Source organism: Takifugu flavidus, chromosome 12 (genome assembly GCF_003711565.1).
Source record: "Takifugu flavidus isolate HTHZ2018 chromosome 12, ASM371156v2, whole genome shotgun sequence".
NCBI lineage: Eukaryota > Metazoa > Chordata > Actinopteri > Tetraodontiformes > Tetraodontidae > Takifugu > Takifugu flavidus.
Window position 1 is genome coordinate 10,109,759 of NC_079531.1, and position 63,159 is coordinate 10,172,917.

Consider the following 63,159-nt stretch of genomic DNA (forward strand, 5'->3'; position numbering starts at 1 on the left):
CAAAACCTCAACTTTTTTGTCAATAAAATGTACGCCATCCAAGACTTGATTTCTTCAATGCACGCAAAAATTTGGTCCACATTAAATAAGTTCTGCCATTTTAGTGGCACATGAATTTGAATGTCATATGCATAAAAGGAGATGCTGTATTTCCTGAGGATAGATGCAAGGGACAAAAGGCCCAGCGAGAAGTTAAAAGGCTCAACAATTGAACCTTGAGGTACTTCGGGAAAGCTGCAGCTACAGAGGAGTCATTTGCTCCCACACGAACACAAAACTTTCTCCCTGAGAAGTAGGACTCAAACCACTTTAGCATTGGATGTCCACCCAGTTCTGCCAAAAAGAATTTTCCCAGAAGGATGGTCCACTGTGTTAAAGGTAAGCAGAAAATATCACTACATCATAAAGACCTTCACCAGAGCTACTTTTGTACTGTGGTGGCAGTAGACTATTTTCTCCATAACCTTGGAAAGTAAGGAAAGCCTGGAGATTGGCCTAAAATTGGAAGTTAGAGAAGCTTCATAAAATGCATGCTGGTGCAGCTCCAACTTTCATTAATAATCCTAAGCATATACAGTGCCAATGTGGAGACAAACTCTTTAAAAAGTCCAGATACTGCTGGATCTATGGGAGAGCCAACATGCTTCACACGATCTGCTGATTCCTTTTATTTTCTACAGTTTTAGAAAACTTGTTTGAGTTGACTATAAAAGAATAAATCAAACCCACTGACGTTATGTCATTAATTTGATTGTTTTGTATTGTTTCCATCAGTGTGGACAATGACACACTGATGGAGCTGAATGAATAGTCATTTAGTTATGAAGGTAAGATGGGAAACATCTGTGACAGAAGTGGTGGAACGTGCAGCATGTGGAGCTGGGGAGGTAAATTATATTTAGTTTTATTTATATGGCATCAATGATAATACATTTAAGCTGAACATGTCAAAATAGTCTGGAAACTCATGTGCACCTGTATCCAGGGAGCTACAGATGCTGTCTGTGCACCAGCCATTTTTTCAGGTCATTCATTTTCATGGCCCTGTAACTACACTGTCCTGACTTGAATAAAGGGATGCTGCTGTCAAATTCATCCTTCACTGTCTGTTAATGTATTGTGCATAATACATCCCATCTGTTAACTTATTGTGCATAATATATCCACATATGATGTAAGATAAATCAACATTAACTTTATTACATGTCTGTGCACAGTGCACTAATGTTTGCTTTGAGCTTGTGCTCGATGCTTTCTTCCATCACTCACACTTCCAGGCAGCATTCCTCCCTGCACAGCATGGCTCATCTCCTAGGGGCCCTCCTCACCAGCACAAGCATTACTCAAGCATCACTGCACATGATGGTCAGGTAACAAGAGCACCCGCTAGTCTGGGGGAGAGTAAAAAAAATAAAAGATTCAACCCAAACCGTGCCAAGCATCCCTCTGTGGAATTCTTCACCCCTTCATAAATGCAGCTCTGAGCCAACAGTTTGAAACCTCCAGAAATTAATTATTAAATTTGAATTCTGGCCGTTTTTGAACAATTTAGTGATTACTGCTTTCCAAACACCCTGTAGGAGTTGCTAAAGCGAAAGTGCATAATGCGGTTTCCCCCACATTTACACTTTACTTTGTACAGCAGAATTTTATAGTTTTATACAGACTTCTGATAGATGTTCATAGTTTAAATTCTCTTAACTATGCAATAATATATTATACTTTTTATATATGTATTATTACTTTTTTTTTCTTGTCATGAGATTTCCCTTTACATGCTAATTGCCTTCCAACTAATTTCTGTGGTCTTGATTTTAAAATCGTAGATTGTATGCTGTGTAAGGCAATAAATAATATAAAAACAAAAGTACTATCTGATTTCATTTTTATCCACAAGACGATCAACTGGCATTCTAAAATTTTCCTGCTGAATTAAATAATATAAACATAGCTTTTAAACCTTAAGATTGTATTTATGTGTGCAGATCAGATCAATACTTATGCCTCACAAATATGTGAATATTCCACTTAAAAGGCCATAGAAATTACAGGTTAAAAAATAAATGCAGAATCATCTTTTCTTGTCTTAAATAATCTCATCATCTTTTGCTCCAGGGCTGTGATATTATATGTGAATGTGAGCTGCATAATATAAAGACTGTGTAGTATCTGAAGCCTGTGTATCTATTCTCTGCAGGCCTTGACCTCTGTAAGGCCTTAACTTGTTTTTCAGCCATCCTGGAGCCATCTCACACATGTTCCATATGTGTCCTGTCACCTGTGTTTACATGTGCTCGTGACTGAATGTCTTGTTTTTTCCTGTATGGGAAGCTGCTGAGAGGGAGTCCTGGGGCCCACAGGCTCATGGGTCTTCTTCTAATGGACTGGACTCTATACCATTTGGTTGGCTATATTGTGTTATGAGGTCATCAGAAAAGAATGTGTTTACTTGACCATATAAAAGGGGCTACCAAAGTGGGCCTTTGTTTTGGGCTACGCTTCCTACGAACCGTCACCCAGCCGCCCTGGCTAGCCGGCTGCTCGGCTGCTGCCGGGGGACCGCTAGCTGTAGCTACGCTAGGCGGCTCCGCAGCAGCTAGCTTACCCTGGCTACATGACGCAACTCCAGCTAACTCCAAACTGCGGAACCGCGTCTCAAGCTCGCTAAGTCTCGCCTCCATAGCCATAAATAAACTACACTTTCTGCACCTGTTCCCTTCACTAAGGGAGGCAGAGGAGTAACTAAACATTTCGCACTCTGAACAGACAAAGACACCGGGTGAAACAGACGGTGAGGCCATGCTAACGCTAGTGATCGGCGAAGCCCTGTATTTGTTTAATATGGGTTGTTTCTTACTGTTGATATCAGGTGACTAGAATGTCTCAAGTGTTCAAAATTTTAAGTAAAGTGAATACAACACACCAAGTGTTCAATATTAAGTGAATACAACACACCAAGTGTTCAATATTAAGTGAATACGGTACCCCGTGCACAATGCAACCAACGAACAATAGAAGAGACAGGAAGTGACGCAATACTCACGCAATCACGCAATCGTTAACCTGCATAAAAGAGGGCACATACAAGAAACGTGCAGCACAGATTTTGACACTTTCTAGTTTTGACCCCTTGGTTTCCTCTTCCTTACGCTCTAGCGCAAAAACATATTTTTGTTATTTCACTGAGGTGCTATATGCTGTTTTGTCCATAGGATATTCCTGATATTATGCTTGAGCCCAATGTAAGGGCCCAAAAAGCAGAGGAGATGCAATTTTGTTTGGTTTGGTTTGGTTTTGGTTGGGGGAAAAAAACAACCCAAAAAGTTTACCTTGACCTCAAATATTGATTTAAAAGAACCAAATATTAGGATGAAAACTGGCAGCATCAAAAATCAAAACCTCAACTTTTTTGTCAATAAAATGTACGCCATCCAAGACTTGATTTCTTCAATGCACGCAAAAATTTGGTCCACATTAAATAAGTTCTGCCATTTTAGTGGCACATGAATTTGAATGTCATATGCATAAAAGGAGATGCTGTATTTCCTGAGGATAGATGCAAGGGACAAAAGGCCCAGCGAGAAGTTAAAAGGCTCAACAATTGAACCTTGAGGTACTTCGGGAAAGCTGCAGCTACAGAGGAGTCATTTGCTCCCACACGAACACAAAACTTTCTCCCTGAGAAGTAGGACTCAAACCACTTTAGCATTGGATGTCCACCCAGTTCTGCCAAAAAGAATTTTCCCAGAAGGATGGTCCACTGTGTTAAAGGTAAGCAGAAAATATCACTACATCATAAAGACCTTCACCAGAGCTACTTTTGTACTGTGGTGGCAGTAGACTATTTTCTCCATAACCTTGGAAAGTAAGGAAAGCCTGGAGATTGGCCTAAAATTGGAAGTTAGAGAAGCTTCATAAAATGCATGCTGGTGCAGCTCCAACTTTCATTAATAATCCTAAGCATATACAGTGCCAATGTGGAGACAAACTCTTTAAAAAGTCCAGATACTGCTGGATCTATGGGAGAGCCAACATGCTTCACACGATCTGCTGATTCCTTTTATTTTCTACAGTTATTAGAAAACTTGTTTGAGTTGACTATAAAAGAATAAATCAAACCCACTGACGTTATGTCATTAATTTGATTGTTTTGTATTGTTTCCATCAGTGTGGACAATGACACACTGATGGAGCTGAATGAATAGTCATTTAGTTATGAAGGTAAGATGGGAAACATCTGTGACAGAAGTGGTGGAACGTGCAGCATGTGGAGCTGGGGAGGTAAATTATATTTAGTTTTATTTTATATGGCATCAATGATAATACATTTAAGCTGAACATGTCAAAATAGTCTGGAAACTCATGTGCACCTGTATCCAGGGAGCTACAGATGCTGTCTGTGCACCAGCCATTTTTTCAGGTCATTCATTTTCATGGCCCTGTAACTACACTGTCCTGACTTGAATAAAGGGATGCTGCTGTCAAATTCATCCTTCACTGTCTGTTAATGTATTGTGCATAATACATCCCATCTGTTAACTTATTGTGCATAATATATCCACATATGATGTAAGATAAATCAACATTTAACTTTATTACATGTCTGTGCACAGTGCACTAATGTTTGCTTTGAGCTTGTGCTCGATGCTTTCTTCCATCACTCACACTTGCAGGCAGCATTCCTCCCTGCACAGCATGGCTCATCTCCTAGGGGCCCTCCTCACCAGCACAAGCATTACTCAAGCATCACTGCACATGATGGTCAGGTAACAAGAGCACCCGCTAGTCTGGGGGAGAGTAAAAAAAAATAAAAGATTCAACCCAAACCGTGCCAAGCATCCCTCTGTGGAATTCTTCACCCCTTCATAAATGCAGCTCTGAGCCAACAGTTTGAAACCTCCAGAAATTAATTATTAAATTTGAATTCTGGCCGTTTTTGAACAATTTAGTGATTACTGCTTTCCAAACACCCTGTAGGAGTTGCTAAAGCGAAAGTGCATAATGCGGTTTCCCCCACATTTACACTTTACTTTGTACAGCAGAATTTTATAGTTTTATACAGACTTCTGATAGATGTTCATAGTTTAAATTCTCTTAACTATGCAATAATATATTATACTTTTTATATATGTATTATTACTTTTTTTTTCTTGTCATGAGATTTCCCTTTACATGCTAATTGCCTTCCAACTAATTTCTGTGGTCTTGATTTTAAAATCGTAGATTGTATGCTGTGTAAGGCAATAAATAAATATAAAACAAAAGTACTAATCTGATTTCATTTTTATCCACAAGACGATCAACTGGCATTCTAAAATTTTCCTGCTGAATTAAATAATATAAACATAGCTTTTAAACCTTAAGATTGTATTTATGTGTGCAGATCAGATCAATACTTATGCCTCACAAATATGTGAATATTCCACTTAAAAGGCCATAGAAATTACAGGTAAAAAATAAATGCAGAATCATCTTTTCTTGTCTTAAATAATCTCATCATCTTTTGCTCCAGGGCTGTGATATTATATGTGAATGTGAGCTGCATAATATAAAGACTGTGTAGTATCTGAAGCCTGTGTATCTATTCTCTGCAGGCCTTGACCTCTGTAAGGCCTTAACTTGTTTTTCAGCCATCCTGGAGCCATCTCACACATGTTCCATATGTGTCCTGTCACCTGTGTTTACATGTGCTCGTGACTGAATGTCTTGTTTTTTCCTGTATGGGAAGCTGCTGAGAGGGAGTCCTGGGGCCCACAGGCTCATGGGTCTTCTTCTAATGGACTGGACTCTATACCATTTGGTTGGCTATATTGTGTTATGAGGTCATCAGAAAAGAATGTGTTTACTTGACCATATAAAAGGGGCTACCAAAGTAAGCACTTTGGAGATCTTCACCGTCTGGACCACGAAACCTCCCTCGGGCAGACTGCAGTGTCCGATATATACCTGACTGTTCTCTCCAATAAACAGCTCTTATAACCAAGTCGGTGTCCGTGAAGGTGTCCTTTCTCATCAGCACATCTTAACTACCAGAAGAAATTTACCACAACTGTAATCTTATTCACAAGTAAATTCCTGTTTAAATCAAATGTGAGTAAATCTGAGCAAACTTGGATTGTAATTGTAAATATAAAAATTTAAGAACTATAGGTGGACAGTTATTAACATAAATCTGTGCAAATTAAAAGCAGGATAAAGTCAAATGTTCTCTTTAAAGAACAAAAAACATTTAAGGAAGAAAGAAACAATTTCCAGGTACTTTTTTAAAACAATGATTTCATTTATTATCACAAAGTACTCTATTACATTTACAGAATGAGTTACTGGTGACAAAAAGAAAATATGTCATTGTTCTCTCACATCAAATTTCTGCTGTGCTTCACAGTGACTGGAGGGTCCCCAGAAGAGTAGGTAACCCTAACATTATGAAGAGTTGTCAATTGTGTGATGGAAGTTTGTGGCAGAGGTTCTTTTAGGAACTCTTCATATTACACAGTGATTCTGTTTTCTATTATATTAAAAGCTGTTTTTTCTGTTACATTGTCAAAAAAGGAAGGTTCAGGGAGCAATGTCTCACCTGCACATCCTCATACTCCCAAAAGCCAAATATAAGCTCTGAGGTGCCCTCGACAAAAGCTTCAATTCGAAAGTCCTCGATAAAGAAAAAATAGGAAGCCATTGACTGTATTTCCAAGTCTGTTGGAACCCTCCAGAAACCTGTGACCGAGACCTCAGTGACAAAAAAAAAATAACATGGATGGATTAATTTTGGTGAAAAACCTTTTATCATCTGTTTTATGGAAAAGGGAGAGTTTAGCAGTAAGCAAACCCTTTGGCCAAAAAGAAAATTTTAAACAATAGCACAAAACAGATACCCTGACTGGTACGTGTACGTCACACATTTCACAAAGCTGCATAAAATACAGTATTAAATTGAGAAGCAAGTATTTCAGTGTAAATCTAGCTAATTATCTGTCACACCTTATTAATTGGCATCAGGTTACCTTCTGTCAATTACATTATCAGCAAGCAAAAACACTTCAGATATAAAGACTATAAGGCCTACAAAATGACACATGAACAGTTTCTTTTCCCCAGCGTTTTCCAAAAAAAAGCCAAAGGAGGACTCTTCCTGATGGCCAGTATTCTGTTTTACAATTTGATCCTGTCTTTGGAGTTATACATTTCTAAATAAACAAAAACCTTGTGTTTGGATATCATTAAACATCAGTTTATGGAAATAGAAATAGAAATTCTAAATAGAAACATCAATTGCATTTTGTGCTATTAATGTAGATAATTTGTCTGGTGTTCCTAAAGCTTAGAGCCACTCCACACAAATGTGACATAAAGTAGTGATGTAAACATGTTTACTGGCTTCCAACAATAACGGAGATCTGATCATTCACCTCCTAAAAACACATCACTTCCTTATACACTTGAAATCCGTCCTTAAGAAAGGAGAACTGTGATCATTTGCCAGATCCATTCTGTTCACTGTTCATCTGCTTATTAATATTTCACTGCACTCTCAATCTACAGCAAAGCCACTGGAAACACACTCTCAACAGAACTGAATGGGAGTTTTATCTGTTTCTTTCTCTGAATATACAAGAACATAAATGGCACTCAAGCATGTACATGTACAACCACCCAAATTTGGATTAATGCAATATAGACACAGAAAATGGGCTGAGATTGTTAAATATATATATTTATTAGCAACCACAGAACAATACTAGAAATCCAACGACTTCTACCCTGTAAACCATAATGCTGTTAAAGAACCTTGTGATTAACCCTTTAATCTAACCAATTAACACATAAACCAAATCACTCTAGTTTAGAATTTCAACATTTCTTAGCAGCACCATCTTCTTTGCATCATAATTATCTACAAAACCTTTTAATGGTGGAAGAAACAGCTATACATACAGCTATACATCAAGTTGATGATTGAAGCTGTCTCAGCTGATCTACTGTCCCAACTACAGACCTTGGATATGGCTAGTGGCAGCCAACGATTAATAAGCAAAGCTCTAATGACGTGTTGGACCTCTGTAGGAGCACCAACACCTTCGAGGGGTTAAACGGCAGCATTTTACCCTTTTCCATGTGGACAGTGAAATAATGGACTGTTGAAGGCAATGAATGAAGACAAAATGTTCTGGGAGTAGTGAAAGTCAGTTGCTCTAATTTAAGTAACTTTGGATTCTATCTGAAGTCATGGCCATTAACCAAAAAAGCCGGTACTACAATATGATCTTCTATTTCTGAGTTCTTTACTAATTAGACCATCAAAGATACAAACGTACAGTACCTCAGCACTTCCTGGCAGGAAGGCATTACCAGATTAAATGCAATTCTGTTTCTTCTCTTCAGAAGTAAAGAAATTATGCTCTAATTTGTCTCATCAGGACAAGATTGGTAATCTATGTGCCAATCACCAGCCGTCAGTCTTCTAGCATGCTCAGCAGCTCTTCTCCTGTCTATAGGTCAGAGGGACGGGACATTGCTCCCAACTTCTGACACCACAACACATTTGCACAGTTGTCATTTGAGACAACAAAGCAAGTGTTTCTTTAGGAGTTTGAACTTAAATATCAATATCTGTAAAATCTTGAATATCAATATTGTCTTTGTTGCTAAGATATGAAATTAAGCTTTAGAAAATATATTCAATATTTACTCAACATATGTTAAATTCCCAGAAAAGTTTGATGGATGAAAAAAGGTCTGATCAAAAATAGGTTCAAGGAAAATATTTCACATCATGTGTAAGTATGGACAATATTGCTTTTACAGTGAAAATATGGAACATTTATAAGGTAGATTAAAAAAAAGTAAATATTAAAAAACTACAAATAGTTTTACACTTACAGTTTTATTTTTCTATCAAAACACCCATCAGCTAAGAAATCTAGACCCACCCACTTTGGCACAAGTATCATTAATAATATCAATATATATTTGATTACAACACAATTTTATTTCTGAGTAGTAACACACTTTCTAGTCATAACACATATGTATTTATGATGTTATACATCAAAAAGTTCTCCTTTTCCACCTCTGTTGACAAATGAATAATAATTCCTCTTCTTTGCATGCCCTTAATATTTACAGAGTGTTTCTGTCTGAGTTTATTTTTGCTGGCTTCTGCAGAGCAGGAGAAAAGACTCACTGGAGTTTCAATCACCTGTCACAGCACTCCATTGTATATGCTGCAGGAACAATATGGAAATTGTGATGAGCAAGACAATACAATACATAAAAACGGCTGTGAAACAGCTACAGTCAAACACAATCAGTCACACCTCTGCTGCGTGAGACGTCCCCATAAAACCTTTACCTGTCTCTTTCCTTGACTTGGCTGGCTCCATTTCTGCAGACCAGCTTAGGTCTGTATATCCCACCACAATTCAGTCTAAATAGCAAATACATCAGCAACTTAAACCTTTCCAGGTTCTGCAATCTACATGCAGGAATTCTAAATTGAAATAATCCCTCTTTCTTAAATCAGGTAGAGGTATGAATGTTTGGTCCCAACACCTTATCTAAAACACCTCATGTAAAAAAAAATACATTCACTTTAATTGGGAAAAGGCAAATATAAATACTGAAATACTGACATAAAAAGTAAAGAAGAATAGTAAAAGGAGTGTAAGATGGATGAGAAGAAATTTCTCCCACTCGTGTGTGTGTGTGTGTGTGTGTGTGTGTGTGTGTGTGTGTGTGTGTGTGTGTGTGTGTGTGTGTGTGTGTGTGTGAATTATTGACATCCACACAGGCTTTGTTTGCTGTCACCTACATCCATCCAAGCAAACCCAACAAGTACATTCAGCACCTCTGACTAGTTGATAGCCAGGCTACCTAGAGGCTGATACCTTACTGACAGAAAAGCTGCAGACCTCCAGGAGTATTTTGTGGAGCATTGTAGAAACTCCCAGAAACCCTATGGAGAATATAGCAGGGTGGAGCTTCATGTGTCTTATTGGAACAGTTAAATACAACTTGCTGTTATCCTCCCACCACCTCCAACTCCTCACTTCATGTTTTTAATTCACTGAGAAGCAATAGCTCTTCATCTCTGCCTCACAGAGAGGATGAACTCTGGCTGTAGTTTCTCAATGCCATTTGGCTGTATCTCAGAGATGGTGGTGAAGGGGGAGGGTGGGATGGGACTGGAGGGAGACAAAATGCCGCCTCTGACACAGGGGAGCTACTACAGGATCCCAAAAAATCTCGAAACGGAGACGGTGGAGTCAAAGCGATGAGCTCCTCTTCCAACTGCGACTTTCTCAGAGGGGAGTTGGTGAAGCATGGGATAAGCTCCCCATGAGCAGGAGAGAGGGAAGGAGAAATGTGAGGGTGAGGAGGGGGAAGGGGGTAAGGTGAAGGAGGGATTGAATGGATAGGACAGCCTCCTCTAGCCCCTGAGCTGGACTCAGTGAGCGGTACGGGCTGAATGTCTGCATAAGTGGTGACGGATGAGGGTACCTGGATGTCATGGGGCTGCAGGTATTGGTCAGCGGGGCAAGGTGATGGAGGTCTATTTTTGAACACGGGGTATGAGTGCGTAGGAGATGGTAACAACATCATACTGTTGAGCTCAGTGATGTTAGCGGTAAAGCGGTTCACAACACAACTGATCCGGTCCATTATTGAACGCTGCGGGCCTCCCATCTGCTCGCCGGCAGCAACTAAACAACTTTCATACCCGATAACAGCAGAGCCGCTGCTGCCGGGGCCACAACTGCTGCCGCTGCCACCACTGCAAATGCTGTTGGTGTACTGTGACGCACCACCCATCTGAGGCGCTTCAACAAAGTCTGCCCCAAGCCTTTGGGTGACTGTGCTGATGGGTGAGGCCATCTGAGGTTGGTACATCATCGAGTAAGTCTCCACTGGTTCAGACAGCTCTTGGGTCTTCTCAGTGACTGAGTCAGGATGACTCCGCAGAGAGGAAATGGAGGGGTGGGAGGGCAAAGGAATGTGTGGAGGAAGATCCCCAACTCCAGAGTAGCGCTCCCCACACACCTTAGAGAAGGGCTTGATGACAGCTGTCTGGTTGTTCTCCTTCTTCTTAATGTGGAAGGACAGTCGCTGCCACAGGTGGCTGCCACGAGAAGTGCTCCGCTCCGCCTGGGCCCAAGAAACCGATTTACCATTAGAGCTAAAGGACAGAAAGTTGGTCGAAAGAAAAGGAAATGTATCATTTATAGGCCAAAACAGCTGTTTTTAATGATTTGACACAAACAGTATGTACGGTTGTATTAAGATTCCACAATGAGTGGGATGTGATGTATTTGCTGGTTAGCTAGTTTGTTTCACAACTGGTTTCTGTACTAATAGGAGTGGGTCGCTAACCTATAAGAGGCTATATTATACTGCACTATACTGTACTGTACTATACTGTACTGTGCTATACTATTCTGTACTGCACTATACTGTACTGCAATATACTGTACTATAGTATAGCATATGGTTTGTGGTATTTCATCATACATTAAACATCTTGTAACAGGCGATGAATTAAATGTAGTAATATTGCACAATCAATAACACAATCACATATCTTCTGGTTATTTTGTTTGTCATGATAAACATCCATCCATCCAACCATCCTCCACCGCTTATCCGAGGTCAGGTCACGGGGGCAGCAGCCTAAGCAGAGAGGCCCAGACTTCCCTCCCCCCAGCTACTTCTTCCAGCTCGTCCGGGTGGATCCCCAAGCGTTCCCAGACCAGTCGAGAGACATAGTCTCTCCAACGTGTCCTGAGTCTTCCCGGGGGCCTCCTACTGGTGGGACATGCCCTGAACACTTCACCAGGGAGGCGTCCAGGGGGCATGCTGACTAGATGCCCAAGCCGCCTCATCTGGTTCCTCTCAACGCGGAGGAGCAGCGGCTCTACTCCAAGCTCCTCGCGGATGGCAGAGCTTCTCACCCTATCTCTAAGGGAGAGCCCAGCCACACTACACGGGAAGATCGGCCGCTTTTATCCGTGATCTTATTCTTTCAGTCATTACCCAAAGCTCATGACCATAGGTGAGGGTGGGAAAAGAAGATCAACTGGTAAATCGAGAACTTTGCCTTTTGGCTCAGCTCTCTCTTCACCACAACGGACCGGTGCAGATTCTGCATTACTGATGGCCCATGGTGCACCACCAACCGCTTCCCGTGGCTAACCGCTTTTTCCCACTCGGCGACACACCCGCTGAGAAACCGACTCTGGTAATTGGCGACTCTGTTTTGCGCTACGTGAAGCCGACTCCAGCGACCATAGTCAAGTGCATTCCAGGGGCCAGAGCGGACGACATAGAAGCAAATTTAAAGCTGCTGGCGAGACGTAAATGTAAATTTGGTAAAGTTATTATTCACGACGGAGCAAACAACTCCCGGCTTTGCCAGTTGGAGGTCACCAAAATGAACATAGAGTCGGTGTGCAGCTACGCAAAAACGATGTCAGACTCCGTAGTATTCTCTGGTCCCCTTCCCAATCTGGCCAGCGATGAAATGTTTAGCCGCATGTCGTCGCTTCATCGCTGGTTGTCACAGTGGTGCCCCGAAAACCAGGTGGCCTTTATAGACAATTGGAGCACTTTTTGGGGAAAACCTGGTCTGATTAGGAGAGAAGTTGTCCATCCCACACGGGATGGTGCCTCTCTTATTTCTAGTAATTTGGCTAATTTTATTAGATCCAAAGTGACCTGACAATCCAGGGTCCAGACCAGGATGCAGAGTTGTAGTCTTACACGCCTCTCTGCTGTTTCCATAGAACCCTCATCCACCAACAATAACATATTTAACACTATAGAGGTAGTCTCTGTTCCACGTTTAAAAGTTCACCAAGCACAGAGCAAGGGAGCGGTCAATCTCCATAATCTTTAAAATTTATACCAAAGCACAAATAGAATACACTAACAGCACAATTAAATGCAGACTGTTAAATATTAGATCTCTTTCATGTAAATCCCTGTTAGTGCATGACCTGACAGTTGATTATCACATTGATTTATTTTGTCTTAATGAGACCTGGCTTCAGGAGGAGAAGTATGTTAGCTTAAATGAATCTACTCCTCCTACCCATCTTAATTATCATATTCCTCGTGTTACTGGTCGAGGAGGGGGAGTGGCAGCAATCTATCACTCCAAGTTATTAATTAATCCTAGACCAAAATATGGTTCCAGTTCATTTGAAAGCCTGACTCTTGGCATCACCCATCTGAACTGGAAGGCAGAAAAGCCACTTTTGTTTGTAGTTGTATATCGGCCCCCTGCTGGGCCACATTCAGAGTTCCTGTCTGAGTTCTCTGATTTCTTATCTGACTTAGAACGGACAAAGTCATGATCATTGGAGACTTTAATATCCATGTAGACGTTGTAAATGACAGCTTTAGAAATGGCTTCATTTCATTACTTGAGTCAGTTGGTTTCCTCCAGCAGATAAACCAACCAACTCATAGCTTCAACCACACCCTAGATCTAGTTCTGACTTATGGTGTTGAGGTAGAACATGTGTCAGTGTTCCCTCAGAACCCACTCCTGTCAGATCATTCTTTGATCACTTTTACATTTATGATTAAGGATTCTTCTATCCTCAGAGCACAGTCTTACTATAGCAGATGTCTTTGAGATAATGCTGTAGCTAAGTTTAAGGAAGTGATCCCTGTGTTAATCCCAGGACCACCGTGTGTTTAAAAATAGTAAATCAGAGGAGGTGTGCCCCCTGGTATAATTCACATATCAGGACCCTCAAGCAGAAAGTGCGAAGAGTGGAAAGGAAGTGGCATTCTTGTAAAATAGACAGCTATCATGTAGCCTGGAAAGACTGTCTATTAGTTTACAAAAAGGCCCTCCGCAAGGCTAGAACAGCTTATTTTTCTTCTTTAATTGAGGAAAATAAGAGCAAACCCAGGTTTCTTTTCAGCACTGTGGCCAAATTAAATAAGAGTCACAGTGTTTTAGATCCACGTATCCCTTCTTCCATTAGTGGTGAAGACTTCATGAGCTTCTTCACTGATAAAGTTCTAGCTATCAGAGAGAAAGCTAACCAGGCCATCCCAACAACTGGACCATCACCAGATGTGCTGACTGTGGGAACATACAGGTTCTCCAATGAGCCCTTAAACTCCTTCAGCCCTATATATTTTTCTGAGGCGTCTTCGCTAATTCAGAAATCCAAGACCACCACGTGTCTTTTAGATCCCATCCCAACACACCTGTTGAAGGATGTTTTACCATTGATAGGCAGTTCTATCCTGGACCAGATCAGTGGTTCTTTAGTGACAGGTTATGTACCCCGGTCCTACAAGGTGGCAGTGATTAAGCCGTTGCTTAAAAAACCATCACTGGATCCTGACGTATTAGCAAATTATAGGCCATATCCAACCTTCCTTTTATCTCTAAAGTTCTTGAGAAGGTGGTGGTGACTCAGTTACTGGAGCACCTGCAGAGGAACAGCCTGTTTGAGATGTTTCAGTCAGGCTTTAGAGCTCATCACAGCACAGAAACGGCACTTCTTAAAGTTACTAATGAGCTTCTCATAGCTTCAGATCATGGACTGGTCTCTATGCTGGTTCTGCTGGATCTCAGTGCTGCTTTTGATACAGTTGATCACAGCATCCCGTTACATAGACTGTAACATGTGATTGGGATTAAAGGGACAGCACTAGACTGGTTTAGATCATATTTATCTGATAGATACCAGTTTGCTTCTCTTAGGAAACATTATTCAGCAGCATGGAATAAATTTTCATTGTTATGCTGATGACACTCAGTTATATTTATCCATGAAACCAGAGGAGACAGAGAAGTTAGCGAAGCTCCAGACCTGTCTTAACGACATAAAGTCCTGGATGTCTTCGAATTTCCTCCTCCTTAACCCAGGAAAAACTGAGGTCATGGTGTTTGGTCCTGAACCTCTCAGGGATAGATTAGATCATATGATCACTCTAGATGGTATCTCATTAACATCTAGTCTCTCTGTGAGGAATCTAGGAGTAACTTTTGATCAAAATCTCTCCTTCAACTCACACATTAAATTAGTCTCTAGAAGTGCCTTTTTTCACCTGAGGAACATCACAAAGATTAGGAAGCTACTGACGCGGCATGATGCTGAAAAGTTAATTCATGCTTTTGTTACTTCTAGGCTGGACTATTGTAATTCTTTATTATCAGGGTGTTCAAACAACTCTTTAAGCCTCCAGTTGATCCAAAATGCTGCAGCCAGAGTTCTGACAGGTATTGACAAAAGAGATCACATAACTCCTGTAATGGCGTCGCTTCATTGGCTGCCTGTTAAATTTAGAATAATTTTTAAAACCCTTCTTTTGACCTACAAGGTCCTCAGAGGCCTAGCTCCATCCTACCTGGAGGGGCTAGTGATACCTTACCAGCCCAATAGACCACTCCGCTCTCAGAATGCTGGTCTACTTGTGGTTCCCAGAGTTTCTAGGAGTAGAATGGGGGGCCGAGCATTTAGCTACCAGGCCCCCCTGCTATGGAACCAGCTCCCTGTCCAGGTACGGGAGGCTGACTCCATCGCTACTTTTAAGATCAGACTTAAAACCTACCTTTTTGAAAAAGCTTATTGTTACTAATTCTGTAGTTCCAGTTACTATCATAGACAGACAAATTATCATACTTAGGGGGTCGTCTAATCGTTAGGTTAACATCTTAGCTATGCTGTTATAGGCCAAGGCTGCCGGGGTCCAGAAACATAATCACCTGACAGGCCTCTGTCACCCCACTGGGTCATGGTTTCCTCTCCTCTCCTCTCCTTTCCTCCTCCTCATCAAGCAGACTAGTTATGCTGATTCCTGTGTAGTTTTTCTGCTCCCCCCCCCCATTCATTTACAGGTATCGCCGCCTCCTCTCCTCTCCTCTCTCTCCTCTCCTCTCTCTCCTCTCCTCTCCTCTCCTCTCTCTCCTCTCCTCTCCTCTCCTCTCCTCTCTCTTTATCCAGCCGGCCATCAGCAGGAGGGTCCCCCTACATGAGCCTGGTCCTGCTCAAGGTTTCTTCCTGTTAATGGGGAGTTTTTCCTTGCCACTGTTGCTTGTCTGGGGTTAGGCCCTGCGATTCTGGAAAGCGCCTTGAAACAATTTTGATTGTATAAGATGCTATATAAATAAAGATTGATTTGATTTGATTTGATTCCTTACTGGAAGGCGTGTTGGTGGGTTTAAGGAGGTCTTCGAAGTATTCCTTCCACCGATCCACAACATCCTGAATTGAGGTCAGCAGCACACCATCGCCACTATACACAGTCTTGACAGTGCACTGCTTCCCCTTCCTCAGACGCCGGATGGTGGTCCAGAACCTTTTCGAAGCCGTCCGGAAGTCGTTCTCCAAGGCCTCACCGGACTCTTCCCATGCCCGGGTCTTTGCCTCGGCAACTGCCGTAGCTGCACTCCGCTTGGCCTGCTGGTACATATCTGCTGCCTCAGGAGTCCCACAGGCCAGTAAGGCCTGATACAACTCCGTCTTCATCCTGACGGCATCCCTCAACGCTGGTGTCCACCAGCGGGTTTGGGCATTGCCGTCACGACAGGCACCAACCACCTTGTGGCCACAGCACCGGTCAGCCACCTCAACAATGGAGGCACGGAACATGGTCCACTTGGGCTCGATGTCCTCCGCCTCCCCAAGGACATGGTCAAAGCTCTCCCGGAGGTGTGAGTTGAAGTTCCTTCTGACAGGAGCCATCGGAGCCAACTCACCACCAGGTGGTAATCACTTGACAGCTCTGCCCCTTTCTTCACCCGGGTGTCCAGAACATGCGGCCGCAAATCTGATGACACAACCGCAAAGTCAATCATCGAGCTGCGGCCTAAGGCGCCCTGGTGCCAAGGTCACATGTGGACGCCTTTATGCCTGAACAAGGTGTTCGTTATGGACAATCTGAGATGAGCTCAGAAGTCCAACAACAGAGCACCACTCGGGTTCAGATCAGGGGAGCCGTTCTTCCCAATCACACCTCTCCAGGTCACGCTGTCACTGCCAACATGAGCACTGAAGTCACCCAGGAGGACGAGGGAACCCGCAAAAGGAGCACTCTACAGCACTCCCTCTAAGGACTCCAAAAAGGGTGGATATGCTGAACTGCTGTTTGGGCCATAGGCACAAACAACAGTCAGGATCTGTCCCCCCACCCAAAGGCGAAGGGAGGCTACCCTCTCATTCACCAGGGTAAACTCCAATATACAGGCACTGACCCGGGGAGCAACAAGGATTGCCACCCCTGCCCGTCGCCTCTCACCATTGGCAATTCCAGAATGGTAGATAGTACAACCCCTCTTGAGACGACTGGTTCCAGAGCCCCTGCTATGCGTCGAGGTGAGGCCGATAATATCAAGTAGGAACTTCTCAACCTCGCGTACCAGCTCAGGCTCCTTTCCCATCAGAGAGGTGACATTCCACGTCCCTAGAGCTAGTTTCTGCAGCCAGGGATCAGACGGCCAAGGTCCCTGCCTTCCGCCGCCCCCAACACACAATGCCCCCAGGCCTGGCTCCAGGAGGGGGCCCCGGTGACCCACATCCGGGCAAGGGAAACTTGGGACCAATAATCATTTTCATCATTGGGGGTCCTGGGCTACGCTTTGTCTGATCCCTCACCTAGGGCCTGTTGGCCATGGGTGGCCCTACCAGGGGCATAAAGCCCCAGACAATGGACCTCCTAGGATCATTGAGACATGCAAACCCCTCCACTAAGAAAGCACTTGACATTTTAAAATCCACACACGATAAGGTGGTAGCCCAGGAGTTACCACCTTATTAAGTCAAATAAAACTTTTTTCAGAAGCCCAGCATGGTGAGCCTTATAACTGCCTTGAATCAGATTATTGATTAACACCACTATCACAGAGTTGATACACCATGAAGTAATATCTGCTAGGCAGTTTACATAAACATAATTTCTTATTTTGGCTTCTCAGTAAAATACTCAATCAACCAAATATCACATTCCATATGGTTGAAGGAATGGCAATGAAAAGAAAGACGGAATCATCTCCTGACGGGTTGCATGTGAAATCATGCTTACCAAGGTTTGTTGTTCGAAACCTTCCGACAAACACTAACGTTCCCCATATGTTTCATTTTGGCCATACTGTATAAGACACACGCACAGACACACACAGACAAATACACCATGATTTACCTCAGGGTTTCTCCTGTAGATCCTCTGTGTTTCCACAAGTTAACAAGACTGGAGGAGCGACTGGCAGCTGAGGACGATTTGCCGTCACCCACGTGCATACGCACGACTGTGCTAGTGGTGAAGGCACTGCGCACATTACGTTCTGGTTTAGCCAAAATGATGTACACCTGATAGGAAACAAAACATGCCATAGAACAGAACAACAGTCAAAACTCTTGCACTTAATTAGAAATGTGGCAGTAGATTATTGCGTCTGTGGTGTGGTATGATGTATGTACCTTTGCCATGGTTATCTGCAGTTACATTACTGCTCTGTCCTCTAACTTCAACTGATTAATGGAATAACCTAATTTAGCCCATTATTCGACCTCCTAATGGACAAATATAAACCAATCAACTGTTCTTAATGTCCCAATAAAAACAGATTTTAATAACTTTGAGGGAAAATACATTTTCATTCTATTAACATCAGAGGAGAAGACAAAATGATTGAATGTTTGGTTGATAATGGTTTTAAAAGTGGTGATTATGTAGCAAACAGAAAGTATGAATTTTATCGCCACCCTTACCTTGGGTACGAACATGCAGCACAAGGCCACGGTCGCACTGAGGCTGACACTGAAGCACATCGTGATGATCTTGTAGTTGGAGCCGAAGTAGATGGGTACGAAGGCCAGCCAGATGATGCAGGTGGTGTACATGGTAAAGGCTATGTACTTGGCCTCATTGAAATTGGCAGGGACATTGCGGGTCTTCAAGAGAAATTCACAAAAGAGCACATAATTGCAAGGCACCCATATACAAAAGTTTAAATTCTGACTTCACAAGCTCAGCAAAAGTTATTAGATTCTATCAAAAGTTTGCAATTTAAATCACAATTTTACCTTAAAGGCATAGAAGGTACAGCTGAGGATGAGCAGGCAGTTATATCCCAGGGGGGCAACCACAGCCAGATTAGTGGTGTTGCAAATTAGATTGACCTGCCGGATGCTGGGGTAGTCATGGATCACCTACACTCACAAGAAGGTTCACAAGCATATGCTGGAAGTTCTAATTCTTTTCAGACTTGTCTCTGTTAGCTGACGAGCTAACATCCATCCATTGTCGAGGATGGATGGATGGATGGATGGATGGATGGATGGATGGATGGATGGATGGATGGATTGATTGACAGACACTCTAGACATATGTACAATTTATATTCATGTGCTTTGCAGTAAAACATCAACATTGCAGACTCAAATATGTCAGAAGGTTGCAGTTGTGGAGCTTTTAGGAGATCTGAAGTGTTGCCATCCAACCATCTGGACATGGAAGAAACAGCTGAAGCACAGAAATGTCAAAGCACACAGCAGCATGCAAAGGGACAAGTGGCATGAAGGCTAAAGAGTCAGCAGGCTCAGGCTAGCATCAGAGTTAAGTGACCTGTTTACCTCAGGAGGCTCCATCACAAAGAGAGCGATGATGATGCCCAGCTGCAGCACTATGAGCATGAATGCGATCATGAGCTGAGCGCAGGCAGACATGAAACGTGGTTTCTTTGTACAGATTTTCTTCTTGCTGCCTGCCAGGATCCGAGCAATGCGGTTTGTCTATAATCACATAGCCAACACCGTCAATAACTTTCAGTAATGCTCCATACATTTCTTCATTTTAACAATCTGCATTCTGTCTGTCCTAGGCTGACATGTAAACTTTAATGAACCATATGCTCTTGTATACCGGTACTTCCACAGCACAGAACATATTCAGCACCATTGTGTTTGTTCTGTGTCGCTCCAGAACATAACTATACATTTATTCCGTATGGCTCTTCTGCAGCATTAGAATGCATGTCTGCCCATTACTAAATTAAGTTAGCATAGCTTTAGTACCATCTCCCAGCTGCTATCAATTTTCATTATTTCGTACTTCTTACCTTGGTGACCAGTGCAGAATAGCTCATGGCAGGTGACAAACCTATTCCCAGTCTCTGGAGGTAGCAATGTACAACATGGGGTTTGGCAATGAGGCTGAACGTACACAGGTACCCCAGGCAGATCCCTACTAGTATGATGTAGCACAACTCCCTACTGGAGGATTTTACTACTGGCGTATCGCGGAACCTTGAACACAAACAGATTCATAGACAAAAAACATGAAGTACAATGGCCCTGAACTGTTCAGTACACTGCTCCACAGCTACATACTACACAGCTGAGAGACTGTTACCTGATAAAGATTCCAGTTACAAAGAATGTTGCCATTTGACCCAAGCAGGCAAAGACCACAGCAGCTATGGGTTCAGGGTCTCCCCATCGCAGATACTCAACTGGGATTAAATCACAGCCTGTGTACATAAAAGATTTTTTTCCTGAAACTCCCGTTTTCACTCTCAGTGATGTGGATCAGAGATGGGTTTAATGAAAACAGTTGGTTTAAATGTGCACACAGTGTGACCTTTCCTGTCTGAACAACAAACAACAATAATTTTAATCAGCCCTTTCTTCTTTATGTTCCCAGATGTCACTTCACTGCCCCAGTGTCTCCTGATGAACGTCCACTCTCACATGCACCTATATACGCACCACAGGTGCCCTATGTAATGTTATTTTGTTCTTTTAAGCTAATTGTATTATTATGTTTGAAAAGCAGCTGAATCCATTTTAGCACAACTTGATTATTAACATCAAGGAGAGGGTGAAGAACATTTGAAGGTGGTCTTCAGAAGTCTGTGGTTGAAGATGGGTGTGTTAAAGAAATCTACATATTTCATGGATCAGTGGAGCAAATTAGAGCCTCAGTAGGGTGCTCAACTTAAGGCTCAATAGAAACTGAGAACATAACTTCATCCACAGACCACAATGTGTTCCTTAGAAATTTTCATTAAAGTGCTTCACAAATGTAATTTCAATGATTGCACAATTTGACTTTAACATGGTTAGTTAAAAAGGGATTTTAATAGCAAACAAATAGTTTTCTCATTTTTATTGTAACTGCATCTCATTGTTTTTGTCTTTCAGTCATTAAGTGTATGTCATTGAACTAATATCTCTTTTGGGCCTTGGTAGGTTCCTGATCCTTTCAAGGCCTCCTGAACTAAAGCAAGATGGAACTAGGGTGTCTGCAAAGACGACGACAGGTGAAACATGCTGCCCTCCGGAAGCCCAAGCTGCTACTCTGGGCCCCCTGTGGGTTATCCACATCTTGTGAAATTACACATGTTCCTTCAATGCTTATTCAAGATGTGTTTAAAAAAAAATCCGAAATACAGGTAATTAACTTGACGACAAGTAGGGAGTTGCAAGTGAAAATGAAGCCATCTATAGAAACCAACCTGTGAGGTCATCATTAGGCCAAGAACCCAGTTCACAAGCTTTGCAGGTGTACTCATCAAACACAAACTCGTTTTCTTTACAGGGAGTGCAGGTCCAGCAGCAGCTCACCTCACCTTTACGGATCACCTGGAAGGGACAACATTCACAATGCGTGTGTGCACGAATGTATGTGTGCCTTTATTAGGACGAAATAGGATCAGAGTTGTCTGTATCAGACGTCTTACCTTTATTTGTCCTTTGTCGCAGGGTTCACTACAGACTGACTTGATAATGGAATCTGTGTTGGGCCAAATTTCATCATCATCTATCTTTAATCCTCCATTGTCCCAACTTCCAACATTAATGTAGTCATAATAGTCCTTTCCCATCTTTTTAAAATTCATTATTTCATATCTGTGGATAAAACACCAAACAATGTACACATTTTTTTGCCATATTACTCCAAAGCATGCACCCAGTGTCACAGCATTGAGGAGTTACACTGCCTACCTGCCAGGTGAGTCTCCATTCTCATCAAATAGTATTCCCTCTCCTGACACACCTGTAAAGTTGGTTTTCATCAGGAAATCTAACAGTGTTGCACCATCTATAGGACGCATTGCATCACACAGTCCCTTGAAAGACACAAATAATCTTGTCAGAAACCACATATGACATTGTTTATGGTTGGTACCTTCATTTCCATTCCACCTCTCATCTTGATGCACTATTTTCTTATTAGTCTGTGTATTAGTGGAAGCGGAAGCTACCTGAAAACCTGGGCACAGGGTCTGCTGCATGTTGTGGAGGCCGTGTGCCATTGAGTAAATGGCATTAATAACAAAGCCCATTTTAGTGTCCTGTGCATACTGTTGCCGAAGTGACTCTCGCTCTGCAAAGGACAGAAAAAGGCATTAAAAAAGAACCTTCCTGATGTCCAACACATTGCTTTCATTTCCTTACATGACTCTTACCAGTTAAGCCTTTGTTTTCAATCTGTGGTTGCTTCCAAAACTTCTATATTCATTTGTTTTCTATTCATACTGCATATGTTCAGTACAACACACAGTTGACTCTCCACACTTAAACTTGCATCCATTGTGAAAGTGCATTGATGTGTTTTATGTGGTTACAGTGTTCAAATACCTTGGGCTCTAGCTTATACGCTACAAAAAGCTTGATGATATGTACTGTAGAGTTGCTGTAGTTCAACTGATACTGTAAAAATGTCAAGTGCTTTCAACTTTTATCACTGTCATGGGCAGTAAACACATGAAAAAACATGAAAATGCCCTGATTTTTTACATCAAAATAATTCAGGGTTAAGTATTTTCAAAATACTGTAAAATAATTTGTGTGAGTCAGTGTGGGCCTGAAGGCTAATGAAACCATTACTTACGGAGTCACTTCCAGTTTTTCTGCATGTTATGGTCCAAGTGCTGCTGCAGCTTTAAGTGTAGAGAAAAGGCCTTCGTGTTCAGCGTTATGCTAACTGGGTTGGTTGAGCTCTGACTGTGGAGGATGTCAACCTAGTTGAACGTGAGGCGTTTCATTTTGCTTTTGGTTAATTTCTCATATTTCTCACAATTTCTCTCAACCATGGGTCCTTTCCAACATAAATTCAGTCAGTCAGTGACTTTTTCATCTTCACACAAGATGTTGAGATGTTTGAGAAAACTACACATAGTAAGAAAAGCAGCCTGTGTAATGAGTCCAGAATGATACCATGGCATTTGTTCAGAAGGAATCTTCATACTACTAGATCAATACTGGGCTTATAATATAATACCTTTTGGACATTTTGTCCCACAGACATCTGTTTTGTTGTTGCGCATTTTGTGGCTTCTTTTGGCACATTTCTTCGATGGGTATTTGGTATTTTTATTTGTAACTATACTTTTCATGTAGTTTTGCCTGTCACTGACTGTCACAGTTGTATTCCTTAAAAGGAGGCTCTCTATCTACAACAGTAGTATAAATCCATATATATAAACCTCAGTATCAGTTTTAGTCATTTGTTGTAATGGTGAGTCTTTAGTTTAATATTACTGAAATTAAACTAAAGACTCACCATTAGAACTCATCATAAGCCCTCTGTTGTCCTTCATTGGTGTTTATTGGTGTCAGTACTCACTGCTACACGTGCGGTTGTATTTGCTGTTTTCCTGTGGGTGTCCTTTGAGTTGACAATGAAAACGATGCTGCCAGAACTCAGGAAACCAAGGGTTCCTGTGGTTATTCTCTGGACGCAGCTTCAGGTAGTAATCATCAAACCACTTCACGTCAGCAGACTGGAGCTTGATGGTGATACCACCAGCAGCTTCTTTGACATAACCATCTGTGACATCGTACCTGTCTGCCCATCCATCGCTGTCAAGAAACACATAAAATAGAGGAACAAACATCTAACAACTTGCTTATTATACAAAGTATACATTTATAAAAAGGCAAAAAGCTCAGTCCACAGTTTTGGTTGTTTTTGACTGCAGGAATCTTTGATTCTCTGTTGATATTTCCACAATCTGGTATCTACACAGTTATTTCTACACGTCTCCTCCACAGGTTTCCTTAAATGTCATGAATCCATAGGCCTGCAGTTTAATGTGAATGCACATAAACGGTTAAAATAATCCATCCCATTATATAGTGCATATCACAGGAGCTTCCTTTGAGAAGCACCACTCCACAAGGAAGGAAGCAGAGATGGAACTGTGTGACAGAGAAAGACAAAAGCAAGAAAGAAGAGGAAAAAGGGCAAATCATTTTTCCTCTCACAACTGCCAACATGGCCTCAAGGAAGAACACAATTCTCAGACGCTCTCCTTTCGCCTCCCCAGTCCTTTCCATTCTCTCTGACCCTCCAGAGAACAAAACTCATTTTCTTCTACAGCAGTACTTCAAGCCATAATGTAAATTAAATCTGCTTTTTTGCAGAAATGGATTCCTGTGTATTCCTATGTGCACATGTCGGGGACAAACTGGTTTGAGACTGGTTTGTCAGATTTTTATCTCCATCTGAATATTCAATATGATGCTTTTTTTTATGATGCATTTGCAGTGTCTTTACTATTAAATTCTAAATGGACTATATGTGCACAGACATATACAGTATATGTGTCTATCGATCTGTCTGTCTGTCTATACACACACACACACATACACACACACACATATATACACAAATTGGCTACTGGAACAAGGAATTCATGGAGCAGGGCAGAGAACATGGTACTGATGGAGTGTTACTACAGGAGTAACCCCAGCGAGAGAGGGTACATGCAGAGAATGTGGGAGAAATGGGTACTTCGAAACCCCACATCCTCACTGATTAAGAAGCAGCTCTTAACTCAGTGTTCGAATATCCGCAATAAGAAGCTGCTAACACAGCTAGAGATTGACGATGCACGGCGGTGTGCCTCACCCAGGGTACAAATATGCTACAGCAAGGGGGAGCCAGGACGCCAGGTCAGTATGGGGGTGATTTCATCATCACCCCCCAATATCGAGATTGGGTACAAAGCCCCAATGACAGATGGAATGACCTGAGAGAGAGAATCATGAAGTCCTGGGGGAACTCAACTACCTCCCTGTCAAGGCTAACACAGAAAGTACCAGACCAGTCTCTACTGGAGGACATGAACACGGCACTGTCAACCATCCCTACCTCTACTATCACTGAGACCAATCAGCTGATGTATGCAGCGGCAACGGTAATTGTACAGATGCTTGGCTATAAGATCAAGAGCATGAATAGCCATAAGAAGCAAATGGCCCCATGGAGGAGAAGGCTAGAGGCAAAAATCATGGTAACACGGAGAGAAGTCAGCATCCTAACAGAGCTGAGTAGAGGCGTGAATTCAAGGACAGAGCGGCCCAAGAAGTACAACAAACTGTCCATACCGGAGGCGTGTGTGTGTGTGTGTGTGTGTGTGTGTGTGTGTGTGTGTGTGTGTGTGTGTGTAGTGCTATGGGATGGTGATGACACCAGTATTGTTGTACTGGCACCCAACTTTTGCCCTCATGCTGACCATACAATTAAACTATTAGGTCAGTGTTGCGTGGCGGCTAAAAATTCCAATAGAGGTACTGAATAAATCAGCATTAGTATTCTGAATCTCTGTATGCTATAAGTGAACACCTTTGGTTCAACAGACTCAGCACTTTTTCACACAATTTTTATTAAAAGGTATTATTCCGGTAGCTCCTGTGCTCCTGTGCTACCGGAATAATACAGTACAAAACTTCGGCTGATAAAATGAAGCAAATACACCAGTGGCATTTTAAAGTGGCACAAACAGTGAGTACAATGTTGAACTACAGTAGCCAGAAGCCTCTTGTGCTAGCAACAATCCTAGCGCCCACAGCAATGATGAAATGGAGGTGCTACATGTTGGCATCGCTCAAATCATTATGATCTCCAGCAAAATAGTGTGAAAGACAATTAACATTTCACGACGAGCAGTCAAACCATTAACCACTGAGTTATCCTCCTTTCAAAGAGTTGTTTTAATTTATATTTAATCATATAAATAATTAAAGTCTGACTGTTAGTTGAACCATGGATTCAGGAGGTCAAATATGTTCTTGTCCCACTAATGGAAGAGTGGGACACCTCATTACCCCTTGTTAGGGTGCTGGAAGGGGCGTAGGAGGTTGGGCATTCTTTTCAGCATGTCTATCTATGAAAGCATACCAGGGCCAACTGACAACATGCTGAGGAGTCTCAGGCGGCCTGGAAAGGCCTTGGGAGTCCTGGTGGAAAAGGGCTGTCTGAGGCTCCCTGCTGAGGCCAATAGCCCCAAGAGAAATACCTGGACAAGCAGTTTGGCTCAACACAAAAAATGAAATTTAAAAAAATTTAAGTGGACTCATTTTCAGTATGGCTAATATAACAGCCTACAACTGACTGACATATACTGTATATACTGATATATACTGCACTAACACTTATTTTACCTGTTTTAGCGTCTTCTCCCATTTGTTTGTCCCATATCAATGAACCACCTATCCACCCAAGGACATTGCCATGGTTCCCAGCCTACACTTAACCTGTCTGTACTTTATGTCACCTTCGACACAGGAAAATTTTAATTATATACAGGGGGCTAGAGCCAGACTTTCTACTCACAAATCAATTGTTGGATAGTCTGTCTCTACCAATATTGGAAAAGCTATTAGTTCAGGCATTTTACACAATCTTCTATTAAGCTTTTCAACAAATTATATCCTCGGGCAATTACCATCACACCATTCTTTCTTTTTAAAAATAGTAACGAACTCATTTGTGAGAGGTTATACATATTTAGTTTCCTCTTTCTCATTGAATCTCCAAATCTTTCAATCAGAAATTACTGTTGTAACATATTTAACACTATGGAGGTAGTCTGTGTTCCACGATTAAAAGTTCACCAAGCACAAAGCAAGGAAGCGTTCACTCAACATAATCTTATTCAAATAATACCAAAGCACAAATAGAAGAAACTAACAGTACAATTAAATGTGGCCTATTAAATATTAGATCTCTTTTGTGTTAATCCCTATTAGTGCACAACCTGATAGCCGATCACCACATTGATTTATTTTGTTTTACTGAGACCTGGCTTCAGGAGGAGGAGTATGTTAGCTTAAATTAATGTACTCCTCTTATCCATCTGAATTATCATATTACTCTTGGTACTGGTCAAGGAGGGGGAGTGGCAGCAATCTATCACTCCAAGTTATTTATTGATCCGAGACCCAAACATGACTCCAGTTCATTTGAAAGCCTGACTCTTGGCATCACCCATCTGAACTGGAAGGCAGAAAAGCCACTTTTGTTTGTAGTAGTATATCGGCCCCCTGCTGGACCACACTCAAAGTTCCTAACCGAGTTCTCTTTCTTAAGTTCATATCTGACTTGGTCCTCAGAACAGATAGTCATTATTATTGGAGACTTTAACATCCATGTAGACGTTGTAAATGACAGCTTTAGAAATGGCTTCATTTCATTACTTGAGTCAGTTGTTTTCCTTCAACAGATAAAGCTACCAACTCATAGCTTCAACCGCACCCTTGATCTAGTTCTGACTCAAGGTGTTGAGGTAGGACATGTGTCAGTGTTCCCTCAGAACCCACTACCGTCAGATCATTCTTTAATCACTTTTACTTTGATGATTAAGGATTTTTCTATGCTCAGAACACAGTATTTCAGATAATACTGTGGTTAAGTTTATGGAAGCGATCCCTGTGCTGATCCCAGGACCACCGTGTGTTTCCCCAGGGATCAATCATTATAATCTTAGCCCTGCCGAGGTCGACTCTGTTGCTGAAGGTGCAGCAGCCTCACTGAGAATCAAGCTTGATTCTGTTGCCCCCCTGAAAAAGAAAATAATAAATGAGAGAAGAAAGTGCGAAGACTACAAAGAAAGTGGTATTCTTGTTAAATAGATACCTACCATTTAGCCTGAAAAGACCCCAGATTTCATTTCAGCACTGTGGCCAAATTCCATCCATCCATCCATCCATCCTCTACCGCTTATCCGGGGTCGGTTCGCGGGGGCAGCAGCCTAAGAAGAGAAGCCCAGACTTCCCTCTCCCCGGCTACTTCTTCCAGCTCATCCGGAGGGATCCCCAGGCGTTCCCAGACCAGTCGAGAGACAAAGTCTCTCCAACGTGTCCTGGGTCTCCCTGGGGGTCTCCTACCGGAGGGACATGCCCCGAACACCTCACCAGGGAGGCGTCCAGTGGGCATCCTAACTAGATGCCCAAGCAACCCCATCTGGCTACTCTCAACGCGGAGGAGCAGCGGCTTTACTCCGAGCTTCTCCCGGATGGCAGAGCTTCTCACCCTATCTCTAAGGGAGAGCCCAGCCACCCTACAGAGGAAGCTCATTTCGGCCGCTTGTACCCGTGATCTTCTTCTTTGGGTCATTACCCAAAGCTCATGACCATAGGTGAGGGTAGGAGCAAAGATCGACCGGTAAATCGAGAACTTCGCTTTTTGGCTCAGTTCTCTCTTCACCACTATGGACCGGTGCAGAGTCCACATTACTGCGGATGCCGCACCGATCCGCCTGTCAATCTCCTGCTCCATTCTTCCCTCACTCGTGAACAAGACTCTGAGGTACTTAAACTCCTCCACTTGCGGCAGGATCTCCTCCTTGACCCGGACCACGGCCTCGGATTTGGAGGTGCTGATTTTTATCCCAGCCACTTCACATGCAGCGGCAAACCGATCCAGTGATAGTTGGAGGTCATGTCCAGTGATAGTTGGAGTTCACGGCCGATAACGCCAACAGGACCACATCATCTGCAAAAAGCAGAGACCCGATCCTGAGGTCACCAAACTGGACCCCCTCAACACCATGACTGCACCTAGAAATTCTGTCCAAAAAATTATGAACAGAATCTGTGACAAAGGGCAGCCCTGGCGGAGACCAACCCTCACCGGAAACGAGTTCGACTTACTGCCAGCAATGCGGACCAAACTCTGACACTGATCGTACAGGCAGCGGCCCGACACCCCAGAGGACTCCCCACAGGACCCCCCGAGGGAGACGGTTGAATGCCTTCTCCAAGTCCACAAAACACATGTGGACTGGTTGGGCAAACTCCCATGCACCCTCGAAGATCCTGCTGAGGGTATAGAGCTGGTCCACTGTTCCACGCCCAGGACGAAAACCACATTGCTCTTCCTGAATCTGAGGTTCGACTATCTGGCGGACCCTCCTATCCAGTACCCCTGAATAGACCTTACCAGAGAGGCTGAGGAGTGTGATCCCCCTATAGTTGGAACACACCCTCTGCTCCCCCTTCTTAAAAAGAGGGACTACCACCCAGGTCTGCCAATCCAGTGGCACCGCCCCCGATGTCCACACGATGTTGCAGAGTCAAGTCAAACATGACAGCCCTACAACATCCAGAGCCTTAAGGAACTCTGGGCGGATCTCATCCACGCCCGGGGCCTTGCCACCGACGAGTTTTTTGACTACCTCGGCAACTTCAGCCCCGGAGATATGAGAGCCTATCCCCAGGTCCCCTGGTCCCCAGGCCCTACTTCCTCACTGGAAGGCGTGTTGGTGGGATTGAGAAGGTCCTCGAAGTATTCCTTCCACCGATCCACAACATCCCGAGTTGAGGTCAGCAGCACACCATCACCACTATACACAGCGTTGACAGTGCACTGCTTTCCCTTCCTCAGACAATGGATGTTGGTCCAGAACCTTTTCAAGGCCGTCCGAATGTCGTTCTCCATGGCCGGGTCCATGCCCAGGTCTTTGCCTCGGCAACAGCCGTAGCTGCACTCTGCTTGGCCTGCCGGTGCCTATCTGCTGCCTCAGGAGTCCCACAGGCCAGTAAGGCCTGATAAGACTCCTTCAGCCTGACGGCATACCTCACCGCTGGTGTCCACCAGCGGGTTCGAGCATTGCCACCACAACAGTCACCAACCACCTTGCGGTCACAGCACCAGTCAGCCGCCTCAACAATGGAGGCACGGAACACGGTCCACTCGGACTCAATGTCACCCGCCTCCCCTGGGACATGGTCAAAGCTCTCCCAGAGATGTGAGTTGAAGCTCCTTCTGACAGGAGACTCTGCCAGGCGTTCCCAGCAGACCCTCACAATACATTTGGGTCGGCCGGGTCTGTCCGGCATCCTTCCCCACCATCGGAGCCAACTCACCACCAGGTGGTGATCAGTTGACAGCTCCGCCCCTCTTTTCACCATAACATGCGGCCGCAAATCCGATGACACAACCACAAAGTCGATCATCGATCTGCGGCCTAAGGCGTCCTGGTGCCAATTGCACATGTAGACGCCTTTATGCCTGAACAAGGTGTTTGTTATGGACAATCTGAGACAAGCACAGAAGTCAACAGAGCACCACTCGGGTTCAGATCAGGGGGGGCGTTCTTCCCAATCACACCTCTCCAGGTCACACTGTCATTGCCAACGTGAGCATTGAAGTCACCCAGGAGGATGAGGGAGCCCCCAGAAGGAGCACTCTACAGCACTCCCTCTAAGGACTCCAAAAAGGGTGGATACGCTGAACTGCTGTTTGGGCCATAGGCACAAACAACAGTCAGGATCCATCCCCCCACCCGAAGGCGAAGGAAGGCTACCCTCTCATCCACCGGGGTAAACTCCAATATACAGGCACTGAGCTAGGGAGCAACGAGAATTGCCACCCCTGCCCGTCGCCTCTCACCATCGGCAACTCCAGAGTGGTAGAGAGTCCAACTCCTCTCGAGAAGACTGGTTCCAGAGCTCTTGCTGTGCGTCGAGGTGAGGCCAGCTATATCTAGTCGGAACTTCTCAACCTCGCGCACCAGCTCAGGCTCCTTTCCCACCAGAGAGGTGACATTCCATGTCCCTAGAGCCAGTTTATGCAGCCGGGGATCAGACCGCCAAGGTCCCTGCCTTTGGCCGCTACCCAACACACAATGCACCCGACCCCCTTGACCACTCCTGCAGGTGGTGAGCCCACGGGAAGGGGGTCCCATGTTGCCTCTTCGGGCTGTGCCCGGCCAGACTCCATGGGCAGAGGTCCGGCCACCAGGCACTCGCCAACGTGCCCCACCCCCAGGCCTGGCTCCAGGAGGGGGCCCCGGTGACCCACATCCGGGCAAGGGAAACTTAGGACCGATGTTTTTACTCGTCATAAGGGGGTCTTGGGCTATGCTTTGTCTGGTCCCTCACCTAGGACCTGTTTGCCATGGGTGGCCCTAGCAGGGGCATAAAGCCCCAGACAACGGAGCTGCTAGGATCATTGGGACAGGCAAACCCCTCCACAACGATAAGGTGGTAGCCCAGGAGGGGTGTGGCCAAATTAACCAAGAATAACAGCATTTTAGATCCACGTATCCCATCTTCCCTTAGTGGTGAAGGCTTCAGGAGCTTCTTCACTGATAAAGTTCTAACTAGCAGGCCATCCCAACAACTGGACCATCACCAGATGTGCTGACTGTGGGAACATACATGGTCTCCAACGAGCCCTTAAACTCCTTCACCCCTATATATTTTTCTGAGGCGTCTTCGCTAATTCAGAAATCCAAGTCCACTGTGTGTCCCATCCCAACACACTTGTTGAAGGACATTTTACCAATGATAGGCAGTTCTATCCTGGACCAGATCAGTGGTTCTTCAGTGACAGGTTATGTACCCCAGTCTTACAAGGTAGCAGTGATTAAGCCGTTGCTTAAAAAACCATCACTGGATCTTGACAAATTAGCAAATTATAGGCCGATATCCAACCTTCCTTTCGTCTATAAAATTCTTGAGAAGGTGGTGGTGACTCAGTTACTGGAGCACCTGCAGAGGAACACCCAGTTTGAGATGTTTCATTCAGGCTTTAGAGCTCACCACAGCAGAGAAAAAGCACTTATTAAAGTTACTAATGATCTTCTTGTAGCTTCAGATCATGGACTGGTTTCTCTGCTGGTTCTGCTGGACCTCAGTGCAGCTTTTGATACAGTTTGGCATTTAAAGGACAGCACTAGACTGGTTTGGATAGTATTTATCTGATAGATACCAGTTTGCTCATGTCCATGGCGTTCCCCGTCACAGCTGCGGGCAATCATGCCCGTGAGCCGCCTCGCTCGCACACCTGTTGTGCATCAGGACTCTAATGAGCACTCATCTTAAACCCCGGAGGCACACCTGCTCTCTGCCAGATCGCTGCCTGCCCAGTTCCGACCTTGCCTGTTCCTGACCATTCTGTTTAGCCTGCTCCCCTGTAAACTCTGTCTGCCTTCTGCCCGATCTCGACCTTGCCTATCCCCGACTATTCTGTTCTGCTCACTCCCCGGCGAATCCTGTCTGTTGTCTGTGTTCGACAATAAAGCGGTGTTCAGCCAGACTCGTGTGTCGCATTTGGGTTCTTATCTGATTCCTGACAGTTCCCTCTTCATACAGTAGGGTCAGGAAAAACTGAGAACATGGTGTTTGGTCCTGAACCTCTCTGGGATAGATTAGATCACCTGATCACTCTAGATGGTATCTCCCTAGCATCTAGTCTCTCTGTGAGGAATCTTGGAGTAACCTTTGACCAAAATCTGTCCTTCAACTCACATGTTAAAATAGTCTCAAGAAGTGCCTTTTTTCACCTGAGAAACATCGCAAAGATCAGGAAGCTACTAATGCAGCATGAGGCTGAAAAGTTAGTCCATACATTTGTTACTTCCAGGCTGGACTATTGTAATTCTTTATTATCAGGGTGTCCAAACAACTCTTTAAGAAGCCTCCACGTGATCCCAAATGCTGCAGCTAGAGTTCTGACAGGTATTGACAAAAGATATCACAATAATCCTGTACTGGTGTCTCTTCATTGGCTGCCCATTAAATTTAGAATAATTTTAAAATTCTTCTGACTTACAAGGTCCTCAGAGGCCTAGCTCCTGCCTGGAAGAGCTAGTGACACCTTATCATCCAAATAGACCACTCCGATCTCAGAATGCTGGTTTACTTGTGGTCCCCAAAGGCTCTAAATGTAGAATGGTGGGCCAAGTATTTAGCTACCAGGCCCCACTGCTGTGGAACCAGCCCCCAGTCCAGGTATGGGAGGCTGACTCGATCTCTACTTCTAAACCTTCCTCCTTGAAAAAACTTTTTATCACTAATTCTGTAGTTCCAGTTATCATTGAAAGACAAATTATCATACTTAGAGGGTTGTCTAATTATTAGGTTAACATCTTAGTTATGCTGCTATAGGCCGAGGCTGCCAGGGTCCAGAAGCATGATCACCTGAAAGACCTCTGTCACCTCCTGGGTCAGGGCTGCCTCTCCTCTACTCTCGAAGTAGATCAGTGATGATGTCATTTCTTGTGTAGTTTATCTGCTCCCCCACCCCACCCCCTCTCTGTATTCATCTACAGGTATCGCCGCCTTCTTAGTTGTATGCTGACCTACTGACTTCCAACCCCGCTGACCCACTCAACTCTACCGGCAGTTTATTATAATTAATATAATTCATGAATTTCTGTGATCTCTGCCTCGTCTCTCTTCTACCTGTCCTCCCCCTTCTCCTCGCTCTCTACACAGCTGGCCATCAGCAGGAGGGTCCTCCTGCATGAGCCCAGTCCTACTCAAGGTTTCTTCCTGTTAAAGGGGAGTTTTTCCTTGCCACTGTTACTTGTTAGGGGTCAAGGATTCTGTAAGGCATCTAGGAACAATTCTGATTGTAACAGACTCTATATAAATAAAGATTGATTGCTTGCTTGCTTGACAACAAAAGCACTTGGACAGGATGCTAACCCTAACCTCACAAGACAACAAAAGCACTTTGCCAGGACCCTAACCCTGTCCCCAACCCAACTTGAAGTGCTCAATATGTGGACAACAACACATCAGCTCCAGACTCAACCGAATCCCACAGTCATAGTAATTTTAAAGAGGGGGCATGATGCCTTCTGTTTAAAAGCCACTGTTACGACTTGGCTCAAAGTTGTAACAAAAGGAGGGAATCAGCACACAGAAAGATCAAATTATCTGGATATGTTTATTAAGAAACCCAAAGAGTGCTGAAATAAGGATTCAAACCCAAACTAAAATGATGAAAAGGCCATGAGGTATGGTGGCAGCAGCCCAGCCAGAAAGAGAGACAAAGGAGAACCGCCCCTTTTATGCCCTCTGGCTCCTCCCAGCTCGCAGGTGAAACCAGTCTCACTGACGACCCACCCAGTCTCTGGGTAAACAAAACAAAACACAAGGGCGGGCCGTCACACCACACTTTGGTCACCATTGCAAGTGAGGTTAATTAAGACTTCCCTTTTTCAAGTCAGCCATCGATTAACTAAGAAATGTGTCAATAAATACCGTAGGATGATGTTTCTTCTTGTCTTAGGGAACCTTATGACATTGATGTCGTTATTTTTTTGGCTGGATTTGTCTCGTCAAAAGGCCTGAAGAGCAGCAGAGCCCTTCAGCAATTGTAGCTCTTTATTTTATTGCCTAAGTTAGAATATAACTGTGACAACCCTGTACATCTGATGTGTATCTATGGCAACCATCAGCATTCCCTTTTATTTTGAAGTGGCGTTGAATAATTGATTTGCCAACTGTGAAATGAGGAGCATTTTACCTTCTTTCATGCCATTTTAAAGAATATTTAGATGCTCTTGAATACATATAGATGCATCCCCCCCCCAGCCTCAGATTACAACGTGTTTATTCATAGCACATTTCAGTTCTCCATGACATCAGATCCAAATGTTGTTTCAACACTATTTTTGATATTTGACTTCCGTATTTTCAAGACCATAAGGTGCACTGTATTAAAAGGTGCAGTCTCAGTTATGGGTGCTATTTCTGTATTTAAAACATACATAAGGTGCACCGTATTTTTAGGCGCATGCTAAAACATACAGTAAAAATGATAACGGAAGTAAAACAGTGAGTTTCGACACATTTATTGAACAAAATATTCATTCTTCCGCCACAAAACCATCAAAGTTTTCATCTTCTGTATCTGAATTAAACAGCTGCGCTATTTCAATGTTTAACATCCTGAATTCCTCTTCTTCATCATCTGAATCAGACTCACCGACCGGTTCTGCTTCAGCGTTGATGCCAACTTTTGTGAAAGCTCTTACAATACATGAAGACAGTATCATAGCCCATGCATCTACAATCCACCCGCATATGGTGGCATAACTTGCCCGCCGCTGCCTCATAGATTTGGCTGGGCGTGGTTATCTTGTTGCGGCAGTAGGTGCGGAAGATGGCCACCCTCTCCTGGTAGTCCGCGGGCAACCGCTGCGCAACAGTTGTCCTTGCGCGTATGGAGAGATGCAGCCTCCTCATAAGGTGAAAACACTAAGATTGCTCAATTGCCATTTTCAGCCGCAAAGAAGAGAAGGAAAGAAACAAACGCCACAGTGTTTCGATCCCCTATCTGTCCGGGGTCTCTAAGAAATTTAAGAGGATCCTCCTAAAACATGACATACCGGTGTAGTTTAAACCCAGCAACACACTCAGACAAAAGCTGGTACACCCGAAGGACAAGACACTAAGACATAAACAATGTAATGTTATTTATGCTGTACAGTGCCAGGAGGAATGCAAGGAACTGTAGATTGGTGAAACCAAACAACCCCTCCACAGAAGAATGGCACAATACAGACATGCCACATCTTCAGGTCAGGACTCAGCAGTCCAATTATACCTAAAGGAGAGCGTGCACTCCTTTGAAGAAAGCCAAGTATGGGTACTGGCCAGAGAAGATCACTGGTTTGAGAGGGGTGTCAAGGATGCTGTCCATGTCAAATTGGAAAAACCATCTTTAAACAGAGGTGATGGGCTAAGGCACTTCCTATCACCCACATACAATGCAGTCTTCCACTCCTTCCAACAATAAACCAAACGTTCACACTATTTCAGGAGACCTGGTGACTCATCACCATATGAGCCAACAGACAAATGAGAGACACACCAACTGAAACTGGGTGAAGGACCTTGCCAAGGACTCTCAGGTGACCACCCAGATAATTAACATGATAATGGTCCACAAGGGCTATATTTTCAAGCTCTGTCCCCAGCGAGTTCAGAACTGAAGAAGCCTTCTGGATAGAAGGCGAAACGTCTTCAAGAGAAGAAAAACAGTCCAGTTGACACAGAAAACTTACCTTGGATAACTAGTTAGGTGATCAACTTCCATGTACACAAGTGTCTTGGCCAATAGAACCAGGCAAATGGCATTGAATGCATTACAGAAAAGAGAAAGAAGACAAAAACATGACCCTCTCCTGCTCTCTTGCTTGTCTATATGGGTATGATTGGTTGAGCAGGTTGGTGATGGTGCTTTCAGCTCCACTTTGTGTCTGGGAGGCCAAAGAAGGAATTTTATTATCTATCTCTATTGTGGTGACTGCTGATATTATTCTGCATTTTCTTCTTGGCACTCGCTTCAGAAAAAGCTGATATTAGCCACCTTTGGATGCCTGTTGTTATGAATTTTATTACTATCTTTCCTGTTAATGCCTGTCAGAAAATTCCATCATAACATCATACCAGTCAAATTAACAATTCCAACTTCATTTAATCTATTAAAAATAAAACCACAAATACTTTATTGTTTAATATCATGTATCTAAATTCGGGTGTCCCTGTCACCATCCTTGGAACCTTTTTAAATGTTTAAAAGACCTTGAAGCTGGAATATATCATTCCAGCTGACTGTAGCTTGCACTGCTTTCTTAGCAGACTTCCCTTGAAAAATATGACATTGCATCTCACTAGGACCAATCTGATTAAATAAAGGCTAAAAAATACAACCAGGGGTCTTCTCATGTCTTGTTCCCCGATGGTGGAATGCCTCCAGCTCTCTGTGAGAGCAGGAACAACCCCTGTCTATCTTCAAAAACCCCTTGAAGAGAGAGTACTTCTAAGAGCTCCTGCTCTCCTAACAGCATTTCTCTTTCTCCTCCTCTCTCTCCTCTCCTCTTTATGTCCCTTTCCTCTCCTCTTTCTCTCCAGACCTCTTCCCTGGTAGTTGTTAGTTGTAGCAGGTAGTTTAGGACTGTAAGCCAGTATTTCATGCACATTGGTCTCAGTTGCCTGGTGGCTTGATCAGGTCTGTAACTGTAAGTCTCTTTGGACAAAAGCATCTGCTAAAGGACTAAAATGGAAATGATTGAGCACATTGATTTGCGATAAGTCTGTGCTGTGTTGAAGCAGCAAATTTAACAGTGGATTTTCCGTGGAGCTTAAACATTCTTTCGTTTTCATGTGACCCAATGTTTCATTTGGGACCTGATCCCTCCACTCCATGTTAGCTGATCACAGTGGAGACAGGAAACAATTAAAGCTGATTTTGCTGTCACAATATTACAGATATTTTTGATCAGAGGTCAAAAGGTCGCAACTTTTGTATTTGGTAAATGTTTGAATCTCATCTAAAGCTGTGGTGTTTTGATGCTTTGGGTCAAATTATTGTCGACCCCCATCCACTCTCTAGCTACCATGGCAACATGGCAGAGATTCTAGATGAGCATCAGCTGCTTACAAGCATTACTGTATACACACGTGTCACACACAAACCATCAAACAAGCCTGACATCATTATTAAGTCAAATAAAACATAGTGTTACCGAAATGATTGGAAATCCTGCTGTTAATCCAACATTGAAGCTTTAGGCTCTCTTTCCGAGTAGCAGAATAAAACATATGTTCTAAAGCATACTTTAATTAGTGTTTCATTATTTAATCACATAATTTGTCTTTCATTATTTAATTTGTTCATGACTTTTATATTAATTATGAATGGAAATCTGACTCATTTCTGCTTAAAATTGTGGTGCTTTGTTTCAATCTCCCAGTGAGCATTTTTATCCTCCAAAAAGAAACTCAATTGATACCTGTTTTCACAAAGCTGCACACTGTAAATATTTTGTATCTTATCAAATTTCCAATAAGATTTTAATGCCATTTCTTACCATGGCATTAGTAACAAAGACAAGGTGGCCATATTATTATGATTATTAGATGGGTAAAAGATTGAGATTAAAAGTCTCTTTGGCTACTGGATTCTAAACTGATGCCAACCAAAACACAGGAACTCACTGAGCCAAATGTCAGAAACGTCACAGAGTGAGACAGCAGCACTAGAGAGGAATGTAATGATACAATGATAAAAGACCTGTGTGTGGCCTGCAGTGTACTTATGTGAGTTGGACTGCTCTGTACACGAGTCACCTCCCAATAACCAGCACAGCGACAGGTGAACAGCCAATGTGCACAAGCGGAAGCAGGTTCACCTTTACTTATCTATCCACACTCTACTTCCTTTGGAACAGTGCTCGCCACACTCATCTACATCCTGGTTCTGCCTTCATCTCTGACTTACCCTATTCTGTACAGTTCTCTTTTATAAAGGACAACTTCAAATGCCCACTCTGCTCACACTGCCGTGATGTTCACAGTTCTAACAGTATTAGTTCTAACTTCTAGTCTAGACTGCCAGGGTACAGCAGCACCACACAAAGAACAATTTCCTTCATAATTGCTTGGTTCATGGTTGCATGTGTGATGCATGGTCTTTCTGAGGTACCTGTCTCATCACACCACGACATCTTTGATCTAAGTGTTGTCCTTTGTCCCTCCATCCCTTTCCTGTTTTTGTTCCATATACAGGTACCCTGAAATATTTGTTCTGTGTCAGCTCACTGACTCCGAGCAGCTCTGTGTTGCTCAGTTCATCTGTGTGCTGGAATACTTATAACCTGGACTCTGGCTCTATCTCCCCGTTACCTTCGGCTGCATTCAACAGGATGGTCCCCTATATGCTGGGGGTAGGGTCAGGGTTTGTGAAAGTGCCTAAAGGAAATTTTGATTCTAAAAGATATTATATATCTTAATTAAAGCAAATTATGGTAATATAAGTCTCTCTCTCTCTCTCTCGCTCGCTCGCTCTCTCTCTCTCTCTCTCTCTCTCTCTCTCTCTCTCTCTCTCTCTCACTCACACACACACACACACACATAAAATACTGCAGTTATTGCCACTGATCAAGAGAGTGATGGTAATGGAGTTGCTAACTGTGAGTTTAGTGTTCTAGAAGACTTGCTAAAGAATGTTGGGAGCAGTCAATCAAGACAGTTGTTGGCTTTCAGGAGGCAGAATTTCATCCACAGACTCAGGTTAAAACTTCTCATTTGACTATTTGATTTGGGAGACAACAAATGTGCTTGACAGGAATTTTTATCTACAAACAGTTTAGTTTAGAGGGAGAAATGAAGTGCATAGTTTTGATCCACAATGTAGCACACTGCCCTTTTCAGGAACTTGACCAGACCCAACACAGCAACTGTTTGAGCTACACACTTTGTTATCTTCAGGGCAGTAAAAGCCATACTGGGAGGTCTCCGGGCAGCTCTGTCAATAATATCAATAAGGTATTCAAACTCATTTTGTTTCTCTTCCTTACTATTCCTCCTTTTGATGGTCAGGAAAATCAAATTAGAGTGAACTTTGAATGCAGTACAATTTTATATCTTTGTATTCAGTCCTGATAAGAGATTTGATTTGTTTTTAATTTGAACTGCAACAGAATCGTTGGGTAAAAGGATGGGTACTAACCGGAGACTTCCATTCCACTCTCCTGTGGGCTCTGTGTAAATGTACCATAGTTAACTGTAAAAGGTTCAACTTTGGCATCAGGCTCTATGTTACTGGAACACTGATGCTAAACCAGTCATACAAATTGAAAAACCACAAAGAAGCAAAGGAATCTAAAGGATAGGATGTTAGCAGAAAATGTTTGAAGCATCCATGATGATTAGACAGGGTAGGGTTCTTGGTAGAGTTTGGAAGAAGAAGAAAACCAAAGAAGAAAACCAAAGAAGAAGAAAACCAAACTGTGTGATGATTTAATGTGAGCTGTGTGAACAAATGAAGGGAGAAAGGCATGATGTGGTGAAAGCAGACTTCATCCAGGTCACATTTTTATTGCTTTGTACATAAACATGTCAACTCTCTTACTCGACACACTGAAAATTGTAAAATTACTTGCTGATGTAATGAACCTTCATGTACTATTACATCTTTTCTGTCTCTTAATTCTGCTTTATATGTATTACCTCAGCAGCCTCCAGGACTTTCACTTTATATCTACATTTTTTCCAAGCAATCCAGCACTTACACAGTGTCTCTTTGTATCAGTGTCACTCACACAAGTCAGTTTCATTTTAAGTAGTGTGCTATTTATTAAAATTAAGACTTCCACCAAATCAAAGTGAACATTTTTTACCTCTGGAGCCAGTGAAAGCTGCAAAAAGGTGCACAAACAATGAAAGAGAGAAGCAAAACCACAACCAAACCCTGCCATGCCCGTAACATAGTAGAATGGGTCCAAAAGGAGGTGATGTCAATGTTTGGGGAACGTGCATATGCTACATACAGTATATATGACGAGTCAGATGACAGGTGATAAACTGTTAATTATGCCCACAATTCGTGATATTGACTATGTTCAATAGTGACTGGCTGAGTTGTCAAAAAATCAGATTAACTAATGTGACTAATGCGACTACTCATTTTGTGTAATCCCATCATTTCAGTTTGCATTCTAAGAGTCACAGTACCCTCTCATCCACCGGGGTAAACTCCAACTTGGCACTTGGCACCAGGACACCTTAGGCCGCAGATCGATGATCGACTTTGTGGTTGTGTCATCGGATTTGCGGCCGCATGTTCTGGACACTCGGGTGAAGAGAGGGGCGGAGCTGTCAACTGATCACCACCTGGTGGTGAGTTGGCTCCGATGGTGGGGAAGGATGCCGGACAGACCTGGCAGGCCCAAATGTGTTGTGAGGGTCTGCTGGGAACGCCTGGCAGAGTCCCCTGTCAGAAGGAGCTTCAACTCACGCCTCCGGGAGAGCTTTGACCATGTCCCGGGGGAGGCGGGGGACATCGAGTCCGAGTGGACCATGTTCCGTGCCTCCATTGTTGAAGCGGCTGACCGATGCTGTGGCCGCAAGGTGGTTGGTGCCTGTCGTGGCGGCAATGCCCGAACCCGCTGGTGGACACCAGCGGTGAGGGATGCCGTCAAGCTGAAGAAGGAGTCGTATCGGGCCTTACTGGCCTGTGGGACTCCTGAGGCAGCAGATAGGTACCAGCGTGCCAAGCGGAGTGCAGCTACGGCGGTTGCCGAGGCAAAGACTCGGGCATGGGAAGAGTTCGGTGAGGCCATGGAGAACGACTTTCGGACGGCCGCGAAAAGGTTCTTGACCACCATCCGGCGTCTGAGGAAGGGGAAGCAGTGCACTGTCAACACTGTGTATAGTGGTGATGGTGTGCTGCTGACCTCAACTCGGGATGTTGTGGATCGGTGGAAGGAATACTTCGAGGACCTCCTCAATCCCACCAACACGCCTTCCAGTGAGGAAGTAGGGCCTGGGGACCTGGAGATGGGCTCTCATATCTCCGGGGCTGAAGTTGCCGAGGTAGTCAAAAAACTCCTCGGTGGCAAGGCCCCGGGGGTGGATGAGATCCGCCCAGAGTTCCTTAAGGCTCCGGATGTTGTAGGGCTGTCGTGGTTGACTCGACTCTGCAACATCGCGTGGACATCGGGGGCAGTACCGCTGGATTGGCAGACCGGGGTGGTAGTCCCTCTTTTTAAGAAGGGGGACCGGAGGGTGTGTTCCAACTATAGGGGGATCACACTCCTCAGCCTCCCTGGTAAGGTCTATTCAGGGGTACTGGAGAGGAGGGTCCGCCGGATAGTCGAACCTCGGATTCAGGAGGAGCAATGTGGTTTTCGTCCTGGGCGTGGAACACTGGACCAGCTCTACACCCTCAGCAGGGTCTTCGAGGGTGCATGGGAGTTTGCCCAACCAGTCCACATGTGCTTTGTGGACTTGGAGAAGGCATTCGACCGTGTCCCTCGGGGGGTCCTCCGAGAGTATGGGGTGTCGGGCCCGCTGATACGGGCCGTCCGCTCCCTGTACGATCAGTGCCAGAGTTTGGTCCGAATTGCTGGCAGTAAGTCGAACTCGTTTCCGGTGAGGGTTGGTCTCCGCCAGGGCTGCCCTTTGTCACCGATTCTGTTCATAATTTTTATGGACAGAATTTCTAGGTGCAGTCATGGTGTTGAGGGGATCCGGTTTGGTGACCTCAGGATCGGGTCTCTGCTTTTTGCAGATGATGTGGTCCTGTTGGCGTCATCGGCCCGTGACCTCCAACTATCACTGGATCGGTTCGCTGCCGCATGTGAAGCGGCTGGGATGAAAATCAGCACCTCCAAATCCGAGGCCATGGTTCTCGACCGGAAAAAGGTGGAGTGCCTTCTCCGGGTCAAGGAGGAGATCCTGCCCCAAGTGGAGGAGTTTAAGTACCTCGGGGTCTTGTTCACGAGTGAGGGAAGAATGGAGCGGGAGATCGACAGGCGGATCGGTGCGGCATCCGCAGTAATGCGGACTCTGCACCGGTCCGTTGTGGTGAAGAGAGAGCTGAGCCGAAAGGCAAAACTCTCGATTTACCGGCCGATCTTCGTTCCTACCCTCACCTATGGTCATGAGCTTTGGGTAATGACCGAAAGAACAAGTTCACGGGTACAAGCGGCCAAAATAAGCTTCCTCCGTAGAGTGGCTGGGCTCTCCCTTAGAGATAGGGTGAGAAGCTCTGCCATCCAGGAGGAGCTTGTAGTAGAGCCGCTGCTCCTCCGCGTTGAGAGGAGCCAGATGGGGTGGCTTGGGCATCTAGTCAGGATGCCCCCTGGACGCCTCCCTGGTGAGGTGTTCAGGGCATGTCCCTCCGGTAGGAGACCCCCGGGGAGACCCAGGACATGTTGGAGAGACTATGGGCCAGATTCACCAATATGTTCTTAAGAATCTTCTTAGATTCTTTCTTAAGTTGTTATTAAGAAGTTTTTTAAGAAAACCCTACGTCGGATTCATCAACGCGTTCGTAAGCCCCAGAATTGTTCGCAGCTGTGTTCTTAGATTGATGAATGCCATCTGTTCGTCAGTTGAAGGGCGTGCCAGGTGAGTCTAATTAACATGCGATTAGCATAAGTCACCGCCCACTAATGCCCATAAAAGGAACTGCAGCAGGACCCTGTAGACAGAGCAGAAAGCAGCCAAATGCCCAAAGCTTGCCTCTCCACGCCTGATTTCTGACGCCGTGTTGAACAATCAAGAAAGGATGGCTAACACGCTTGATAAAATTGCCTCAACCCTGATGACTATAGCCAACACGCTTAAAGAAATCAACGAGAATGTAAAAAAAGAAGAATGTCCAAAAAAATAAACGTGTAAAAGCTGTGCTCGGATTGTGACAATAATGCATTTTATTCACAAACGGGCAATTAATCGCGCTCGAACGTGAACCGCGTGCCTGCAGTCTGGCCCCATCATTGCGTCAGGACGCACATCCTCACGGGGTTGTGGCTCTGTGTCCACATCCAGCGCCCCTTTAACATGCCAATGGTGCGTTCAATGGTGGAGCGACTGCGCGCATGCATCTGATTGAATAAAACTCCTGTGGAGTCTGAGGGTTGGTCAGTGGTGTCAACAACCAGGGAGCCAGGGCATATCCTCGATCCCCTAATAAAATAAATCAAGATAAAATCAAATAAAAAGACAGTTTTGGCATGGTTTCCAATTTGGTTGATTAATGTTAAGTCATTGGCACATTTACGGAATTTTAAAATTCTCCGTAAATCACCAAAAATAGGAAATAAACAAATAAATAAATAATATGACAGAATTATCATTGTAATATTGAATTTTATTGAACTGCACAAGAGAAGAAAACACAACCATGCCAACATGTCGGCACTGAAATGTGCGCAAGAGTACTCCTGAGTGTTCGTAGGATTTGTTCTTACCTACGAATAAATCCAGGATAAGAAGAAATTGGTGAATGCCACAATCTTTGTAAACTGTTCGTAAGTGGGACTTAAGAACAATTTGTTCGTAAGAACGCTTCGTGAATCTGGCCCTATGTCTCTCGACTGGCCTGGGAACGCCTGGGGATCCCCCCGGATGAGCTGGAGGAGGTAGCTGGGGAGAGGGAAGTCTGGGCTTCTCTCCTTAGGCTGCTGCCCCCGCGACCCGACTCCGGATAAGCGGTAGTGGATGGATGGATGGATGGATGGAGTCACAGTACAGTGGTAGTAGTTCTGTATTCATCATGTGATTGCATGACATGAGGGAGGGCTTTTTTACTAAATTCATACACTTTACATTGTCATCATGTGCCAGCATCAGCAAAGTCAGCAAATTTGACAGGTTTGGAAATTGGTGATTCAGCTAATATTTGGCAAAAAACAAAACAAAACAGAATTTAGAGGGATACGTAATGAAAGAGCAGAGTGTCAGGCAAATGTCCTGTTTTAATATAGTCAAATAGAGACTATATTAGACTAGAGAGAGACTATCTGTTGTTGATAGAAATGGCACATTCCTGAAGGCATATTTACCCCACGTGCTTTTGCAAGGCAAAATCACTTTTGACAAAGTCATGAAGGAGTCTTGTGATGATAAAATGGTGATACCTTAATCAGATGCACACCAAATACATACATGGAGCGAAATATGGGTTCCCCTAGAAAATACATAAAATAATTTGGCCTGAGGGACATTTTCAACTAAGGCATGTTCTGGAATTAACATCGCAGGTGGGACAGGAAGTCAGTGTGCTGTTTGGTGTAGGATAGCTCCACACAGAACATGGACAGCAACGGAGAGAGTTAAAGCTAATGCTCAAGGTAAAGGCAATAAGAGCATCTAGAAGCAGCTCAAGGTTCCTGTGACTACATATTATTCATGAATTTAAGGTCCACGGGACTGTAGTTATCATTGCCCAAAATGCACACTATGGATTGTGAGAGAAAGCCAGAGTACTTGGAGAGAACAACCTGAGGACAACCTTACCAGTACCACTGCACCATCTGGGTGAATGTCATTAGCATGAGACTCATTTTTATCTGTAATATAAACGCACTGCACACTGCAGTACATGTAGAGTACAGAGACATACATGCGTGCACATGTTTTTACTTCAGACAAGACTTCTCTGAGAATATTCCACACCAATTAACTGACATCTTGTACAACCTAATGATGGGCTGGTGAATTTAAAAAAGAAGCCATCAGAGCTATTTTGTTATAAGCCACCACAATAATTATACTGATTGGGCTTGGTCTGCAATCATGCATGAACACATGTGAACACACGCACACACATACACACATACACACACACACACACACCACCAGCTGTCTGGTACACATAAGCAAGCAAATGTGCTGCTAGTAACAAAACATCCTGCTTATGCTTGGTCTTTCTAAATACAACTGCATAAACATGATTGGCCGTTAATTCTACTGGCCTCTTTGATAAAAAAAAACAGCCCCCTAGTGAAGTGGAATCAACCATCAATCTCAACAAAAGGATGTAGATAAACAGGGACTTACAGGGTTGTTCAGATGTTTTAAACTTCCACTCATCTATTCTTCAGAGCTTATTACATGTCTGTTATATCTCTGCCAAAATTCTGATTCTCTGGATAGAATTGCTGTTCTGGTTCCGCCTCTTGCCTAACATCTATCATGAATACATAACAAATGGGTGGATGGGTGGATCATTAAATTAACAGCACATTTAATAGCTGTATGAAATATATCTCAATGTATATTTTCATTCTCTAGAAACAGTTTTTATTACTTTATTAGCATCCTGGGAAAAACTACACCCAGTAGGTTTCTACACAAAACTTGCTCCTATGACGTGTCCTAGAAACCAAAAATGGAGCATTAGTTCTCATTTTGGGGAAGGGAGTTGTGGTTCTGATACATTCACAAACATTTTTGTCTCATAAACTTTCTCTTGCTCCATTTCTGCCTTTCAATAATTCCGCTGCACTGTCTACTGTGTTGCCATGGCAACAAGCCAGGTGGAGGCTGTGCAGCACACATCACACCCGCTCACACAGCTCCCCAGAAGAGTGAGTACAAAAATGTATCCTTTATGGGTTTTCTGGAGTTGAATAGAGATATCTGTCAAATGTAGATTTTAATTTAAGACCATTGCAATTGAAGGAGATCATAAAGAGGATATACTCTTACACTGTTCTGAGGGTTATTGTAGGATCCATGCAGCATTTCTTTTTTCTTTTTTTTGTATTTTATATTTAAGAACAAAATGGAAAAAATCAAATGGTGACTTGTTTTCCATTGTTTTTAACTGTTTCCAAGATAGCCAGGTCAAAGTTCACATTCTTCTTGCAGACAAATTTATCAACAAGCACTAAATTATGCTGTCCAGTTTTACAATAGGTCATTTAACACTTTCAGCCTGACCATTTCCACTCATTACAGTTATCTAAACAACAGTCATGTCAAGGAAGGGTCAGCTGACTGCTTATCTTTATTACACTTACTAATGATTATATTATCCCTAACATCCAAACAAATTCTATTATAAAACAGAAATTATACAAAAAACAGAAAATTCTCTTCACAACTCACAGGCAAAATACTAGATGATTTCTGTGGCCCCATTTCTGCACAACTTTGGGCAGTACTGGAGGCTCATGAGGGTCCAGGTAGCAGAGAACTAGGAGGTGTAGGAAAACTGGAAGCACTATGAGTAGATGGGCCCATGTCCTGTCAGATGGGATTTGATGATTCACAATGGAGGCAGATCAGGGCAGAGTTTAATACCTAGATTGCTTACAGATGTAGGCCACTTGGACATTCTTCTGGCCCAGGCAAAACGGGTATAAACCCAAACAAGCCCCTATAGTAAATGCTACACTCACTTTCTACCGCTTGTTCCTCCACTGAGGGTCGCAGGGGGACTGGAGCCTATCCCAGCACAATGGGCAGAGGCAGGGTACACCCTGGACTGGACGCCAGTCAATCACAGGGCTAACACATACAGACAAACAACCATTCTCTCTCACACTCACACCTATGGGCAATTTTAGAGTTTCCAATTAGCCTAATCCCCAATCATGCATGTCTTTGGACTGTGGGAGGAAGCCAGAGTACCCGGAGAGAACCCACGCAGGCACAGGGAGAACACGCAAACTCCATACAGAAAGTCCCCTCAATCCCAACCGGGAATCGAACCCAGGGCCTTCTTGCTGTGAGGCAACAGTGCTAACCACCACACCACCGTGCCGCCCTGTAAATGCTACATTTGGCCCAAATATTCCAAAACAAACAAGGCCCATCTTTGGCAAATATGTGGGAGAGAAGACAGTGGCCACCTATGGTTTAATACACATGGCCCACCTTTGTGGAAACTGCTAAAATAGGGTAAGTTAGCATTGACTAATCTAGATGTTAACCCAACGAGGCCCACACATAACATGATTCATACATTGTGAAGTACAAATGTGCCAGTACAATATAAGATAAGATGCGATAAGCAGATATTCTTTTTTTGGTCCCATTATGGACAAATGGACAGCATTGCAGCAGGAACGACAGCAGGAACTGTGACTTATCAAAGCCGAAACTGATAACTGTTTTTGCATCTATATTTAGAACCTTTGAAAGGCACAGCCTTACACACACATGTTGTGGCTATTGTGGCAAGAAGGAGGCAGCCATGACAGATAGCACAGAGAAAGAAACTTCACCATATCTGGACTGTCAGAAACCAACACAGTGGAGACGTATCGTCTATCCAGCAAGGCCCCTGTTAAGCTGCTGGATGAGCTTAGGGCAGATCCGGAGCCAGTCCCAAAACATGGAAAAACTCTTGGCAATGCTGCATTTTCTGGAGCATTCCAGCACCATCGCAGTTAGTGTCTCCCAGAGGAGTTTTTCTGGTCTGTCTCCATGGTGATGGCCAGTAGCACGCTCAAGACCCTCATTTAAATAGGGCGGTCCACATTGCATGTACAATTTATACATGCAATCATAGATCACCTGTAACACGCCCACTCATTTTTTGGTTTGCTCAGGCAATTTTAGCACTTCTTATTTGGGATTCTAATGTGATAAGCAAATATATTACTCATGTCCCTGACCCTAACCCTCTATACATGTGGCATCTACTGTTTGTCTGTCCGTCCCAGGGAGACAGATCCCTAATCTGTGGCTTTCCTACAAGTTTTTTCTTTATCCCTAAAGTTTTTTTAAAGTTTTTCCTCACCCAGCTTGGTGGTCTGACAGAGAAGGTCACAACTGTGCCGCACTGCCAAAGCAAAAATGTTTGTGATTTTCGGTTCAAAATAAATTTGATTTGATTTGATTTTGAGTAAAAACTAAACAGAATTAAATACAATTAACAATGGAAAAGAGGAGTAATCCAACTGAACATTGGAAAACTACAGAAAAGGAATCAGGCAAATGGTAGAAAACAGTTACGTACTGAGTTAATCACACGAGATTTAAAACAGCACATAAGATATTTGAAGATGAGTAATCTTACACATTAATGAGTAGATTCCTCCAAATATGGAGGTGGATACTTTCCTGGCAAGAAAAGGTTAAAACTGGTTCAGAGTTAAGTCGCGATTTCTAGATTATTCAACATCAAGTCAAACATCTGTCTTATTGAAAAAGTCAGCTCAGACTATTTTACAGCAGATATTCATCAACGCTTTAAGTCTAATGTTGAAAAACAATCAACTGCTATTAAAACATCTATGTGCCTGGTATTTGAGTACCTTTAAATTGACCTATGCTGTCCTAAACTATGGAGAATTCACAAATACTTATTCATCATGGGTGCATTTTAAATTAACAGTACAGAAGAAATATTATTTACTGTATAGTGGGAAAGCAACCATGTAATAAATGAACCAAGTAAAGACATAGGCAGCAGTCACAATACAATGGAAGACTAGAATCATGCATGCATTTAGGTCTTTTTATGTCTCCTGAGGTTTTAGATATTTATCTCAGCACAATAATTCGTTAATGGCTCAGTAACCTGCTAAGACCTAAGGGAATTCTAGAAAAAATGCAATTAATACATTCAATGTGCAAATGTTTCTGTGCGTGTGTGTGTGTGTGTGTGTGTGTGTGTGTGTGTGTGTGTGTGTGTGGGAGAGCAAGAGAGAGCAATCTTGTAAATTTAAGCCTCCAGACCAGAAGCACTATAGATATTGACTATTATTATTATAACTATTATTGCTAGATATGTTGGGAAACTGTAAAGATGAATAAGTGATGAATAAGAATAATAACTTTTGTAAATAATGATTTTCATTATTATCATTTTCTGTTGACTTTTGTAAATAATGATTTTCATTATTATCATTATCTCACTACTCTGAGCATTCGAATTCAACCACAGCATGTGTTTTGAACACCCATAAAGTTCATCATTTGTTTGAACTCAACAAATGATGCTATACTGTGCAACATTCCAGATTAAAAATTTAAAAAGACAACAAATGGCATTATTGGCTGGGGAAGAATCATGCCTTTGTTATCACTCAGAAGTGACTATTGACTTATGGACCACTGTTAACTATGCTGGCAGCAATAAGCTGCCATATTACGTTAAAGTTACCACTTCTGGATGATGCAATCAGCCGTAGCTGATCAGCAAATCCTACAAATGGAGTCAAAGTAACTGAATTTGGCCTTCCCCAAGAACTTTTGTAGTAAACTAGTCTATAGGACACTAGAAAGATGGATTGGGCCTTTTTTTGCTAATGGCATTTCCTTTTGAACTGAATAAGCAACTATTCAATTCCATAATATTTACACTTCAAAATGTCAGTTTTAGTTTAACAGAAGTTCCACGTCAGTGGGGACACATTCAAAAGATTGGTACCAGCAGCACTGAAGCCAGGTTTAAAGAAATACTTTGCTTCAGTAATCAAATACACATTGCTGCATAGTGATGACAGTTAAAATGCAGGGAAAGGCACATTCGAATGACTCGATTCACAATTTATTCAAGTGCAGTAAAAAATAATTACCTTTCTCTTAGAAGGGTGACATCGACAATGATGATGTAGATGATTGTGATGAAGATGAGCATTATGGAGATGACAATACTCTTATGACAAGAGATACACAGCACTAATCACTGAGGGAAGAACAGCAAAGAGGCAGGCAAAGCATCAGAACAGTAATAACACACATTGTTCCAGTCCTTCCAGTCTATTTTGTCCTGTGCACGTAGAACAATATCATTTAGAACATTTTTATTAAAAAACTAAACAGACACTTATTTTGCATACGGTACTCATAAAATCATATGTATGTATGTACATGTGTGCGTGTGTGTGTTACACTCCCTCACAATAAAAAGTAATTTGTGTTGATCCAATCTTTCTCAATACTGACAGTGTAATTGTGTACTACTGATGTGTTATTATGATTTATCAAGTTTTAGGACATGTTATTATGCAAATGCTACTGCTATTTACAGTAATAAGCTCTTCAGTGTTCTCCTGTGTGGCTCCACTGACCTGCCAATGAGGAGAAACTCTCCAACCAGTCCTTGTCGCCTCATGGCCATTAGGATGTTGCGGACAGTCATGCCCTCACAGAAGCACACCACCACCCGGGCTTTGGGCAAGTGAGCCCTGAGCCGCTCCAGCAGTCGGTCAAAGCTCTGCTCGCCAGCGTTACTCCAGATTTTGCCTGGGAAAATGTACAACATACAAGCAAACTGGCCTATCAAAGTCCTATCACTTACGACTTCTCACACAATTTGCTACGGAAATGTCATATGTTGACTAGAAAATGTTACACTATTGCATGTACACAGATAAAATATATACAATTGTGATGTACCATTTGTTCATTTTGTCTTACCAGAGTGAGCAATACAGATGCCCTCCTTGGCTGCCATATCTTTGAATGCTTCCATGCCACTTTCACCATAGTTACCTAGGAAAAAAAATCAAACATACACATTAGAACATTTAATCATTCAATCATTTGACCAGACCTTTATAAAAATAGATGAGTTTATCCACACAAAATATGAAAATGTGATCTTGAGGTCTACTTTATCAATACTGAGATTATTTATGGTGTGATTTATGATAAATGATGATGGTTTTTATTCATATTTTGTCATCATGCTGAAAACTTATAACTTACTATATTAGAGTTTAGTTCTGTTGCTTTGGGAGGTTGCTAAAATAATTATACCTTTAACTTTAGTTGTGATTTTTGGTTTTGGGACTCTTTTGGGACTTTGTTAAACAATAAAATCAATCAACAATGTTCACCTTGTGATTAGCTGGCGACTTGTCTGGGGTTTGGTTCACCAGCGTAAAAGCGTCAATTTAGCCAATGCACTACTTTTATATTTAACCCTTCTTGCCAGAGAAACTGGGTGACCTGGAATTTCTGCTAATGCAGGTTTGTGCACACTGGCAAAGCACATGATGATTCCCTAAACTTTTGCTTATGTTCATCTAATTTTTATCTCTTGGTTTCCTGTGTTGGAGAAATGGGCAAAAAGGATGGAGATGGAAGAAAATCTGAGGGTGGGAGAGTGATGCCAACATGCTGAAGAGGTAGAGTTAGGTGTCTGTCTGTTTAACAGTGAACTGTGATATTGTATAATAAACCTTCAGTATGAAACCACCCTTTGGACTATATTACATATTTGTAGAAGAGTTAATATACACGATAATGCTTATTGTGGGATATACAATTTATTTTTTTCTTGGAAGATGAAGGGTAGATTAGGAATAGGACAGGGATTATTAGATTCAGTAGAATCCATGCCAGGTTTTTTTGTTTTGTTTTTTTAACCATTGCTGCAGGTGTGGACAGTGAACATTGTGGCTCTCATATCATGTTTTATGTCTTTTATGGAGTCTCACAGAATTAGAATTTTTTTTTAAAAAAACAAAAAAAAACAAATGGGACAAAAAAACCATACATGACACAAATATTGCTGTTGTCTCATTTGATTTTGTCTTTCCTACCTTTTGCTTATTTTTGTATCTTTGCCCTCACATAGTAGCAAAAAAACCCTATAGACTGTGGAATGTGTGAGTTTTGTGGAGCACAAAGAGCAGGAGTGTCCCAACTGGACACAGAGAGTTGGCCAGGATTGGTGTGTATTGGGTGGGGGATTCTATGGTGGTCCAGCACCAGGGGAACAGTGAGAAGCTCCATGTAAGAAGCAGCAGCAGCACAGAGAGTTGGACGCTGTGAGCACCATCAACACTGAACAGAGGTGCATGAAGAGTATCAGTGAGGATAGTGCTAGGGACCTTAGAGAGAATCCCAATACTGTTCTCAGGGGCTGGTTCTGGTCAGAAGCTCTATGAGCTAAAGAAACCTCAAGGTTATTCCACTTATGGCTAGCCAGCTCTGGAGCAGAAGGTGGCCAGATGCATTAACATGGTGGCTAATACTGGGGCACTATGTTTACTATGTTTTGCTAAACATGGGAAAAACATGTGATGTCTTATCCACAAAGGGATGGGAGAATAACTGAAATACATGCAAAATGTCTGCTGGTTGATATCTGGGACACCAGAGTAAAAGTCAGAAGCTGGACCAAGAGCTACTGCTCCTTTACCTACAAGCAACCCTGCCAAATATGGCAATAAAACTGAATAGAATCCGAAGAAATATTAACTACCCCCACCCCCATTCCCTGCTACAGCAACAGATGTAGAAACAAATGCAACATGTGTTGAAATGGGTTGAAGTTACAAGAAGAGATACAACTGGAAGGGATGCTCTCTGTCTGTCTGTAGGTATGAATGAAAACCTGATAAGAGATGAATATATTTAGACATACATGGTCAATTTTCAGAGCTTAGGTTTACCAGTGTTCAACATCAAATGGCTTAACTTGATTACATTCATGGAATATAATGATACACGATTTTAAAATGAATACAAAATATACCTGGGAATGAGTCTCTATTGCACCCACTGTCGTAGCACTCATGCCCGAGACACACACACACACACACACACACACACACATACACACACGCACGCACACACGCACGCACGCACGCACGCACGCATGCACACTGTTCGGACCAACAGGGTTCAATAGAATATTTAAAAGAAGACCTATAATTTGGGAACATTCATATTTTTACCAAGAGTCAATAAAACTTGATATGGAAAATGATGTTGATAAAGAGACTATCATATATATTCATATATCATTGTATTTAATTCTCTGTTATGATGCAACAGACTTTGCACACCTCCTGCCATTCTTCTCTAAAGTTCATCTCAAACTGTGACATGGTGATAATAAGCTTTCATGTGTCTTTAATTGAAGCGAGGCTTCCTTCTGGCCAGTTTGCCATAAAGCCCAGATTGATGGAGAGAATGGACATGGACAGCCAACATCTCAGCTGACCTGCTGGAACTTTATCCCTTTTACACTCAGGACATTGAGGTCTTTGTCATAACTCTCACTAAGACTGTTTTCCTCCAGCCGTTCAGCTTTGTTGGACAGACAGCTTTGTTGAACAGACAGCATTTTAAGACCCAATAAATAATGTAGAATGGCAAGAGTTTGTGGCCGTACCTTCAGTATTAATAGCAGATACATAGCTCCAGCTGTATCGCTTGACAATGTCGACCATTGCTCTGGCTTGTTGAGCATCTGAAGGCACCACCCGCATAAAGTACTTATACAGGCTCTGAAACCATGTAAATCAAATAAGTGAGCAGCTACTGTAAACCAAAGCCAATAAAACTATTAATTTTTCTGCAGGTTCTTGGTCTCACTTTATCACTGAGGTCCATACTGGTGGCAGAGTAGGCAATCTGTGGTATATTAAACAGCTGTAGAAGGTTCTGGACCTGGATGGCCACTGAGCTAGATCCTGGCCCAATTAATCCCACAATTGGTTTCTTACCCCGCATTGGCGTGGCAGATGGGTCAGAGCATTTAATCTGAGTTCCTCCGCCTCCTCCAACTACCCAAGACCCCCCACCACCCCACTCCTCAGCCTCATCTGAAGAGACCAGTGAATCCCGTATAAACTCAATGCTTTGCTCCAGAGCCACTGCTGAGTGCCAACATGAGTCACGAATCTCACAGCCCAGTGTGATGTTCGGAAGAATATTGGGGTCAGAGTTGATGCGGTCCAGAGTGTGCATCATGGCCTCCACGCGCTGGATGCCATACTGTTCTCGCACGGCTCCACATTTGCGCTCATGCACCTGTGAAAATAGGGAACAAGTTGGAATTGGAGAACAGGTTTATTATATATCATATATTATATTTTATGTTGATATTCATGTTTTGGCCTTTTGAACTGCTTTTTCCCATTTGTGAACAGTACACAATGGGTGAAGGTAGGGTCCACCCCTGGATGAGTTACAAGTTCATTGCCAGTTCAGGGCCCTATCTGAGCATTTGTGGGTTCGGTACCTTGCTCAAGGGTACCTCGGGAGTGCTCTGAAGTGGTTCTGGCACCTCCCCTACTACAGAACACCCCTGCATGTTTTGACCGCACTGGTGCTTAAACTAAGAACCCTCCTCTTCTCGGCCCAGTCCTAAATAGACTGAGCTGCCACCACCATACAAAACTTAAATTTCAAAATTAAAGCATTTCACTGATTAATACTTATTTCACTGTGTTTTAAAAAGCATTTTTCCCATGTTTTTAATTGTTGTTGAGGATGGAAGAAGCTTAATAATCAGTTTGTTACTAAAGGTTCATGGTGAATGGCAAATTTTATTAGATGTTGAAAATTAACGAGGCAATTTTCCCCATTGTATGTATTTTTAATAGACCTTATTTCACCTAATATTTTGGAGAAGTTTTCCAATATTATTTAAGGCTGGTGTAACTTGAAAACAAACCACAATAGCCAAATTTCTAGAACTGTGACATCTAAAATAACCAATAGGCAAATCAAGAAGTAAAAACCTAAAATGACCTTGTCTGCAGGAGGCTGATGATGTACAGAGAACAAGGCACCAATGATGATGTCACCAGGAATGTGTGCTACAACTCGCCGTTCGCTGGATTGGGTAGCCTGATAATGTCCCACCCAAACAGACAGGACTAAGAGCAGATCAATCATTACGCCCATCTCTTCAGCTCACAGTATAGCAGCAGATCAGGACTTTTCCTGCAGAATGGTCACAGTCTTGTCATCCAAAAAACACCAATCCTGACCATCAGCTCGTGGCACTATGTGTCATTCTTCACTCCTTCAACTTGTTCTCCTTTGCTTTTCATCCAGATGTCAAAGAGTTACCACTGTAGCCAATCGCAGCAGTGTAGCAAAGTAATCTGAGGGATCAAAGAGAATCAGGGTTTATGAGGATATAAAACATCTGAGGAATAGTCAGTCACAACTCAAAGTATTATCATTGCCTCTGGTTAGCTGCATTTACCTTCACCCTTCTCTTTAACTACACTTTCCAGAAGAAGGTCGGTTTCATCAAACAGTATATAGAGCTCTTTTTTGTCTGTCTGTCTGCCTGTTTTGTCTCTCACAAACTTTGGTTACCGCAGACATTTTAGATTAATTACCAAAAAAACTGTGTGAACTGTGCGACAACTGAACAGAAAACATGACAGCCCGCTACACATTTTTGCTGCTCCCTGTTGCCTTCGGTGTGCACCCAAACCACAGATGCACATTTACAGGACCCATGGTACCAACCCATGGCTCACACTGTTACCATGGCTCACACTGGTACCATGTTGTCATGGTACCATTTTGGTACCATGACAACATCAATGAAGAGTGAGATTTTAAAAGAGCTCAAAACAGAATCATAAAAGAAAAGTTGTCTAAAAGCATCTGCAGTAATGTTTGGCTGTGGGATAATTTGAGGAGATCAAAAACAGTCACAACTCCTCTTTCTTTCTTTATGTTTATGTCTGTTTAGATGAGACCCTAGTGTCACTGTGGAGCATAGCTGAACAACCGAATCAACAACAGGTGTGTTGTTCCTCAAACACCATCACTTCTCCTCTACCAAGTTCCAATACATCTTTTTGCAAGAAGGATTTAAATTTTTTTGCATTCCTGTTGTGTGAGTCTCTATGAAAGGAATAAATGCACACAGGAACATCTTCTCCATAGAAGAAGAAAAATCTCTGCAACTGATGCAACCAAGTCCCTCTTTCATTTCTCTCTTCTTGCACATTTAATTAATCATTTAATTTTCAACACACATTTACTCCCACTCGCCAATAATTATTTCACAACACGTCTGTTCACATAAGCTGAGATAAGTGCTTGTTTTCTGTCTCCAGCACTTCTTTGTTTCTATCAAACTGCATCGGCCTTAAAATGAGACACTGACACACCGCTGTGTGACACGATAGCAGCACAACAAAATAGTGGCATGATGCAAATAATCAGGCATCACTGGACTAGCTAGTACTGAAATAGCTTCCCTGAATATGCTGTGAATGGGAGCCCTTGGAACAATAGAAAAGGAAATCCAGAGGTTTGAAAGTTCAATATGAGAGTCAAGTTAGGGTTAACCACCTAAAACAGGTGGTTTGGGTGTCCTGTGCTCAGTTTATGGAAGGAGCAATATTTTGGTAGCTGCTACATTTATTCACTGAAATCGTTGGCAGTGGGAAGGTACCAGTGTTGACAATGTGGTTCTTGTTACCCTGACAACAGAGGTTCTCCATGATCCTGGTATACACATCTCTGATGCCAGCTACAGCCAATCCGAATTTTATTTAGACTATTATTTTCAGTCAATTGTGATGATGAACGGGCACTCCGAACTAAAGGGCAACTCAATGATAAGCTTATAACTGATGGAGTATCCATGAGGTACCAACACAGCGACTCTGCTGCACCATAGCCAGACGGGTAAAAAGAGCAATAGACAAAAGTGTCGCTGCACGACTCGAATGTGCTGATTCTAGAGCCTCCTGCACCGCATGCAGGGAATGCTCGATGCCGCTAAGAATGTTCCTTCTTAAATGCGGCTTAATTGGCCGATGTGGGGGTTTGGATGCGTGGTCGCTGATATGACACATGATCGGTGTGCATGTGCCGAGAAGAGAATCACATGCATGCACAGACAACAGCTGGCGCGGTGCTGCATCCGCAGTGGTAATCAACGCCGCAATTTGCATCGAATAACGAAGACGCACGTCCATTTAATAGGAGAAACGATGTAAAGCATGACAGAGACACAGCTTGAATTGAACAGGGCGACAGCTTTCACTCATGTATGCCGATCCTTCTCTCTTCATTTGGCTGACAGGAGAGCAGCTGGTGGCTCTCTGCAAATGGGTTAGAGCACATTACCTTCGCATTCAACACCGTCGTAATGCAACTTGCAGGAAGTCCATTCATGCAGAAAATAGAGCTACACTCATTATAAAACTTGTACCTCGTAGGAGCCCGTGCGACCGACACCCAACAGCACCAACAGGAACAAACGAGTCCAATGTCACACAACGAAGCTGTTCCTCATCCCCATCGACGCCCAAGCATCTCCCGATCAGCTCCCTCCGTTTTCCAGTCACGAACACCTGATCCTCTCCCTTCACCTCTTCCTTGTCCCACCCCCTTTCTCCTCCTCTGACGCACTCATCCATCGCTCCATTATATTATTCCTCTTGTTTTGCCCAGTGGGCTTTTTTTCATACGTTTTATAATTCCTCTCGATATATAATATTGTGACATTTTTGCAGGTTTTTTTTTTTTTAATAAACCATGAAATATATAAATATACAGTTTTCCTCCTGATTGACAAAGCTGTTGAGTCACATGTAGAACTTTGAGCCATTTCTAATATGTGAGAGGTTTTTAAACCTGCCCTCAACCCCAACCGTGCTGCTGTCTTTGGATAAAAGTAATTTCTGTTTACACACATGTAAAAATGTCTTCTGTATGGTGGAAGTTCAAGTTTGATGCCTAAGTGAGTGTGTGATTGGTGGGGAGTGAGAATTAAAAATGATAAAATGTATATTTAAGACATTATTTGAGGGTCAATACTGTAGAGACATGAGTGGGAGTGTGGAGACATGCCGACTGCACATGTGCTGCTAGTGTTATTGTCATTATAAAGTGTTGCAGCGCTATTTTGGTTCCCAAGTCTGAGTCCTGCAGTGAGAAAAGCTATTGAAGAATAAGAAGAAGAACTATTACATGATATATAGCTAACACTGGCATCATAAAGGGCTACAAAGACCATGAAACAATCATTAAAGACCAAAATAAGGAAGAAGTGAAAACACCCCAAGTGAAAACACCCCACTGAGAAGTGATGCAATATTTCACCCCCCCTCAGACCATGTTGACCGACTGATCATGGTGGCTCTTCCACTTTTCATTATGCTAACAGATGTTTTCTCTCTGTGTCTTGCTTCTTCCATCAACTGAGTCCAAGTTGTCCGCCTTTTTGTCTGAGTGTTTCTATTTCCTGGCTCACGATAGTATCTATAGATGCTGGATAGATGCTAATGTAGAGTTGCACAAGAGGAAAAGGGGGAGGGAGGAGGTTTTAGAGCTTAGCTGCGACAAGGCATGGATTAATTTCCCAACCAAATGCATTTGGGATTAGTAGACCATTAAAAGAGCATACACACAGACACATACACAGACACACACACAGACACACACACGGCTTTAACTGATTCAGTGATAGCCTTACAAACCCTGACCTCTTTATCTCTCTCTCACTCCCTCAATCTATGTTTCACTTTTTATGAACAGGTGTTCACGCAAGCAAAGGAAGTAATAGCTAAATTTACCAGTACTGTGCGTGCGTGTGTAACCCTTACCCTAACACACACACAAAACTGCTCTCACACAAAAAAATCTGAAATGTGCTGAAGCATTTAGCACAGTTTCCACGAGGTGGGAATCCACTTAATATCTTGCAATTGTGGAGTAAATAACAATAATCACATCAACCAAAGCACATCACGATGTTGCTAAGCCACATGTTCATCAGTAATAAGCTCTTAAACTGTCCACTCAGGGCAACACTGGTGGATCCCAATCAAAGAGCCATGCAAAAGAAACATTCATGATTAAAACTTTAAAGGTATTTAAAGGTATAACTTTAAAGGTATTTACTTGGATTGAACTGAGGATGTGTAGCAAAAGCATATTTATCTCTGCGACCGCGGACCGATAGTTTTAGATTGAACTTCTGTCAGACTTCTATACGTCTCGTTGTAAAAATGCCTGTCGCCTTTTTTCCTTATCCATCGAATTATCTTTAAATGTAGTCAAATCTCAAAAATAGTGTTGAAACAACATCTGTATCTGATGTCATGGAGAACTGAAATGTGACATGAATATGAATATGAATAAACACGTAATCTGAGGCTGGGGAGGGATGCATCTACATATGGGATGCATCTACACATCTACATCTACATCTGTATATGTATTCAAGAGCATCTAAATATTCTTTATAATGGCATGAAAGAAGGTAAAATGCTTCCCATTTCACAGTTGGCAAATCAATTATTCAACGCCACTTCAAAATAAAAGGGAATGCCATAGATACACATCAGATGTACAGGGTTGTCACAGTTATATTCTAACTTGGGCAATAAAATAAAGAGCTACAATTGCTGAAGGGCTCTGCTGCTCTTCAGGCCTCTTGACGAGACAAATCCAGCCAAAAAAATAACGACATCAATGTCATAAGGTTCCCTAAGACAAGAAGAAACATCATCCTACGGTATTTATTGACACATTTCTTAGTTAATCGGTGGCTGACTTGAAAAAGGGTAGTCTTAATTAATTAACCTCACTTGCAATGGTGACCAAAGTGTGGCTTTTAAACAGAAGGCATCATGCCCCCTCTTTAAAATTACTGACTGTGGGATTCGGTTGAGTCTGGAGCTGATGTATTGTTGTCCACATATTGAGCACTTCTAGTTGGGTTCCATCAGGTTTCCACCCAGTAGGGTTGGGGACAGGGTTAGGGTCCTGTCAAAGTGCTTTTGTGGTCTTGTGAGGTTAGGGTTAGCATCCTGTCCAAGTCAATTTGTTGTCTTCTGAGGTTAGCGTTAGGGTCCTATCCAAGTGCTTTTGTTGTCAATCTGATTGATTGACATCAAGCAAGCAAGCAACCAACCAACCAATCAGCAGATTAGGGAGCAGATAAACTACACAAGAAATAACATTATCACTGATCTACTCGGAGAAGAGAGGAAAGAAGAGGAGAGGAGAGGAGAGCAGAGGAGAGCAGAGAAGAGATTTTTGATTTTTACAAAATACTTTAATTCACAAATTTACACAGGGCCACAAAACGCCCTGTTTAGAAAACCCACAGAACAACAATAATAGTAATAATAATAACAATCATAACAATGATAATAGTAATCATAGTAACAATAACAATAGTTATAATAGTAATTGTTGGATTGCAGTACCTCTCGTGTGTCACTGCCAATCCGCGTGTTCTTTAAATGAAGACTTCAAGTAAACAAATGTCAATTTCAAAATGTATTTAGCAAACAGATGTATTTAGCAAACAAATGTATTTAGCAAACAAATGTATTTAGCAAACAGAATCAATTCAAGATACAAATATTACAGAGCTCTGGGCCAGTTCATAACCCTAGCAACAACAAAGTCAATTGTCAGGGCATGAAGTCTGACGACCTAACTATCCCTTGACCCAGTCTTTTATAGAAAGACATATGTAAATTATTGATGCTAATTCAGTCCAATCCAGTCCTTCTTCTTGGATGACCCCATCTTCTTCTTCCAGCCTCCTTTGGTGTTGGTGTGGTCCTTCTTGTCCATTATCTTCTCCAGATGGCCAGGTCCGAAGTCATATTCCTGCCAAGGAACTTATCAACACCAGTAAACTACGTTGTCATGTTTTACGATGGGGATCTACCATTTCCTGCCTGGCTGGCTCTTCTAAACTTCTAAACTAACTGTAACATAAAACAAAACATATAGTATAACACATGCTAATAAGATAAAATAATTCTCTTCATAATGATACCACCAACCACAATAAAAATAGATAAATAAATAAATATTAAGAAATCAACAATACAATACAATTTAACCCACCAGGGGGTGTGCAAAGTGCAAAAGATCCTCTGTCACAGTGCATAAAACATTTTTGTGACACCATATGTCCTGGAATTTGCCGAGGTCGTTCATCATTTTATAAAACCCAAACTCCAACGTCAGCCTGCACCGGACATTACAGCGCCATACAGAGGCGGCCTCACTATCCCCAGTTTTTGAAATTTTGTTCTTCCTGGAGACGTAGATTGCCATTTTTGCCTCACCACAGATAAAATTCAGGAGTTGCCACTTGTTGCGAGCGGCTTTTGAGTTGTAACCTGCGCCAAAAATAAAAGTTCTAATAGAAAAGGTTTCCTTAAAACCATTAAAAACACCCTTCATGACATTAAAAAGTACAGTGAGCCTCTCACACTCACTGTACGCGTGGAACACAGTCTCTCGCCCGGAACAAAACGGGCACTGGTCCGACACAGCAGTGTTCATTCTGGAGAGGAGAGCGTTCAAGGCGACAGCCCCATGTAGGATCCTCCACTGGAGGTCCCCGGTCCTTTTCTTCAGGGGCGGCTTGTAAAGGACCCTCCAGCAGGGGCGGGCTCCATCCCCTCCCAGTCGATCAGCCCAGATGCTGGTGCTCCTGTTCGACAGTCCTCTCCTGTTTAGTACCCTCACACAGTCGTTGTATAGGGTCTTCTTATCGACTGCTACCAGGGAGAAGGTCTTTGCTGGTCTGAGGAGAGGACCGTCTAGATTCCCGAGGTGGGCAACCAGCCTGATCTCCGGGAAGGGGTCCTCGCTGTCGGGTTCGGTCCCCTGGCCATAGTCCTCAAGAATACGCCTCTCTCTCGTGCTGAGTCTGTTCCTCCATAACCGAAGCACCCCCTCAGCTGCCTGGGTAGAGCGGATGCCTAACAGGGAACCCACTGCCTCCGCACCCGTTAGGTCTGGCCCTGCCACGGCCACTACGTGCTGGAGGAGTAGGGTCCGGGTCCGCCACAGTGCAGCCGTCAGCCTCGGCGGGGCTTCGGCCGAGACATCCAGCCTGGCTCCGTGCACCGTGGGTTCCCTTAGCAGCCAATGCAGAGATTCAGAGCTGGTTCTTTTCTCAACTTTAAAAAGGGCCCATGCCTTAACAACACTCTGATAAAATGGAGGTAGCCCATTTAACTTTGCAAATTTAAAGTCAGTTAAAAACAGAGCATCATCCAGCCCCAAGTTACTCACCCGTCTGAAGACACATCTGGCCACATCTCTCCACATTAGGTCCGCCGGCCCTGTTAAAAACCTCTGTACAAACTGTATTCTAAAAGCGGCGGTCCTGCTGGCCAGGTGGATGAGGCCCTGTCCTCCCTCCTCTCTGGGCAAGTACAACACCCCCTGCTGGACCCAATGCATGCCGTCCCAAAAGAAGGCCAGAACTCTTGTCTGCAGTTGTGCTAGTAGCCCCGAGGGTGGCTCCATGCAACTGAGCTGGTGCCAGAGCACAGAGGCCACCAGGTTATTGAGGACAAGAGTTCTGCCTCTGTACGACATGCGGGGGAGGAGCCATTTCCATTTTTGAATTTTTCCGTCTACCTTTTCCAACGTGTCGAGCCAATTTTTCTTTTCAGTTTCTTCATCTCCAATAAAAACACCGAGGTACTTTAGGCCGTCCCTCCGCCAGGCAAGGTCCTGGGGAAGGACCGGCAGACCATTTGTCCACCTGCCAACGGCCAGGCCCTCACTCTTCTGCCAGTTGACCCTGGCAGCGGACAGGCGGTTGAATAAAACTGTTAAATTAGATAAAACATCTACATCCCTCTGGCTGCGCACCATTACTATTAGATCATCTGCGTAGGCAGATAAAACAATTTTTCTGTAAAAGGACGGTAAAAACAGGCCATCCACATTTGCACGGACCCTAGAGAGAAGGGGTTCGAGGGAGAGAGCGTAGAGCATTCCAGAGAGGGCACATCCCTGCCGGACGCCTCTACGCACTCTGAAGGGAGCACACAGACTGCCATTAAACTTCAGCATACTCGCAATGTCACAGTACAGGACGCGGATCATCGCTATAAAGCCAGGGCTGAACCCAAACCTCTCCATCACCTTCCAGAGGAACTGGTGTTCAACCCGGTCAAAAGCCTTTTCCTGGTCTAGCGAAATGAGACCAGTATCAACGTCCAATGATCTGGAGACTTCCAAAACATCTCGAATTAGGTGGACATTATCTACTATGGACCTGCCGGGCACACAGTAAGTCTGGTCCCGGTGGATGACCTGCTCCATAGCTTCCCTCAGCCTGGAGGCCAAGGTCTTGGACAGAATCCTATAAGCCACACACAGTAGAGACACAGGGCGCCAGTTCTTGATCTCCCGC

General features: G+C 43.2%; 1 protein-coding gene across 6 annotated transcripts; it reads right to left on the reverse strand.

Moving 5' to 3' along the window:
* Positions 1-6,256: 6,256 nt before the first annotated feature.
* On the reverse strand, positions 6,257-57,347 carry grm5b (glutamate receptor, metabotropic 5b). 6 transcript variants are annotated; one of them, XM_057050671.1, is made up of 19 exons: positions 57,181-57,347; positions 54,741-55,099; positions 53,580-54,017; positions 53,377-53,491; positions 50,667-50,741; positions 50,318-50,492; positions 23,593-23,828; positions 22,229-22,350; positions 21,969-22,093; positions 21,704-21,872; positions 21,479-21,605; positions 20,374-20,491; positions 20,081-20,267; positions 19,596-19,754; positions 19,047-19,172; positions 18,732-18,914; positions 18,163-18,329; positions 11,041-11,145; positions 6,257-9,224 (listed from the first exon to the last, which is right to left on the reverse strand). In XM_057050671.1, exons 2-19 carry the CDS (start codon positions 54,894-54,896, stop codon positions 9,203-9,205), a joined length of 2,805 nt encoding a protein of 934 aa, XP_056906651.1. In that variant the 5' UTR covers positions 54,897-55,099; positions 57,181-57,347; the 3' UTR covers positions 6,257-9,202. The 6 variants fall into 6 exon arrangements, with proteins under 6 accessions (XP_056906651.1, XP_056906649.1, XP_056906647.1 ...); XM_057050669.1 differs by having other exon boundaries at positions 11,041-11,176; positions 57,181-57,346; XM_057050667.1 differs by having other exon boundaries at positions 6,257-11,176; positions 54,910-55,099; positions 57,181-57,346.
* Between the last annotated feature and the right edge of the window lie 5,812 nt (positions 57,348-63,159).

Excerpts from the sequence above, each read along its gene's own strand:
- grm5b (XM_057050666.1), bottom strand. The coding sequence starts at position 54,896 with ATGGGCGTAATGATTGATCTGCTCTTAGTCCTGTCTGTTTGGGTGGGA. Across the intron at positions 21,606-21,703 it reads GCGACAAAGGACAAATAAAG|GTGATCCGTAAAGGTGAGGT; the intron begins GTAAGACGTCTG and ends TGTCCCTTCCAG. Across the intron at positions 19,173-19,595 it reads TTGTGATGGAGCCTCCTGAG|GTGATCCATGACTACCCCAG; the intron begins GTAAACAGGTCA and ends TTGTGAGTGTAG.